At 31.1% G+C, this 62,856-nt stretch overlaps 10 non-coding genes across 10 annotated transcripts; all 10 read left to right on the top strand.

Moving 5' to 3' along the window:
• Positions 1-51,262: 51,262 nt before the first annotated feature.
• TRNAG-UCC (transfer RNA glycine (anticodon UCC)) lies at positions 51,263-51,334 on the top strand. The gene has a single exon. It is a non-coding gene; the product is annotated as a tRNA-Gly (tRNA).
• Positions 51,335-55,294: 3,960 nt separating this feature from the next.
• TRNAS-UGA (transfer RNA serine (anticodon UGA)) lies at positions 55,295-55,376 on the top strand. The gene has a single exon. It is a non-coding gene; the product is annotated as a tRNA-Ser (tRNA).
• Positions 55,377-55,463: 87 nt separating this feature from the next.
• TRNAS-UGA (transfer RNA serine (anticodon UGA)) lies at positions 55,464-55,545 on the top strand. The gene has a single exon. It is a non-coding gene; the product is annotated as a tRNA-Ser (tRNA).
• A 277-nt stretch (positions 55,546-55,822) lies between these two features.
• Positions 55,823-55,904, top strand: TRNAS-UGA (transfer RNA serine (anticodon UGA)). The gene has a single exon. It is a non-coding gene; the product is annotated as a tRNA-Ser (tRNA).
• A 301-nt stretch (positions 55,905-56,205) lies between these two features.
• Positions 56,206-56,287, top strand: TRNAS-UGA (transfer RNA serine (anticodon UGA)). The gene has a single exon. It is a non-coding gene; the product is annotated as a tRNA-Ser (tRNA).
• A 275-nt stretch (positions 56,288-56,562) lies between these two features.
• Positions 56,563-56,644, top strand: TRNAS-UGA (transfer RNA serine (anticodon UGA)). The gene has a single exon. It is a non-coding gene; the product is annotated as a tRNA-Ser (tRNA).
• Positions 56,645-56,946: 302 nt separating this feature from the next.
• On the top strand, positions 56,947-57,028 carry TRNAS-UGA (transfer RNA serine (anticodon UGA)). Its single transcript has one exon. It is a non-coding gene; the product is annotated as a tRNA-Ser (tRNA).
• Positions 57,029-57,308: 280 nt separating this feature from the next.
• On the top strand, positions 57,309-57,390 carry TRNAS-UGA (transfer RNA serine (anticodon UGA)). Its single transcript has one exon. It is a non-coding gene; the product is annotated as a tRNA-Ser (tRNA).
• A 289-nt stretch (positions 57,391-57,679) lies between these two features.
• TRNAS-UGA (transfer RNA serine (anticodon UGA)) lies at positions 57,680-57,761 on the top strand. The gene has a single exon. It is a non-coding gene; the product is annotated as a tRNA-Ser (tRNA).
• Positions 57,762-58,066: 305 nt separating this feature from the next.
• On the top strand, positions 58,067-58,148 carry TRNAS-UGA (transfer RNA serine (anticodon UGA)). The gene has a single exon. It is a non-coding gene; the product is annotated as a tRNA-Ser (tRNA).
• The last annotated feature ends 4,708 nt before the right edge of the window (positions 58,149-62,856 follow it).

Here is a 62,856-nt window from a genome sequence, read left to right as displayed (position 1 = left end):
GAACTTAGCAAAAAAAAAAATCTTACAGATGAATTTTATGTATTCTCGATTCATCAACAAATGTGAAAATATACAATTTTTGTTTAGACAATGAAATTGTATTATAATACTTGCGTTTTTGACAAATATTAATACTCAGTATTGTAGTCTGAAAATATCTTAAACTTTGATTTTGTATCTCTGTCCTTCAGAACCAAGAAAACAAAACTTTTTTCAAAAAAATCTTCCAATAACATTAATCTTCCTTTGTGGCCCATTTAAACAACAACCATTTACCCTTTGGCTTAGCTCATAAATATATCCCGTATAATTTTAGCTAATATGACTAAAATTCCAGTTAAAACTTGCAATTTTCTCTCTCTCTTACTAAAAAACAATTAATTATTTAACAAAAAAAAGAAAGAAAATAAATAAAAAACAAATCTCAAACACATGTTAACTTTCCATCTTAAGGTTTTGCACGAAAGCCACCCAACCATTTGAATACATTCGTCATTTCTGACCACACTATGAGTAACACAACTATACTGTACTTAAAACTTCACTAGTGCTACAATATTCATTTATCCATGCAAATACTTCAAAAGCCCTTATGACACTAAATATCAGAATATTAATTTGTTCAGTCAAATTCATCTTCAAAAAAGCAAAGCAAAAAAAGATACAAAAACATATTAGATGTTGAAAACAACTCCCTGGTTCATTTTCGTACAAGTTGTGAATTAAAGTTGATGATTTTTAATTGTTTGCAGTTTAAAGCAATTAGACTGGTTAACGCCTTTTGGCTAAATTGTGTTTAAATTGCCAGTTAGACTACAGAACCAATCAATCTTCAAATTTAACTAGAAGTTTAAATAAAACGACATTGTATTTTTGCAAGAAACACACACAAGACACGGAAGTGTCACTTCTGTATATGTACGAATATATACGTGAGTTATATTGAAAAAAAGCTGTTTTGGTTAAGACAAAATATTAAGACTCAAGTCTAGCTTTCAAATGTGATGGAAGATTGTTTGTTGCAATAGTAGGGAGACTCAGTTAACAAAAAATTTGGACATTTAACGTCACTCGTGCAATATTTTTGAAGGACTGAGTTTTAAATTGGCATATTTTTGAATCTAATTGAAATATTGACTTGAAATTTTTTTTTAAGACTAAAAATTAAGTTATCTAAACAAAAGAGTTAGTTCAGAATAAATTTGGATCAAACTGTTCCTAATATTTTCAATCCTATTAAAATTTTGATACAAATTTTAGTTTTAGAAAAAGGGTGTGAAGTTAAATTCGTAAGTTAAATACGTCCCACATATATGTTAACTACTTAACATAGCACTGTTAAATAAAGTAAATTTGAAAAACATAGTTTTTTTTGACAAAAACATAATAAAATTAATTATTTTTATTCACCAATTAAAGAAAATACCTTAAATTTAAACTTTTAGTTAAAAAATAAAAAAAACGTCTTCATATTAAGATTAAAATTACAGTTTGAATATGTAGTATTCAAGTTCATTGGCGGGCCACTTAGGACAGACCTGAATGGGGTTTGGATATGGTAGGTGAAAGCTGGGAGGGAGTAGATATCAAAACTATATAGGGTATACCCAGTTGTTTCTCAGGGAAGGCGCTACAAGGGGCGGAATTTGTTCGATTACTTTGTTTACATTAATGTTCAAAGCGTTATAGGGGCCATTTAGGACAGACCTGAATGGGGTTTTGAGATACCGGGTGAAAGCTGGGAGAGAGTAGATGTCAAAATTATATAGGGCATATCCAGTTATTTCTCAGGAAGGGCGCTACGAGGGGTGCAATTTGTTCCAAAATTGTTGTAATGTTAAAAGTGTTATAGGGGCCATTTAGGACAGACCTGAATGGGGTTTGGATATGGTGGGTGAAAGCTGGGAGGGAGTAGATATCAAAACTATATAGGGTATACCCAGTTGTTTCTCAGGGAGGGCGCTACGGGGGGTGGATTTTGTTCCAAAATTGTTGTAATGTTAAAAGTGTTATAGGGGCCATTTAGGACAGACCTGAATGGGGTTTGGACATGGTGGGTGAAAGCTGGGAGGGAGTAGATGTCAAAACAATATAGGGTATACCCAGTTGTTTCTCAGGGAGGGCGCTACGATGGGTGGACTTTGTTGAATTACTTTTTTAACATTTATGTTCAAAGTGTTATAGGGGCCATTTAGGACAGACCTGAATGGGGTTTGGACACGGTGGGTGAAAGCTGGGAGGGAGTAGATACCAAAACTATATAGGGTATACCCAGTTGTTTCTCAGGGAGGGCGCTACGAGGGGTGGACTTTGTTCAATGAACTTTTTAACATTTATGTTCAAAGTGTTATAGGGGCCATTTAGGACAGACCTGAATGGGGTTTGGATATGGTGGGTGAAAGCTGGGAGGGAGTAGATATCAAAACTATAAAGGGTATACCCAGTTGTTTCTCAGGGAGGGCGCTACGAGGGGTGGAATTTGTTCCAAAATTGTTGTAATGTTAAAAGTGTTATAGGGGCCATTTAGGACAGACCTGAATGGGGTTTCAACATGGTGGGTGAAAGCAGGGAGGGAGTAGATGTCAAAACTATATAGGGTATACCAGTTGTTTCTCAGGGAGGGCGCTACGATGGATGGACTTATTCAATTACTTTTTTAACATTTATGTTCAAAGTGTTATAGGGGCCAATTAGGACAGACCTGAATGGGGTTTGGACATGGTGGGTGAAAGCTGGGAGGGAGTAGATGTCAAAACTATATAGGGTATACCCAGTTGTTTCTCAGGGAGGGCGCTACGAGGGGTGGATTTTGTTGAATTACTTTTTTAACATTTATGTTCAAAGTGTTATAGGGGCCATTTAGGACAGACCTGAATGGGGTTTGGACATGGTGGGTGAAAGCTGGGAGGGAGTAGATGTCAAAACTATATAGGGTATACCCAGTTGTTTCTCAGGGAGGGCGCTACGATGGATGGACTTTGTTCAATTACTTTTTTAACATTTATGTTCAAAGTGTTATAAGGGCCATTTAGGACAGACCTGAATGGGGTTTGGACATGGTGGGTGAAAGCTGGGAGGGAGTAGATATCAAAACTATATAGGGTATATCCAGTTGTTTCTCAGGGAAGGCGCTACGATGGGTGGACTTTGTTCAATTACTTTTTTAACATTTATGTTCAAAGTGTTATAGGGGCCATTTAGGACAGACCTGAATGAGGTTTCAACATGGTGGGTGAAAGCTGGGAGGTTGTAGATGTCAAAACTATATAGGTTATACCCAGTTGTTTCTCAGGGAGGGCGCTACGATGGGTGGACTTTGTTCAATTACTTTTTTAACATTTATGTTCAAAGTGTTGTAGGGGCCATTTAGGACAGACCTGAATGGGGTTTGGACATGGTGGTTAAAAGCTGGGAATGAGTAGATATCAAAACTATATAGGGTATATCCAGTTGTTTCTCAGGGAGGGCGCTACGAGGAGTGGAATTTGTTCCGAAATTGTTTGAATATTTATGTTCATAGTGTTATAGGGGCCATTTAGAACAGACCTGAATAGGGTTTGGACATGGTGGGTAAAAGCCGGGGGGGAGTAGATATCAAAACTATACAGGGTATACCCAGTTGTTTCTCAGGGAGGGCGCTACGAGGGGTGGATTTTGTTCAATTACTTTTTTAACATTAATGTTCAAAGTGTTATAGGGGCCATTTAGGACAGACCTGAATGGGGTTTTGACATGGTGGGTAAAAGCTGGGAGGGAGTAGATGTCAAAACTATATAGGGTATACCCAATTGTTTCTCAGGGAGGGCGCTACTAGGGGTGGAACTTGTTCCAAAATTGTTGTAACATTTATGTTCAAAGTGTTATACGGGCCGTTTAGGACAGACCTGAACGGTGTTTTGTTTGGTGGGTGAAAGCTGAGAAGGAAAAAAACTATATACGGTATACCCAGTTGTTTCTCAGGGAGAACGCAATATTCCAAAAAAAACCTACCGTTTTAGATTTTTTACAAAAATACCTGTGAATAATATAAATTTCTTGTAAGTTAACGTCAAATACTTTGTAAATTACAATGCTTTAAAAAAATTAATTTGCGATTTTGTGTCACCAAAAAAAAAAAAAAAAATTCAGTTATCAAATTTTGTTAATCATCTGTTTTAATTTGAGATTCAAAAAATCAAAAAATTCTTTTAAGGTTTAATGATTTTTTATTTTTCGAATCTCAACTATAAAAATCATACTGAAAGAGAAATGGTACGTCTATAAGGAGTACACCAACATGATCCTTGTTGGACGGACTTCCTTTAGCCGAATTTAACTGTATTTGCTTAAAAAACTCAACTAAACTCAACTGTGAGTTTTATTTTCTGGTTAAAAAATAACAGTTATTTTTGGAGTTTTATTTTTGGTTCCTTAATTTTTTGGAAAATTTTTTTTTCGAATTATGTATGTATTTTAATTTTTTTTTTTGTATTTTTGAAATTTTAAAAAAAATTTTTTGGTGAAAAAGAAAAATTCGGGTTAAAAAATATTTTTTCCGATTTTAACCCATTGTAGGTTGTACTATGGTCTTATATATGTACGTCGTTGCAAAGGTCTTTGAAATATCTATCATTAGATGTCCATATTGTCTATATTAATGACTTAGTAATCCAGATATAGGTCAAAAATATAGGTTGTCCTGGTTTTTTCCTCATAACTCAGCCATTTATGGACCGATTTTGCTGATTTTAAATAGGAACCTTCTCGAAAGCATGTCTGACAGAATTATTGAAGATTTGGATACCGACGATATCTGGGATCTTCAGAAAATTGATTTCAACAGACAGACAGACGGACATGGCTTAGTCGACTCCGCTATCTATAAGGATCCAGAATATATATACTTTATAGGGTCGGAAAATTATATTGTGGAAATTACAAACGGAATGACAAACCTATATATACCCTTCTCACGAGCAAAATAAAAAATCACAAAAAACTGTTATTTTATAAGTAAAAATAAAACTCAAATAATAATTACAGTGAATGTCACTTAAAATCGTGAAAAATTTAAAATCAAATTTTATTCATTAGTTTTAGAAAGTTGATATTTTGGAAATATTTTAAAATGCTATTTTTATATTGTGTGTGCTATTACCTATCAGGAAATTGGGTATAATTTTATGCCCTTATCCACAAATAAAAAAATTGGGTAAGACTGTCAGTGCCCAGAATATCAACGCTTCATTTAAAATCGTAAAGGCACTAAAAAATAGCAAATTATACCCTACAAAGTATTAGGATTATTTAATATTAACATTTTTTTTAATGTTTAAAGTTTTGATTATAATTTAATATAATTGTACGAATTTAAGTGAAATATGAATTTTGTGATGTTCTTTAATTTTCATCAATATTTTTTTTAACGAATTGAGGTTTTGTTAACTTTTTTGTTGAAATACATATTTTTTGTTCCAATTAATAAAAATACTTTTAATTTTTTATATAATCACCTATTATTGCCTGTATAATTTCATAATATTTAAAAAAATTTGTTGTACGATTTTCAGTGACACTCACTGTATAAAAAAAAGTAATTTTTAAATAATACTTATAATCGTTCATTTGCCATCCCTGCTAACAATTGTACTTGTTCATAAGCGCCACACTGTAGTTTTTTTTTGTTTGTCTCTCACATTCAATGTACCACCCAGCAGTTAGCGAGTAGTCATTGTATCCTTATATGTCAATTGTCACTTAAGTGTTCCTATGTAACCTAGCGTGTATTCACTCACTCACTGACTGTCTCATTGTAATCCAAAAGTGTCAATTGACCCCATACTTAGGACATTTACGTGTTAAAATAATTAGTCATGCAGCCTAAATGATAGGCAACATCACTAATCCGCGACTGCTGGGTACTGCTAAAACTGCTGGGTACTGCATTCTTGTTTACAACAACAACATACTAGTTATAAGAATACAAGTAAGAAAAAATATCAAAAGCTAACGGTTAATTAACAAAATAAGTTACAGTGGATACTGAGTGCAGAATTAATAACAAATTACAGAGGTAACAGCGAAACAAAATGAATTCATTTAAAAACTTTTAAAATAAAAATTTACTACACTAATGGATTCTCTCTCTTATCCTACTGTTTAAATTTTGGTGTGATTATATTTTAAACAGCATTCTCATTTAAGTTAAATTATAAGATCGCATATAATGATGAAGTTTATAAAATAAAATTTTTATAAATATATCATTTAATTGTGTGTTTAAAGAGGTACTTATAGTGATTTAAAAGCTCCCAACTTTCACCCAGTATGTCAAAACCCCATTCAGGTTTGTCCTAAATAGCCCCAATAAAATATTAATTGAACAAATTCCACCCCTCGTAGCGCCCTCCCTGAGAAACAACTGGGTATACCCTATATAGTTTTGACATCTACTCCCTCCCAGCTTTCACCCACCATGTCCAAACCCCATTCAGGTCTGTCCTAAATGGCCCCTATAACACTTTGAACATAAATGTTAAAAAAGTAATTGAACAAAGTCCATCCATCGTAGCGCCCTCCCTGAGAAACAACTGGGTATACCCTATATAGTTTTGACATCTACTCCCTCCCAGCTTTCACCCACCATGTCCAAACCCCATTCAGGTCTGTCCTAAATGGCCCCTATAACACTTTGAACATAAATGTTAAAAAGGTCATTGAACAAAGTCCACCCCTCGTAGCGCCCTCCCTGAGAAACAACTGGGTATACCCTATATAGTTTTGGTATCTACTCCCTCCCAGCTTTCACCCACCATGTCCAAACCTTATTCAGGTCTGTCCTAAATGGCCCCTATCCCACTTTGAACATAAATGTTAAAAAAGTAATTGAACAAAGTCCACCCATCGTAGCGCCCTCCCTGAGAAACAACTGGGTATACCCTATATTGTTTTGACATCTACTCCCTCCCAGCTTTCACCCACCATGTCCAAACCCCATTCAGGTCTGTCCTAAATGGCCCCTATAACACTTTTAACATTACAACAATTTTGGAACAAAATCCACCCCCCGTAGCGCCCTCCCTGAGAAACAACTGGGTATACCCTATATAGTTTTGATATCTACTCCCTCCCAGCTTTCACCCACCATATCCAAACCCCATTCAGGTCTGTCCTAAATGGCCCCTATAACACTTTTAACATTACAACAATTTTGGAACAAAATCCACCCCCCGTAGCGCCCTCCCTGAGAAACAACTGGGTATACCCTATATAGTTTTGATATCTACTCCCTCCCAGCTTTCACCCACCATATCCAAACCCCATTCAGGTCTGTCCTAAATGGCCCCTATAACACTTTGAACATAAATGTTAAAAAGGTCATTGAACAAAGTCCACCCCTCGTAGCGCCCTCCCTGAGAAACAACTGGGTATACCCTATATAGTTTTGGTATCTACTCCCTCCCAGCTTTCACCCACCATGTCCAAACCTTATTCAGGTCTGTCCTAAATGGCCCCTATCCCACTTTGAACATAAATGTTAAAAAAGTAATTGAACAAAGTCCACCCATCGTAGCGCCCTCCCTGAGAAACAACTGGGTATACCCAATATTGTTTTGACATCTACTCCCTCCCAGCTTTCACCCACCATGTCCAAACCCCATTCAGGTCTGTCCTAAATGGCCCCTATAACACTTTTAACATTACAACAATTTTGGAACAAAATCCACCCCCCGTAGCGCCCTCCCTGAGAAACAACTGGGTATACCCTATATAGTTTTGATATCTACTCCCTCCCAGCTTTCACCCTCCATATCCAAACCCCATTCAGGTCTGTCCTAAATGGCCCCTATAACACTTTTAACATTACAACAATTTTGGAACAAAATCCACCCCCCGTAGCGCCCTCCCTGAGAAACAACTGGGTATACCCTATATAGTTTTGATATCTACTCCCTCCCAGCTTTCACCCACCATATCCAAACCCCATTCAGGTCTGCCCTAAATGGCCCCTATAACACTTTTAACATTACAACAATTTTGGAACAAATTGCACCCCTCGTAGCGCCCTTCCTGAGAAAGAACTGGATATGCCCTATATAATTTTGACATCTACTCTCTCCCAGCTTTCACCCGGTATCTCAAAACCCCATTCAGGTCTGTCCTAAATGGCCCCTATAACGCTTTGAACATTAATGTAAACAAAGTAATCGAACAAATTCCGCCCCTTGTAGCGCCTTCCCTGAGAAACAACTGGGTATACCCTATATAGTTTTGATATCTACTCCCTCCCAGCTTTCACCTACCATATCCAAACCCCATTCAGGTCTGTCCTAAGTGGCCCGCCAATGAACTTGAATACTACATATTCAAACTGTAATTTTAATCTTAATATGAAGACGTTTTTTTATTTTTTAACTAAAAGTTTAAATTTAAGGTATTTTCTTTAATTGGTGAATAAAAATAATTAATTTTATTATGTTTTTGTCAAAAAAAACTATGTTTTTCAAATTTACTTTATTTAACAGTGCTATGTTAAGTAGTTAACATATATGTGGGACGTATTTAACTTACGAATTTAACTTCACACCCTTTTTTAGAAACTCAATAAATATGTAATATGTAATAAAATCTTTATTTGTTAACAAAACTCAATGAAATTTTCAAAGTTTTTTAAATTTGTCATTCTAAACACCAAAGTGTAAAAAAACTTGTCAAAAGTTCAAGGGAATCCCGCAATTCCTAAAAATTGGAGAGAAAATCCCAAAAATGGTATTTTTACAATTTTGCTCACAGAGTCCACATTTCCTTCGGGGCTGGGAAAATAATTGGGGGATAAATAGGGAACATATCAAGGTTTCAAAGCTGCTTTCCATTTTCTGATCCCAGCTTTGGGATTTTAGAGCATGTTGCCCAAAGTTGAAATTTTTATAAAAAAATGGGTGAAAATTTCAATAATTTATATTTTTGAGTGATTTTCGGAAGTGGGCCTATGACCAATTATGGACCGATCACCATGAAATTAGGTCGTGTGATTTATGTCTATATGAAAGTTTACTATGTTGAATTTTTTGAGTATACCAAAATTTTTAAGCGATTTATGCACGTTAAAGTGATTTTCGGAAGCGGGTCTATATGGGAGCTATGACTAATTATGGACCGATCGTAACAAAATTTGGTGACATGAATTTTGTATATGTAAAACTTATTTGGAGCGCAACTTGTGGAGATACATTTATAAATTAATCATTTATGACCGATAAAGTCCAATTTCGGAAGGACATATGTATGGGGCTAGGTGAAATAATAGACCGATTTCAGCCAGTTTCATCCACTATGGTGGTGTAGGGTATAAAGAGTTAAGTCACCTTTTCGCCCAAAAAACAGAAAAAATCAAATTAAAATTGAATTTAAATTTTTTTTTGATTCATAATTTATCTTGCTCTGAAATCTTTTGTATATTATTAGTAATTCAGTTGTCTAATTCACCAAAAAAATCATTCGGTCCAAAAGTACAACCTATATTTTTAAAAAAGCTGACCAAGTTATGGTAAAATTTTAAAATTTCAATTTTGAAATGCCTATAACTCGGAATGATAAAAATAAAAATCTTTGAAATCGGAAAGGAAACAAAAAATGACAGATGTTTAACAATTTTACATGTCGAAGGTACTCTACTTTGAGCCCCCATAGCGCCGCCCTTGTAGTATTTGTTGGATCCATTTTAATAACTTAAACTCGAATATTCTTTGTCTACGCACACATCAAATTGTATCCCGATCGGACCTGCCGTTTAGAAATGCCAGATTTATTTAACTGATTCTGCCCCACTGTGCCATGGTCACTAGGATTGTCGACCACACACATCAAGAAGTATGTGTATCTTACGGTAATAGTGATAATTCAAATTTTTCTGTTATGGAAACCGATTAACATTGGCAACAATATTGAGATATTACTGTGATCTGATGAACTAACAATGGCTTGAAACTAACTCTTTTGATCTGGGAATAGTTTCAATGAATGAGTAATATCCAGGATAATGTGGACAAAAGGCAACTACTAGTTTTAGGGAGGTGAATAGTTTAGTTGGTTTCATGTGGTTCTATATCAGGGTTGTCAAATCGATAATTTGTTACGGTTATTGAAATTGTCAAGCATTATAAGATTCCAGATAATTATCACTTCCCCTGGATATAACACAGGCCTGAAGGGACCGTGTCTTTGATCCCTAATTTCATGGGATTTCTTGACATCTATTGAGGAATGAAATAACCTATGAATTCAGTCGGGAAGTCGCTACACAGCTAATGCGCTCAGAATCTTAAAATTGCTTGATCCGTAGTCCAAAAGATACCTGAGTACCGGACGTTGGATCAGTTGTTAAGCTCATTAATTCATTATAAATAAATTCATTAATTATAAATTAACTAAATTAAGCCTGAAATTAAAGAGGAATTTAAAATGTATTCATGTTCTCAAAATAGTTTATGTGGGAACCAGGGTATTTTTATACTCTTCGTGAGAAGGGTATAAGTATATAAGTTTGTCATTCCGTTTGTAATTTCCACAATATAATTTTCCGACCCTACAAAGTATATATATTCTGGATCCTTATATATAGCGGCGTTGATTAAGCCATGTCAGTCAGTCTGTCTGTTGGAATCAACTTTCCGAAGCCCCCAAATAACTTACATACTCAATTCATATAACAATATCTCCGGAATTCTTCCGGCTCGGTTGCTATTTAAAATAGGGAAAAACCAGGACAACATAGATTTTTGACCTATATCTGGATTACTATGTCATTAATATAGACTATATGGATATCTAATGATAGATATTTCAAAGACCTTTGCATAGTAAGTTGGACCTACAATGGGTCAAAATCGGAAAAAATATTTTTTAACCCGATTGTTTTTCATCAAAAGTTTTTTCGCTAAATATTAAAAAACAAAATTTTTTTTTTTAAATTTAAAAAAAATACAAAAAACAATTAGAAAAATTTGGAACAACTTTGGAAACAAATATGTATATTTTGCATCCTTATAGATAGCGGAGTCGATTAAGCCATGTCCGTCAGTCTGTCTGTTAAAATCAACTTTCCGAAGCCCCCAAATAACTTACATACACGATTCATCAATATCTCCGGAATTCTTACGGCTCGGTTGCTAGTAAGTTGGACCTACAATGGGTCAAAATCGGAAAAAAAATTTTCACCAAAAGTTCTTTTTCGCTAAATATTAAAAAAACTTGAAAAAACAAAAAAAAAAAATTAAAAATTTTCAAAAAACAATTCGATTTTTTTTTTTTTTTTGTTTTCAAAAAATTAAAAAAACAAGTAAATTTTGCTTAAATAAAAATATTTAAAATTTGTATTTTGAAGTATAATTTGGTATATAAGATTCGGCACAGTCCCTTAGATTCCACAATCCCTTAGTCCCTTAGATTCCACAATTAGTGGGACTTTAATGTCTCCAAATAAAATTGAACACCCGTATTGTATTTAGAAGAAAAAAACTTGCAATAGCCTTTGGAGGCAGCTCACAAAAAACTAAATGAAAGTAACGTTGTCTTTAAATATACATACTGTATAGCGTTTGATACTCGTATACAGTTTACAGACAACTCTTTAACAAATTATCAACAAATTAGACTTTTCGTCGAAGTTTAAACAGTTGTTGCGTGTTTCATCATCATTTATGAGGAACAGCTTCAGTCAACCAACCAACCAGCCTGCCAGCTTGTCAGCTAGCCAGCCAGCCAGCAAGTCAGTCAGTCCGTTTAGCAGAGCTGGTCAGAAATGCTTAGGAACTTGAGGTGATCATACATATTTTGTTGTGGATTTTGTTGAAATGATATGTGTCATACATTTAGGAATAAAGCACTGCACTGCATAGCCTGTGGAAACATGATGAGAGTTTTGCAGCAAAATCATCACTTAAGTGAAGTTCGAATGAATGGTGTACTCTTGTATTAGACGCCGCTGGTAAAGTGATTTCTTCAACGCTTTGTTAACGCACAGGATTAATGATACTGTCATTAGTTACATACTACTCGTATGGAATACGAGTTCTTCTGGCCGGGGTGTGTTTGTATGTTAGTAAGATGATGGAAATGGCTCGCAAAACTAAAAAAAAATGTATATATGGCAAATGTGATTTTAACGTGGTTTTAATTGTAAAGCTTTGCAAAAGAAAACAAGAGTTTTAAACATGTTTAAGGATTTGCTTAAAGGATATTAACAAATAAATGCTGTTGAAAGGTAACCAAAAACATTATGAAACCTAGTTGTGCAACAGAAAAATTAAAACGCAAAACTACACGCAAAGGACTCATTTTATAAAAGTTAAACAGGAAATAAAGTATAATTTTTATTGTTAAGAAAATTACCCTCTTTTAAACTGCCGCCACATATAAATACATATTCATTCATTCATTCCTTGACTGTGTCAGTCAGTCACTCATTCATTCAAGGTTTATTTCAAATATTGACTGTGTAACAATTGATTTTTAATAATCAACTATCAAAACGTAAAAAATTACTATATAATTATTACGAGTAGTTAATAACAATACAGCTAAAATGTCTAAAAACACAATTCATTCAGCCATATCCTTAAAATGGGGACGTTTATAACATCTAGTATGCGCCCACGTTATCCTTTCTAGTTTTTTTCAATTTGTCAACAACTTTTTTTGGTTCATTTTGTTGTTGTATAGTTTTGAAAACGCGAAAGCATTTTCCATTAATAAATCCTCAGCCATATTATTTTGTGAATAGTCATGTGTGAACTTTAGTATTATGGAAACAATAAACTAACGTATGTTGTTATTATTTTCATTTATTTTAATTTACCTGCATTTTATTTTTATCCTTTCGAAATGACCTCTCACCCTTTTTATTGGTTGTAATACATACAGGAGACAAATAAAAAATACACTGGGAAAAATTAGGATGAATTTCGATGATTATAAAGAAAATATTAGAACGATATGTATATTCGGGACTTTGAAAGTCGGAAACAACTTATTCGGGGTTGTCATAGAATCCAATCATTGTCGGATTCGGTTTTGAAAACCACAAAAAACGTACATTTGACTTATGAAATCCAATGTAATTTTTTGTTTAATCGATAATGAATTTAATTCTAGATCGAATATAAAACCGATAACTTTCGATTTCACGATACCAATGTACTTTTTCTGTCGTTTTCAAAACCGATTCCGACAATGATTGGATTCTATGACAACCCCGAATATGTTTTTAGTGTATGTGGAAATTCAAATTTGCACGGAGATATACAAAATATGAAAAGACATAAAGATACCCGCAGTCTTTCTGGGGAGTACAACAGACTTCCGACACCAAACATTTCGAATAACAACGAAATCAATGTTATCAACAGATTCATGTGATTTTTAGTTTATCATATAAGATCTTGGCAACCAAAATCTTAAAATATCGGCACATAGATTAACTGTAACAAAAAGTACATGGAATAACTTTTGTCTAGATCAACTGCAGAGTTTTTAGACAGATATTCCAGGAATTCAGATGGTTGCAATAGACAAGACTCTCGTCGTAAGGCGTTAAAATTTTCATTTCTAAAAGCGCCATTTCTGTTAAACAAATTCAATAAGTGTATCTTTAATATTCCACACGACCAAACTTGTTTTTCTATTAAAAATAGTAAATTTCAAGGAAGCTCATTAAATTGAGCCTATCTTTTCTATCTCTTATGAAAATTCCTTTCAGAAGACTAGTTCCTGGGTTGAGGCGGACTTCACTCGGGGCCACACTTGTGTTCAGGCGGATGAAGCGTTTTGTTAGGATGTCAAGGGAATAATCTCAGAAGCTATTACTGTTCCCCATAAGGGCGATCTTAGAATCCTTACGGACCAAACTCGTTTTTCTATTAAAATATAGTAAATTTCAGGGAGGCTCATTAAATTGACAATGAAGATCACTCTGGTTCCTATTGTTTGGCCAACAGGGAGCTCGTCGTATTCTTGTTGAGGCGGACTTTACTGGGGGCCACATTTGTGTTCAGGTGGATGAAGCGTTTTCCACGCTGTCAAGGGGAAAATCCCAGAAGCTTTCGATGTACCACATAAGGGCGATCTAAGAATACTTAAGGACCAAACTTGTTGTTCTATTAAAATATAGTAAATTTCAGAGTGTCTCATTAAATTTACATTGTGCTGAATATCATGGCAATAAAGGTCACTCTGGTTTCGATTGTTTGGCCAACAGGAAGCTCGTCGTATCCTTGTGGGACCAGAGCCTATCATTTCTATCTCTTATGGAAATTCTATTCAAAAGTCTGTTTCCTGCGTTGAGGCAGAGTTTGTTCGTCACTGGGCACAACATTTGTGTCCTGACGGATAAAGCGTTTGTCACGCTGTCAAGGGGAAATTCTCAGAAGCTATTACTTTTCCCATAAGGGCAATCTTAGAATTCTTACGAACCAAACTTGTTTTTCTATTAAAATATAGTAATTTTCAGTGAGGCTCATTAAATTGATATTGTGCTGGATGTCTTAACAATGAAGGTCACTCTAGTTCTGATTGTTTGACCAACAGGGGGCTCGTCGTATCCTTGTGGGACCAGATCCTATATTTTCTATCTCTTATGGGAATGCTTTACAAAAATCATGGTACCTGAGTTGTGGTAGAGTTTGTTTGTCACTGGAGCTCACATTTGTGTTTACACGTATGAAGCGTTTTGTCACGTATAAGGGCGATCCTGGAATACTTACGGAATTAGTTAGAACACTATAATCTTAGATTCCATAAGTAGGCTCTAGGTGATGCTGCCAAGGAGATAGAATACCAGGGTCGTTTGTAGACAGTTTTGAAAATTGGGTCCAAATCTGTGTTAGCGTTTGGCTAATTTGACACGTATGTGCTCTTTGTAGCACAGAGAGACGGCAATTGGTTACTTTATACATCCCATGTAATCTAGTGTGAAGACAATTGTCACTTAACTGTCTCTAAGTAATCTAGAGTGTAGCGAATTTAAACGTTTATTTTGTAAAGCACTTTCTTGTGTGTAATTCGTACAAACTGGTTCTATACAAATAGTGTTGATATGATTCTCATACAGTTTATTTTATTTTTTGCTTAAGTATACTATGTAACAGCGTGAAGTCAATTGTCACTTTAGTGTCTCTAAGTAACCTAGAGTGTAGTCACTTTAAACGTTTATATTTTTAGAAAGTACTTATATTACCCACCAGAAATAATCTTTTGGAGAGTTGTCGGAGGAAGGTTTGTTTACAAGCAATTGGTTATTGGTCTGTCTATGAGGTCTTTTTAACTGTCTTTTTAACTGAGGTGTCTTTTGAGGTCAATTAGCACCAGTTAGTTAGCTAGAAAGGTAACTGACTCGATGTATCTGGTACGTGAATCCAAAGCGTTGACTACTTTAAACATGTACGTGTTAAAAAACTTGTCACGAAGCTAGTTATGTAACTAGTTGTGACCCTAAAGGATAGGTAAAATCACTAGTTCGGGACATTCTCCTAGAACTGCTGGGATTGGAATATGATTTCACTTATTTCTGCAGACAATGTGGAGATGAGAATGTATAGGAGAGGGCCTAACATATCCCCAAATATTATCTAAGCTTAACAGAGGCCGTTTAGATGACAACTGTCTGACATACATGGTTTGATTTATGTTAAATCGATTAATTTTAAATCACTTCATAACGATCAGTCATAACGATTTTAACCTAATTCAAAAGAATATAGCTTTCGATATTGAACTATGATTTGTTTACGGAGAATGTGAATTTCATAGTTTAAATTGATAATTTAAAGTTTCTTTAAGTGTAGTTTGATATGATGTCAACATTATATGAATTTAACGCGAAGTGGAACGGCCGCAAACATAGAGTATTATTTCTTTCAGGGTGTTTGGCGGTTCTGAAAATTTTTAAGAATATCTGATTAATTAAGATTGTCAGATTTACTATCAAATGACATTAAAACCAAATTTACTTTAGAAAAATTTCCTTTTTAAGGCCCCTTTCCAAGTCCTTCACCACATTTATCAGAATTCTATTGGTGTTTTACAACTTACAAGGTGTTTTTTTGGTGTTATTTATATTTATTTTTGTATAATACAAACCACAGTTACTAACCACGGAAGCCCTTGTTGTAATACGAGTACCTAGAACATATTTCATAGCACTCACCTTTTTATTGTACTTCATTTAAAAGGGTTGATGATGGCTTAACGCTTTCAAACGTACTACATGTGTAGTACATTTGTACGTAGTAAGTGCATAAATATGAAATTTGTTTGTTTGTGGGGGAGAAATTGTACTTAATGTGATTGTTATAATGGTCCAAATTATAGACACATTAGGGTAAATTAAAATCGTCACTTTGGCATTTTTCTTTTCAAACCCACGAAAGACCACTCGAAAAGAAGGCTATAAAATAAACAATTTGTACAAGTCAATGAATGTGAAAGAAATTCGACAGGTGTTGTAAGCAATAAATACAATTTTAATTGATAAAACTTTATTTCTATACATACATTCGTATAAACATTTAGTGGTGGTTTAAATAAATATGTACGTTTTAGATGATACAAAAAAGGTTGACCAAAAAGTGTGGTAAAAAATAAAAATTAATAAAAAGTTGAAATTTATTATAATAAAAAAAAATTCACTATAGATTCATACCTTATAGTCCAGGTTCCATTAAGCTTTCTTACTGGAATTTAGTATAGAAAATTAATTAGTCCGAAACAATACATTCACAAGTAGAGAAAAAATATAGTTGTTTACTGTAACTATTTCAAAATTTTTGAAATAGTTAATGATTGTGATAACCATAATATGGTAAAGTTTCACGCAATCACGTTCATGATGAATCATTATATCGTAATATGTTGTACTCAGATTATGATATCTATAAGCATATATCTATATATATGATTGATACAATAAAGTCAATCATAACATTACCATATTATGGTAACAGCAATCATATGTAATAAATGTGATCATTTATGCCTTCCTTTGGTCATGTCTTCCTTTGGTCATTTGATCAATATTCCATAAAGATAGATTAGTAGGAAACAATCATAAACTAAATTCAAGATTAGTTGTAATTATTTCTCTTTCAATATAAAAGTCTACCGTGTAAGATAAAAATAAGAAATTACACAATTTCTTTTAAAAATTATATTTTGGATACCACAAATTTAATACAGATTTTAGTCTGGCAAATTAATGTGATACCCTAATCTCTTGAGGCATTTGTTTGATAGTTCCAGAACAATCTAAACTCTCGAAACCCATATGGATATAAATATTAGGATTTCGTGTTTGGTCTCGCTCCTCTTGATATATTGGACCTATCCATTCAACATTTCAAGATTACGGTGTCTAGAACAGATTTAACTCCCCTATCCCTATAATGATAGCGTTGAATATTCCACTAATCTTTTCGTGAAAGGTTTAATTTAATCATTCTGAATAGAAAAATACACACCAAAGTAATTTAGATTTGATGTGTATAAATTTTGGCCTCAGTTAGAGACACACTATCCTCTTACTTTTTGAATGATTTAGAAGTTGTTTTCAAATTACTCGTGTAATTTATAATCTTTACTCGATTCGAGTAAATCAAAACCTTGACTTTCGAGTTATTTGATTAATAGAACAATCTGAAAGTGGAGTAAATTGAATGTCATAGTCGTAATCTATCCAATATTAAGTAAAACTCCTGCTATCTTCTGTCTCTTGGGTTATATGTTGGGGGATTTCAAGTCGAGTGAACCAACTTTTTAAATCGATGTCTTCCGATCGGGATGAAATTTGCACCAAGATAGTAATTCACACATAATTTTTCATCAAGATATGATATGAGTAAGAGGTGGTCAAAATTTAACATTTTGGACAAACATGTGTTTTTTTATTTTAATCATTCATGTAACTTATTACCTATTGTTGTTAGCAAAACGTGTTCCATGTCTTCAATATTTCTAAAAAAATTATTATTATTTTTTTATTATTTTCAAAATGTACCCTTTCTTTCTTAAAAGAATGCTTATGTCTTTTCCTTGAAAAGTTTTTCGTCGCTTAGTTTGATGCTAGTGGGACATCTATCAAAATAAATGTTTTGTAAATCAAGAAATTTTTAATTTTTTTTTGTAAAATCAAATTTATTTTTTCCAAAATGCACCCTTTTTTTATTTTTTGCTCAAAGAAATCTTAGGTCTATTCCTTTAAGAGCTTTTTGGTGGCTTAATGCGAGTGGATATCTATCAAAATAAATGTTTTGTAACTCAAGACATCCAATTTTTTGACTCTTTTGTAAAATCTAATTTTTTTTCAAAATGGACTCTTTTTCACGAACATGAAGGGTACAAAATAATTTTCCGACCCTATAAAGTATATACATATATTCTGGAACCTTATAGATAGCGTAGGCGATTAAGCCATGTCCGTCTGTCTGTCTGTTGAAATCAACTTTCCGAAGCTTACATACACGATCCAGACATCAATATCTCCGGAATACTCGGAGAAAATCGGTCCGCAAATGGATGAGATATAAGGAAAAAACCAGGACAATCTCGATTTTTGACCTATATCTGGATTACTAAGTCATTAATATAGACAATATGGATATCTAATGATAGATAATTCAAAGACCTTTGCAACGACATATGTCGTTGCCATAGTAAGTTGGACCTACAATGGGTCAAAATCGGAAAAAATATTTTTTAACCCGAATTTTTTTTTTACCAAAAGTTTTTTTCGCTAAATATTAAAAAAATTTAAAAAACAAAAAAAAATTAAATTTAAAAAAATTATAAAACAATTCGAAATTTTTTTTTCCAAAAAACGAAAAAAACAACTTTGGAAAAAAATAAATTTTGTTTACCTAAAAATATTTAAAATTTATATTTTGAAGTATAATTTGGTGAAGGGTATATAATTTATTTTTATTTTGCTCAAAAGAAAGATTAGGTCCATTCCTTTAAGAGGTTTTTAGTGGCTTAGTGGGATATATATGAAAATAAATATAATGTAACTCAAGATATACTATTTTTGATTTTTTTTTGGCAAAATCAAAAACTTTTTTTTACTTTTTATCAAAATGGGCCGTTTTTTTAAAAAAATTTATGCCAAAGTTGTGAACCATACAAATTTATAACAGCTTTGAAAATAAAAATGTTTACTTTAACTAAATTATTGTTGAAATTGCATTAAAATAACAATTATTTGTGTAAGACAACAATATATTGTTACAAAGAACTTAGTATAGTTGTCGTAACCATGCCGAACCATGTTTTTTTTCTACGCGAACAATTAGGATTCAGTTAACTGTCACTTTATTTAAGTTTATCTACTAAAATTTTTGTATTTAAGCTAATTATTAAAATGATTGAAACAATACATAAAGCGTATCCCTAAATACCTCAAAACATATTGATTTAAAAAATTAACAAATCATTGCCATTACAATCAAAACTAAACCTAAAACTAACAGCAACAACAACAAAAAAGCGACATCTGTTACAATTGTTTAGCCTTCAGCTACAAATAAACACAGTTAACAATGTAATAAACACATAATTATGTTGTAACTACAAAAGCAGACAGAGAGACAGGCAGATAGACTGACAAACTAAATAGCAACATCACATTAAAATGTATTTTTAATGCGATTTCATTTTAATACAATAATTTTTGAGTCAATAAAATTATTCAACTACAACTGTCATAAAAATCACAAAAGCGGAAATTATTTTGTCACCATTTATAATTGCATTGTCATACACTCGACAAAATCTAATACTCAAACACACAAACACACACATCACAACTACAAAACTAATGCTAATACAACATTTTATACGATAATAAAACTTGAAAGAAAATCCCATAGTCAGTCACCCACAAAACAATACTCCCAGACAGTAGTAAGTAGTACATACAACAATATTGGCCTGCCAAAGTAAATATACACAGACACATACTGGTGTTACGTGCCACAAAAAGTTTCCTTAAAAAGCCAACCAACTCCAACTGTGAGCCGCCAGAGAAGGGTGTGAAATTTAACACCCCCTTTTTATTTGCTATTAAAACAAGGATTTTAGTTTTCTTTTTTTTTTTGTCATTCCTTCTTCTGCCTTTAGCTGTCATTGCTACCACTTGAAAACTGAACCAACCAACCAACCATTCTTGGAAAGTTTTATAGGATTTTGTGGTTTGTTTCGTAAAATAAATACCCAGTGGGTGGGTGGTTTCATGGGGAGTTGTTAGTTGTTTTTGGTGTTTGTTGGTGGCATTGATGTCTATGATTGAAAAAGGACAAATTATTTTGCAAATACGTATGTAGTAATAGAAACAATTTAAATAGACACAACCCCTAAACGTAAAATAATTTAGTACGTCTATAGAAAATTGTCCATTGCGGTAATGGATTTCTGGTATGAAAACCACAAGTGGCTAATTTTTCGTTTTATAAGGTTTCACTTTTATTATGAGGTGCTAAAAATATACAAATTGGTCTAGGGGTGATATTTTTAGAGATTTAAATGTGTAATTGATTGATTTGTTAAATAATTTGTTTAATCTATGTGAGCATTACATAGTTCCTCTATTTTTTTTTTAATTTTTATCCCCTACACCACAATAGTGGCGGGGGTATATTGGTTTGGGTCTGATATTCGTAACGTGCAACAATATTGTCCCAATGCCCACTTTAAAGAATGGCAATCTACCCAGGATCACTTTCTAGGTTGGTTGGAATTTGGTTAGAATTAATCCACTTTTTCTTCTAGCCCCCATACAACTGCTCTATCTGAAAATAGTTAAGCTTTCATAAATATTTTAATTATGTAGATATGGAAACAAAATTCAGCTCAAATAAGTTTTATATAAGCTAAACTCGCACTACCGAATTTAGTACCGATCGGTCCATAATTTACCATAGCTCCCATCGAAAAAAATCAAAAATTTCAATAATAATCTCTGAAATATGTATCCTAATTAAATTCAACACAAATATGTTTCATATATACGCAAATCATCTCATTAAATTGTGTGACTATCGGTCCATAATTAGTCATAACTCCTATATAAGGCCCACTTCCGAAAATCTCTTTAACGCATTAACCTCTTGCAAATACAGAAAAAATGTCACCTATTTTAGGGCGATCGATCCATAATAGTTATAGTTCCCATATTAAATTTAAAAAAAAAACGGGTTATAGTCGTTTACACGGTGCATAGTGGGGCAGAATCAAAATTTTTTGGATATAAATCTGGCATTTCGGTCATCGTGCTAGTTTGCCCATTTTTGGCCTAAATAAGTAATTCATATAAAGTTTCAATGCTTTACATATCACAATTATACTGATAAATATGAATTTCAGTATTTAGTTTTTATGGTAGGTGCCTATTATATAGTCCGCCCATTCTTGTCCTAAATATTAATATTGATGGTAGAATAGCCGTAAGAAATGTATGATGGACTCTATCTCTTATTGTATGGGAGGTGCCACGCCCTAAGTGGCTACTACTCCCACATTTGCCTCAAATATTTATACAAACGGTGGAATTGGCCATGCAAAATTTGAGGACTATAGCAATTATAGTTTTCTAAATATTTGATTTTTAAAAATTAAGTTTGTATGGGATGTACCACGCCCACTTGAAATTTCGAAACAAAAAGTATCCCATTGTTCCTTTCAGATATAGAGAAACATACAGTAATTTCAAGAGGATCGATCCAGTGGTTTAGGCTCTTATAAGTCACAGACATACAAACAAATAAATAAACAGACATACATTAATTTTTATATATAGATGTAAATCAGTATTAAAAATTTGTGTTGTTAAATATTTAATTTAAAGTTTTCAAATTTTTGTTGCTGTTGATCGTTTTATAACTGTTTTTTTTTAGCTTGTTAGCAAGTATTCATAATTAAATTATAATTACCAATTAAAAAGATAAATATTATCTAAAAATAATTTTGGTTTCAAAAGTATAATTATCATTTAATCATTTTAAATTGAAATTATAATCAACTTAATGACTAAATTTTATTATTTTCTAATGACATTATGAAAAAAAATTGCAGTAAATATTTTTCAGACTTTATGTTATAAAACTAATTTATGTGGATACATATTAGGGTATTCGAATTATTCGATTTTTCTCTTGTTCGAATAAAACGAATAACTCGAATAAGAGATTTTAACTTGTTCGAATAATTCGATCACACGTTTAAAATTAATCGAATTATTCGAATAATTTAAATTTTTTTTAAAAAGTAAAGACTGAAGTTTTGATGTCTTTTTTTTAATATTTTATTGTTAAAGGATAACAAAAAATAACGTTAAAGTTAACAATTCAAATATTGATAATGTTAAAAAACATTCGAAAACAAAGTCCATCATTAAATTTTCATCAGAAATATTCTGATCATATTAACTCCCGAACAATCTACAAAACAATTGACTAGCAAATCCTATAGTTTACGTTTCGGAGCTATGCTTTAAAAAATTTGAGCTAGTTGGACATGATCCTGAATTCAAATACAATATAAATGTATTAAGAACTTTTTTATGTCGTTCATTAATACGGGTTTTAAATTGAGTAACTAATTCTTTAGTAAATTAATTATTCACTATTTCTAAATTATTTATAACAAATTGTATTATACATCAAGCTCTATCAACGTTGCCGAATCTTTGCTTAATAAAGTGGTCTTGGGGAATTACACAATAAAGGGAATCTGTCCAAAGTTTGATATCATTGTCAGTGAACGTGGCTAATTTGAAGTCAGGCAGTGCATGATTGACGCATTTACAAATACGCAAAAAGTTTATTACCATATTAGACAAAGATGTTCAACGATGTTCAAAATCATGTATAAGACGAAATCCATGTTTTTCTTGCAACAAAACGTTAGTTTGCAATATTTGTGTTTATAATTCGATTTATTAAATATTTTCCAAGACTTACGTACGCGGTTAATAACATCACTTATATACATATATTTTAAGATCATGGCCTTCGTCTATTTCAATGTAATCATTATAAATGTCATCCTCAATATCTCTTTCGATGACCGTTTCAAAATCACATTCTCCATCATATTCAACTCTACTTTAATCTAAGTTAATATTTTGATTATTAATTGCGATTCTTCTAATATTTCGCCAGCATATATAACATATATTTTATTCCGTAGCTTTTATTTTAATCGGTTCAAGTTCTAAGTTAAAAATTTTGAAAGATTTGTTTTTAGAATTGTAACTTCTTGCGGTAATATTTATATATTTATAGAAGGAGCTATCGGAACACTCATCTACAGTGATCGAAAGTCCCTTTGTCTTTAGTTATCAGCAGGGAAACCAAAATATGCAAATGCATGTTTTTTCTGGTGAGTTAATGGGCACATGGATAAGATATTTACACGTTTCAGAACTATTTAAGAATTTTGGCATCGATTTGTTAGTGCATATTTTTGCATATTTTGCCCTTAAATGCATATTTATGCATATATTTGTTTTAGGAGCATATTTTACTGTTTAATAGCATATTTATACTTGATCAAAAACAAATTTTGTCTCACTTATTTTCGCTGTTGTGTTACAGGTTTTTACTTCCTTTGTTTAAAATTCAAAATTGAAAAATATATTTTTTTAATATAAAATAAGCACTATTTTAATAATAGCGCCATATAAATATCAAATTTTAGTTCTAATTCAAACTCAACTGTTCTAAGTGTTAAAGAAATATTATCTTTTAAATTCGCTCCATAACATCAATTGATGTCGAAAGATGATACAAATGTTTTCAGATCCAATAGACAACGATTTTTATTTGAAAATTTAAGTCAACATTTTGTAATTGCAATAATAACCTTAATTGAAGAAGTCACTTTATATTTATATAAAATATCATCAAAAAATACCTCTCGAGGACTTTTCATAACTTAAGTTCCTATTGTTTTTATGTTGTATTTATTTTTTGTTATACTTTTTAGTTCTTGTTATTTTTGTTTATTTTATGTTACTTTACCTTTTTAGAAATGAATTGTATTGATTTTTTTAAATAAAAGTATACTTTTTGGTTAAAAATTATGTAAACGTTTGTTTTTTAAGAGCATATTTTTTAAATTTTAAGAGCATATTTTAAAGTTTTTACTGCATATTTAAAGCGCTTATCAGAAACAATACAATTTTTGTGAGTCATTATTGCTTATTTAAATTTGGAATTATTTTAAGCAATTTAATAAATTTAAATATATGTATATGAACATTTATTCGTTTTACTCGATTATTCTACATACAATTTTTCGCATTATTCGTTATTCGAAAATGGCCATTTTTTAAATTGTTCGAATAATTATTCGTAAGAAATTATTCGATTAATCGAACGATCATTAGTCGAATGAATATCCTAGTATATATACATATTTGAATTTAACAATAAATTTTGCTCTTTGCAATATCATTCAAGTTGAGAAATACAAAACTCCACTACAATCCATCTACCTTTAAAATTTCAAAATAAAATTTCTAGCGTGACTAACATCCATTTACTACCAATGAATCCTTCAAAACTTCCTGTTTACTTTCAGCAAGTGTGTATATTTAGTATCTAAATGAACAATTATTGAATATAATCGTTGTGTCTTCCTATTTTGTTTATTTTTCATATTTTTAAATGAAACAAACTTTATTCAAGTGTGCAAAATTCCTGCTAAATTACTCCTACTACTACTGCAGTCTATCAATCTATCATGTGAAAGCATTTAAGGTTTTCTTTACATTGGAAACATTTACTCAGGCTAATGGTATGTACAGTTTGTGTATGCAATTTGAATTTGCAGCTAAGGAAATATGCAAATAGACATGAAATTTTAAATTATACACAATATATTGGCAAACATTTTTGCCAAATATTTATTTAATATTGTTTGTTGGCTTTTAATATCACACAATTTACATAATTCGTTTAGTTAGATTAAGGTATGTAGTTTTGCTAAAGTCTAGAAGAATTTGTGGGTGGAAATTTGAGGTTATGATTGTATTTTGTGGTTTGTAAATGTTTTCTAATTGAGGTTAAGGGAAATTTTGTTGAATTATTAAAGTGTTTTGATTTTGGATTATATATGAGTATTTTAGGAATTTAAATTTAAAATTAAATGAAAAAACCTCAATCATACAGTGCATTGAAAGGCGAATTCAGGCAAATACGAGCGAATTCATTAATTTCTTATATAGGGAGTTTTACATTCGAAACAACTCTCTCATTGTTGGAAATTTATGAATTCGCTTGTATTTGCCTGAATTCGCCACTGCCACCACCTGGTATATAAATTCGGCTGGTGCATTACCTATGGCAGTCTAATAATGGCAGCTTTACACGATAAGACTTTACGTATGACTTTTGGGACAGTAACACAAATAAAATCCAATACGTTTGTAGAATAGTTTTTTGAGAACTTTCATAAAATGAAGAGCTATCTATAACTCATGACTCTCTTGCTATGTTTAAGCCGTAAAAAGCTCAATTTTGTTTTAACTTAAATTCTTCAAAATTATGTTCCTTCTGTTTAAAAAATTACTTTTTTTATTGAAACAAATTACTGAAAAATCTCGCATAAAAAATCAGTTAAAACCCATTTTTGGGTTCAAATTATTTACAACAAAAAGGGCAATCGATAGCATTTAAAAAACCAATATGATCTTATAAACAGATAATGTAAACACATGTACATCTGATACATTATCCCTCCCAACCAATCTGTAATACATGGCAGGCGGCGTATGTGTCAAATGTTGAAATCATAATACAAAAAATAAATACAAATTTGTCACATTAGCCATCTCATCATTGTGCTCATCAAAGACAAATCGCAAAAACTCCCTTTTTCTTGCTTCACTCACGAAATTAAGCCATCAATGAACACAAAGCTAAAGAGGAGGGTTGTTCACACAAACAAATTGTAGATATTTTTTTTATATAAAATATCATTAAATATCTGTAATTGTCAACATATTACATTGTAAACCAGCCAGGCAGGGTTGGCTTTGAATTTGTCGATGATATTTCCAATTCCGATTTTTGTTTCCTTCCCTTTTGTCAAGGATTATGATGGCATTACAAACAAATTAAGTGTGAACAGAAAATTTCTTCTTTTTTTGTTGACCATAAACAGAATTTTGATACTGTTAAACAGATGAAGAGATGATTTCAAAAGGAGATTAAAAAAAATCTAAAAAAATGCTACTTAAAAAGATTAAAATCAGCAAATGTTGTAAAATACATATGTACTTACTTGAAACTCTTTATACTCTTTATAACTAATGAAAAAAGTTAAGTAGAGAATAGAATAGACAAAAATACTGGTATTGAAAAACTACAGCAAATGTTGCTGAACATTTAAAAAAATAAACTAACTTACTGTTGCAAATGTTTTAAAATTTTTAGATGAATTTGAAAATCCTCCCCTAAAACAAATAAACAAACAGAAGGCTGGATAATGTTGACATAAAGATGTCATATGTCAAGTTGACTTTAATTCTTTTTGGATTTCTTTTTTTATAAAAAAAAGAAGTATAAATTATTGTTGGAAATAATTAACATTGCTCATATTTTTAAGCGCTTTATATAGGAATTTGTGGAACTTCTTTAAAATATTGTCTTCTGACAAAAACTTGGATCGAAATAAACCTTCATGTATGGACAACAATGAATCTGAACAAATTATTTTAAAATTAAATTATCCATTAGTTCGACCTCCCCGAGCTAATTATTGACAATATGTAGATTTCAAAGTGACAGTCTGGTAGCTGGTCCAAAGTAGTCGACGTATGACAAAATTGGTTTTTATTTGAAAATATAAGCCATCACAGACTATTGAAAATTTTCCATTTGGACCACTATATACCGACCTATAGCCTTTTATATTTTAGTTAATTTTCAGTTGATTTTCTGTCAGTTGATTTTCTGTCCTAATTTGGTCCACCATTTACAGATTTATAGCCTTATATGAGGTAATTTTCATACGATAATTCTATTTTTCTTGAAAATATTGTTACGTAAAGTTACGTTTCCGCATACATCGTAATCGGAACCGAAAACGAAATTCCATACATTTGCACCGAAAAAAAGATCATTTCAGAACTTGCTAGAATTTAACGGTATCAACATTAATCATGTTTAAAAACATTTCCATCTACTTATCAACATTAAATGTTTAAACTACTCACATTAACATTGATGCTGCTAAAAGCTCTAGAATTCGAACATTCTAGTTTTGTCCGTTAAGATCATTCATGAAGCTACTGGAAGGAAGATGGCGCTGTGTATAAATGGTGGGAGAGGTAGTCGGTAGTCAATTTATCATAGGCGCTGCACAGTGGTTTAGAAAAACAGATGGATATAAATCTGTAACTTCCAAACCCTTAATATAATTTGAATGAAATTTGACACGCTCAAAAAAGAAGTGTTGTCGGCCAGGTGCGGCCAGTGGTCCCCAAACTAGGACAACTCGGGTATATTCAGTTTTCAAAACGATCCTATTTATTCGTTTGTGTTCTGATTTCAAAAAAATATTACATATCTATCAATTATCTCTTATAACTTAAGAGATATTTGCATTTGAAAATTAAATTTTTTAAATTTTTTTGATAACAGCGGATCCAAATATTTCCCGACAACAATTGTATATGTCAAACAAAAAAAAAAATTGCCTAAAATTCGTGACTGACTACAATGTTATATGCATTTGAATTTAAAAATTTTTCACTAGTTTTTGGAAAAAAAAGAATTTTTTTTCTTTTTAACTTATCTAAAAAAATTTCTAAGAAGATATATTAAGAATTTATACTTTTTGAAAAGCTAACTTTACACTAAATACCTTAAATGAAAACAAATTCGAATATTGCTGATACCAAGGAGATCAGGTCCATCCAAAAACCGCCTATTTTGTATGAAAAATTCAAATTTGGGGCAAAAATTCTCAAATCGCATAGTCGATATCAAATGGCCAAATATGTTCTTAATTATTTTGTAAAGGTTTCCAAAAAGCCTAAATCTTTTGAACGCGGTTTTTTGTTTTTAATAACTTACAGATCATTTTGAAGGGTACATAACTGTCATTTATTCTCACTTAATTACTGAACATTATAGTGTAAACAACAAAGTTTTTTTTGCTTTGAAAATGTCGAATTTTGTGCCAACAAAGCGTGATATGCGGGAAGTTTTGCTTTACTTCTTTAATTTGAAAAAAGTGCCGCTGAAGCACACCGATTGCTTACCAACGCTTATGGTGAATGTTTTTCATCGGTTTAAGCGTGAGAGAGATGGTTTGTGCGGTTCTGAAGTGGTGATTTTGATACGGAAGAAAATGATAGGCCAGTCAAAAAAGTTTGAAGACCCAGAAATGGAGGCATTACTCCATAAAGATTGTTGTAAAACTCAACAAGAGCTTGAAAAATCAATGGGAGCTACTCAAGCATCAATTTCAAAAAGTTTGGGAGCAGCTGAATTTATCCAAAAGCAAGGGAATTGGGTATCATACGAATTGTAGCCGAGAGACCTTGATGTCCGAAATGATGCTTCAACGCTATAAAATAAAATCATTTTAGCACCGAGTCATTACTTGCTATGAAAAAGAGATCCATTACGATATCTCGATGCGTAGGAGATTGTATGTGAAGCCCGGCCACCTGCAGAATCGACACCAAAGACAAATATCCAGTGCACTAAGGTATTGGCCGAAAAACATCCAGAATATGCGGCCAGACATGAAAACATAATATTCCTTCATGACAACAGTCGGCCACATGTTGCAATACCTGTTGAAAAATATTTATAATTAAGTGGTAGGAAAATTTTGCCTCACCCGCTTTATAGTCCAGACCTTGCACCGTCCGAGTACTATTTGTTTCGATCGAAGCACAACGATCTCTCTGGGATACGCTTCACTTTGAAACAGTGTATCCGATATTGGCTTGATTCGTTTTTGGGCTCAAAAGATGAGCAGTTCTTTTGACTCGAAATCCATATGTTGCCAGAAAGATGAGAAAAGGTCATAGCTGACAATGGAAAAATTAGAGATCACAGATGATCGTCCTTTTTTCATTTGCAGTTTCATTTACCGACTTATTGCCACTATCGTAGTGGCAACCGAATTTCTTGCCAATCGAATGATTCGCTTTTTCGTTTCTCGCAACAGAAAATCTGTTAATAAGGAAACCAAACTTTTGTTATCCCTTCTAAAATTTGGTAGCCACCAAGGCTGAATCATTCGATGGGCAACAAATTCGGTTGCTACTACGAATCTGTTTTCTCTTTTTATGTGAAATGAACAAATTTTTGCTAAAATTTTATAAATACCAAACAAATTTTCTACCATTACTAAACAAATTATGACATACAGGCATAAAACCACATATTGGCATATAGGATACATTGGTATTTACCATAATATACACAACACTTATTCATCTAAAATATTCAAATAGCAATAGTAGTTGATTATATTATTTATGTTTTTTTCCGATTCCCCTTTCCATTACTTTCTATTCCAGTCATACTTCCACCCTGGCAAATGTTATTCAAATAACATCATCATTATTGTCATTCTCTAAGAACTTTATTTATATGGTGGCCCTTTTTTCCGAATGACGCAGTGCTTAAGGGGGTTGTTTGTTTGTTTGATTTATTTAGTTGTTTGCATGTTTGTGTATTCTTTTGCTGTTTATTTATTTGAAAATAGACAAATCACTTCGGTGAGTGTCAAATCACTGACAACACCGGACAATCAAAATGTCACATGTCAGAAATTATTTACGAGTGTGTGTAGTGAGTGTGTTTAGATATTGTTGGGATTATTGTTTCAATTTAGTAGCTCCTTGATTTTATGGTTTGTTGGTAATTTTATGTATAAATTTATTTTGATTTTGTGGGTTTTTGTTAGAGGAAAAGGATAACTGAATCATAATGGGTAAAATTTTTAAAAAAAACTAACAAATGTCTTTTATTTTACTTTCGTTTTTAATCTAAAAAGGCTCTTTTTAAGTCTTGCTGTCAAGTATATTTATGCTGTTAAGCTTAAATATCAGTTTAATAGCCAAATTCGTCACAATATTTTTTGTTCATAATTTCCCCTAAAATATTCCCTTTAAATACTCTAAAATCTTCTTAATAAACACCCACACATGAACAAAAAAATCATTTAATATTTTACGCCTAAAGGACTTTAAAATAAAGTACACAGATTACCATAGACTAGAGAAATGTGACACGTGTGTCCTTTATTTTCTTTTGTCAGAAAACAATAGTAGATAATATCCTAAAACCAACATTTTGCGGTTGAAATGCTTAAAATAAAAGTCTTTAAATAAATGTCAATGCTAACACAAAAAAAGCACGTGCCAAAGATGATCCATTAAGTGTGACCTATAAGATAATGGAACTTACTATTATGAACCATAACAATGGCTAGAGTATGCCAGCTATTAAGGAAACATTAGCTGGCATCATAGCAGGAAACTGAAATGGAAAAGGTGGAAAAAATTGGCAAATTAGCAGAAAGGTTATGAAGGGAATTATTTTTGGAAATGATAGAGTGATGATGGCGAATTAGCCATTAATAATGTTGGCTACATTTTATAATGTTTCATAAATTTATTTTTACGTCAGATAGAGAGATCTTTGAAAAATAATAGTTAATTTAGTTTTAAAGATCTTTAGACAGAAAATTCGATGTAGATGCTTCAATGACATTTGTAGTTCAATGAAGCATCTACGTTTCAATAAGATTGAGTATAATTTCATATCACTTTCAACAGTCTAGACATAGACGGATCGAAGGTTGACAACTTTTGCAGGGACTTTTTGATCATAGCCGAGAATATGGTAAATTGTTCCACTGTCTGCGTTTGTGGCGATTATAGAAGGCACTGAAAATATGTCAAACTCTCTTCGAATGTAAGATAGAGGTTCAGAAGTAATTTCGTCGGGAACCCTGTCCATAGTGGAATCACGAAAACTGAAAAGCCTCCTCACTCAACACTTAATACTTCCCAGTCCATAGTGAAATCCAAAGACATATTTATGTGGTGTAATGATGAAATTTCTTTGAGTTTATGCACAGACGGATCCAAAGTGGAGGACAGAAAGGAGCTCGGATGATAATCCAATTTCCTGGCTGAGGTTGTTTTGTAGAAGACATTAACTGGCTAAAACTTCATGTTCACGGACAGTCAATCAGGTGACTGGAAGAAAACCTCGCAAAATCTGAAACTCTCTTTAGTGTAATGTGGAGATAATAGTGATGTCTCGAAATAGCAAACAAATTGGTCTCCTGCTTGAACACAGTACAACACTAAACACTTACGGGAGTTAACAAAATATCTTATGGGATGGACAAAAGAACACATCAGTTACTTGGAATAAATATGATTCTTCGGGATAGCACGAACAAATCAGATATTGAAACTTAATAGACTTGCCATTGGGAATAACGGAGACTACATTCTGCAGGACATGAGCATATAAGGGCAAGATTTAATTCGTAATTCAGTGCCGGATTCAATAAGAACTACACAGAGAAAACAGATTCGTGATAGCTACCGAATTTGTTGCCAATCGAATGATTCGGTTGCACACATTGAATTTTTCGGTTCCATCAACAGAAAATCAGTTTATAAAGAAGAATTTCAGTTGAAGCAACCAAACTTTTGTTACCCCTACTAAATGTTTTTAGCCACAACTGTAAAATTCGGTTACTAAGGTAGAATCATTCGATTGGCCAAAAATTCGGTTGCTATCACGAATTTGTTTTCTCTGTGTAAGTTTCGAAATCCTCATGAAGATCAACTCCTTCACTTCATTCTATTTGGGGCAGACAAATTGGGCTCCTGCTTGAACACAATAAAATAATTAACATTTTAAACTCAATAGACTGGTCCTTAGTTGGTCCTCACTTACCATGAAACTCAGATCACATCACTCTAATTGGAATACCGGTGAATGAAGGAGAAATCACCTTCATTCCAATTCATCTTCAACCCGGGCCATAGTGATATTAGGAGAACTATGAATGCAAACAGTTTGGTCTCCTGCTTGAACACAGCTTAACATTAAACACTACAAGGAGTTCAAAAAAATATCAAATGAGATGGACAACGACTGAATGGAATCTTGAAACGAATTAGATTCTGAAACTCAATTGACTGAACTGATCTACTTCCTTACTTGTCATTAGAAACTGTAAACGATTTACTCATATAAAAATATCGGAGAATACCATCCGCATGCGAATAGGAGCATGATACTTTATTCTAGCAATTGAAGTTAGAAACAATTATCTGCAGAGGAATACGGTTTGGGAGAAGAACTGATCGGATTCTCAAACTCCTCACTTGTCAAGAATACCTAAGTTATATTTTTGGAATATCACAGACTACTGAATGCATGGCATGTGAAGAGAAGAATGAGACTCAATTCTTTCATATGGTGAATTTAGAAACAATAACCTATTGAGGAATAACACAATGAAGAACGAGACATAATTCTCGTATATACTGCGGAATACGGCACTAGAATACAACACATCAGTTACTGGCAGGAGGCAACTGTCGGCGATATAAATGGGATTCTTTGGGGGTACCTAGAAAGCATACAACTGAAACTCCATAGACTGATCCTAAAGAGACTGATCTACTTCCTCAATTGTCAAGAATAACTAAGATATATTTTAGGAATATCAGAGACTATCGAATGCATGACATGTGAAGAGAAGAACGAATCATAATTCTCGCATTTTGAAACAAACATCTACTGAGAAATACGCTACTAGAATACAACACATCAGGTACTGGCAAGAGGCAAGTGAAGGCGATATAAAAATAATTCTTTGGGGATACCTAGAAAGGGTACAACTGATCGGATTCTGAAACTCCATAGACTGATCCTAAAGAGATAAAGATAACTAAGATATATTTTGGGAATATCAGAGACTACCGAATGCATGGCATGTGAAGAGAAGAATGAGTCGTAATTCTCTCATTTGGTGAATTTTGAAACAATAACTTATTGAGAAATAAAACAATGGAATGCAACAGGGTCACGAATTGAGCAAAGAAGTCCCATATAGAGGATACTGAAGAACGAGACATAATTCTCACATTTAGAAACAAATATCTAATGAGGAATACGGCAATAGAATACAACAAATCAGGTACTGGCAAGAGGCAACTGTCGGCGATATAAACAGGATTCTTTGGGGGTAGCTGACTCTACAACTGATCGGATTCTGAAACTCCATAGTCTGGTCCTAAAGAGACTGATCTACTTCCTCACTTAACAAGAATAACTAAGATATATTTTCGGAATATGTGAGACTATTGAATCCATGGTATGTGAAGTGAAGAACGAGACGTAATTCATGTATTTGAGGAATAATAGAATGTGTGCAAAGAAGTCCCATGAAGAAAAGACTGAGTTTTTTAACTTGCTTATAATCGGTTAAAGTTTTATTCTATTCCAAATCACTTCTATTTTAAACATCTTTAGCGACCCTTCTTATCAAATTAATCTTAGTTGTTATACCCTTCACCATGAGTGAAAAGTATATGTAAGTTTGTCATTCCGTTTGTAATTTCTACATTTTTCATTTTCATTCTGGATCGTTATAGATAGCGAAGTCGATTAATATAGACGATATGGATATCTAATGATAGATATTTCAAAATCCTTTTCAACGGCGTATATAACGCCATAGTAAGTCGGACCTACAATGGGTCAAAATCGCAAAAAATATTTTTTCGATTTTTTTTTAGCCAAAAAAAAATTCTTATCATATTTATACCCTACACCACCATAATGGGGAGGGTATAATGCGTTTGTGCAGATGTTTGTAACGCCCAAAAATATTAGTATAACACCCACCTTAAAGTATACCGATCGACCTAGAATCACTGTCGATTAAACGATGTCCGTCCGTCTGGCTGGTCGGCTGGCTGTCCATGTAAACCTTGTGCGCAGAGTACAGGTCGGAATTTTGAAGATATTTCGATGAAATTTGGTACATATTATTTTTTCGGCTCAAGGACCAAGCCTATTGAAACTGGCTGAAATAGGTCCATTATTTCACCTAGCCCCCATACAAATGTCCTCCCGAAATTGGACTTTATCGGTCATAAATGTTTAATTTATACATTTATCTCCCCAAATTCCGCTCCAAATAAGTTTTATATTCACAAAATTCATGTCACCAAATTTTGTTACGATCGGTCCATAATTTGTCATAGCTCCCATATAGACCTGCTTCCGAAAATCACTTTAACGTGCAAATTAAAAAAAAAATAATTTTGTTTATCTAAGATTCGGCACTGCATAATATATCTCTCTTACTTGTTTTTAAATAATCTTGATAATTATCTGAAACTCAATCAACTGGTCTTAAAGAGGATCGCTGATCTATTTCCTCATTAAAAGAGAGCTTATTGGAATATCGGAGAGTACCGTATACTGAGCAGAGTTAAATTATAAAGAAATACCTACTGTGGGACACGATACCCGATCTAGAAGACATCAGGACAGCGAAGTGATTGACCCTGAAGTGTTAAATAGAAGATAATGGGTTCATTACACGGTTGACATTCAGTTAAGGATTTATTGTCTTTAAGGTGACTTCACTTTAGCGCACAATGCGCCGAAACTGGTCCAAGAGAATATCTCCTGAATCTGGAATTTAAGTTTGTTTCTTTCATACAAAATTGCGGCAGTCTAGTGCCACATGTTGTACACCACATTTGCACTTGTCAATTGATAGATGATTGCATATATTTATGATATGATATTGAGGTCCTTGTTATTATAAATATTGTATGATTTTGATTTTCATGCAAATTAGAATCTCTACAAAATAGTCATCACTCATTCAAACAAACTCTATCAGACACACAAAGACATCATCTCCTGCATTATTGTTAGGTCTATTTTAAATTTAAATCACAATATACAAGGTATCAATGTTTAATAAGGTGGAGGGAAGGGAGTAATCAAATCAGTTTAGTGTTGGTTTTGCAGTATTGTAATGTTGTCATCAAGACTTAATTTAAACATGGAAATGTACGCAATTTTCATTTTACATATGTTTATGTAAAATACACAAATAACTGACACATGATGGATGGAGCTGTATAGATGAATGAATTTACATATGAAGCTATAGATGGTTGGTTGAGTGTTAGAATGTTACTTGTAAAGGATAAATTAGGATGATGACAATGATGATTTGTAAAGTGTTATGATTTATATTGTAGATAATGACATTTATTTGATAAATGAGTTTTTGCAAAATATTTTCAATAACTATTTAAATTCTTATTAAATACACGCTCCCCCTTTACTAGATCCACACACACCCATTTATCAGACACATTTAGGGCGTGTTTTATTTTGTGTTCATGTTCATATTTGTTTTAAATTAATTGCTTTAAATTAACGATCCATTTCCGTTGACACTCAGAATAGTATGTTACATGTCAATTTATTTATTTATTTTTTTAAATTAAATTTAAAAAAAATGCGACTAACGCTAGCCATTAATTTAAAAAAAAGATATGTATTATATTTATAGTTTAATAACTTTTTTTTTTGTATAAATTTTTCCATTATTTATTTAATACGAAAAATGACAATAATAGCAAACAATAAATTGTTAACACGAATTCTGTGTACATAAATATTATTAAGTTTTTTTTTTTTTGCAAAATAAAATTTGTTGTTTTAAACGTAGTTATCTCATCACATCGCCAACGCCACCATGTATTCGTTTATATTTCACATTTATTACCTTTAATTGCCTCAACTTGTTTTAGTTAAATTGAGCTTTTACTCGTGTATGTACCTGTTGTATTTCATTTATTCTTTAATCGTTTCAATTGAATCTCTAATTTGTGTATATTTCCCTCATTCATTGATGTATGTAATTAATAAATAAATATTTTGCTAAATAATTATTTGTCCTTTATGTAATTAATTATGATTTAATTGTAAATAGTTAGTTAGCAATGGCAATTATTAAATATTTTTAATATGTATGCAGTTTTATCAAAAGATTGTTTTGGATTTGTAATCATGAGTAATTTTTGTTTATAGATATATACAGGAAATAGTTGGACTATACAAATTAAATACATTCGGATTAAATAATAGAAATCTATCCTATTTCCCAAAATACTAGAATCCCAGAGTCGCAATTTTTATACCCTTCACCATGAGTGGCAAGCGTATATATAAGTTTGTCATTCCGTTTGTAATATCTAGATTTTTCATTTGCGACCCCACAAAGTATATGGGGCATTTCATGTCAAGTGAACCAACTTTTGAAATCGATGTCTTCCGATCGGGATGAGGTTAGCTCTATTGGATAGTAACTCAGACACAATTTTTCAACAACATCGGTCGAGAACTCTCTGAGTTATAGGGGGTAAAATTTTGACAATTTGGTCAAACAGGGGTTTTTTCTTATCCATGTAACTTATTACCTATTGTTCTTAGCAAAATGTGTCCCAAATAGTATAGATAGCTATTTCTTCGATCTTTCGAAAAAAAATATTTAAAAAAAAAATAAAAAATTTTTAATATTTTTTTTCCGAAATCAAAAACTTTTTTGACTTTTTTTTAAAATATGCCCTTTTTTTTTTTTTTTTTTTCTTAAAATAAAGTTTAGATATTTTCCTTGAACACCTACTTGGTCGCTTAGTGGGATGCGAGTGGGATATCTATCAAAATAAATATTTTGTAACTCAAAACATAAAATTTTTGACTTTTTTTGCAAAATCAAAAACTTTGTTGACTTTTTTTTTTTCAAAATGGACCCTTTTTTAATCTTTTTTTTTAGGTCAAACAAAAGCTTAGATATTATCCTTGAAGACCCTTTTGGTCGCTTAGTGGGATGCGAGTGGGATATCTATCAAAATAAATATTTTTTAACTCAAGACTTACAATTTTTGACTTTTTTTTTTGCAAATACGATTTTTTTTCCAAATGGGCCCTTTTTTTAAATTTTTTTTTGTAGTCAAAAGAAAGCTTAGGTCCATTCCTTTAAGATATTTTTAGTCCCTTAGTGGGATGCGAGTGGGATATCTATCAAAATAAATATTTTGTAACGCAAGACATACAATTTTTTAATTTTTTTTTGCAAAATCAAAATTTTTTTCCAATATGGGCCCTTTTTTAATTTTTTTTTTTGCTCAAAAGAAAGCCTAGATCCATTCCTTTAAGATATTTTTAGTCCCTTAGTGGGATGCGAGTGGGATATCTATCAAAATAAATGTTTTAACACAAAAATTGTATGTCTTGAGTTACAAAACATTTATTTTGATATATATCCCACTCGCATCCCACTAAGCGATCAAAACCATCTTAAAGGAATAGGCCTAAGCTTTCTTTATAGCAAAAAAAAAAATTACAAAAAGGGCCCATTTTAAAAAAAAGTCAAAAAAGTTTTTGATTTTGCCAAAAAATCAAAAATTGTATATCTTGAGTTACAAAATATTTATTTTGATAGATATCCCACTCGTATCCCACTAAGGGACCTAAAATATCTTAAAGGAATGGACCTAAGCTTTCTTTTGACTAAAAAAAAAATTTTAAAAAAGAGCCCATTTTGAAAAAAAATTCGAATTTGCAAAAAAAAAGTCAATAATTGAATGTCTTGAGTTACAACATTTTTATTTTAATAGATATCCTACTCACATCTTCCTAAGTGACAAAATAGGTCTTAAAGGAAAAGACCTAAGCTTTCTTTTGAGCAAAAAAAAATTTTTAAAAAAAAGTCCCATATTGGAAAAAAATTTCGATTTTGCAAAAAAAAATTAAAAAATTGTTACAAAATATTTATTTTGATAGATATCCCACTCGCATCCCACTAAGGGACTAAAAATATCTTAAAGGAATGGACCTAGGCTTTCTTTTGAGCAAAAAAAAATTAAAAAAGGGCCCATATTGGAAAAAAATTTTGATTTTGCAAAAAAAAATTAAAAAATTGTATGTCTTGGTTACAAAATATTTATTTTGATAGATATCCCACTCGCATCCCACTAAGGGACTAAAAATATCTTAAAGGAATGGACCTAAGCTTTCTTTTGACTACAAAAAAAATTTTAAAAAAAGGGCCCATTTGGAAAAAAAATCGTATTTGCAAAAAAAAAAGTCAAAAATTGTAAGTCTTGAGTTAAAAAATATTTATTTTGATAGATATCCCACTCGCATCCCACTAAGCGACCAAAAGGGTCTTCAAGGATAATATCTAAGCTTTTGTTTGACCTAAAAAAAAAGATTAAAAAAGGGTCCATTTTGAAAAAAAAAAGTCAACAAAGTTTTTGATTTTGCAAAAAAAGTCAAAAATTTTATGTTTTGAGTTACAAAATATTTATTTTGATAGATATCCCACTCGCATCCCACTAAGCGACCAAGTAGGTGTTCAAGGAAAATATCTAAACTTTATTTTAAGAAAAAAAAAAAAAAAAAAAAAAAAGAGAAAAAATTTTAAAAAAAAGTCGAAAAAGTTTTTGATTTCGGAAAAAAAATATTAAAAATTTTTTATTTTTTTTTTAAATATTTTTTTTCGAAAGATCGAAGAAATAGCTATCTATACTATTTGGGACACATTTTGCTAAGAACAATAGGTAATAAGTTACATGGATAAGAAAAAACCCCTGTTTGACCAAATTGTCAAAATTTTACCCCCTATAACTCAGAGAGTTCTCGACCGATGTTGTTGAAAAATTGTGTCTGAGTTACTATCCAATAGAGCTAACCTTGGTGCAAATTTCATCCCGATCGGAAGACATCGATTTCAAAAGTTGGTTCACTTGACATGAAATGCCCCATATATATTCTGGATCTTTATAGATAGCGAAGTCGAAATGGCCATGTCCGTCTGTATGTTGAAATCAACTTCAACGTAGCCCCCAAATAACTTACATACATGATTCATACATCGATATATCGGGAATTCTTCCGGCTCGGTTGCTATTTAAAATCGACAAAATCGGCCCACAAATGGTTTAGATATAAGGAAAAACCCGGGACAACCTTTTAATCTACATATATTTGGATTACTAAGTCATTAATATAGACAATATGGATATCTAATGATAGATATTTCAAAGTCCATTGCAACGATGTATATAATGCTATTGTAAGTAAAAAATCTATAAAAGGTCAAAATCGGGAAAAATATTTTTTAACCAGAATTTTTTTTCATCAAAAAATTTTTTTTTGTTATAAATTCTTTTAAAAAAAAAAAAATTAAGAAATTAAAATGGATCGAAATCGGGAAAATATTTTTTAACCCAAATTTTTTTTCATCAAAAAATTAGTTTTTGTCAAAAATTCTTTTTCCAAAATAATTTTTTTTTAAAAAATTAAAAAAAAAATTGGAAAAACTTTTAAAACAAAATTAAAAAAAAATTGTATAAAATTTTTAATTTTGTTTAAATAAAAATATTTAAGTATAATTTGGTGAAGGGTATATAAGATTCGGCACTGCCTAGCTCTCTTACATGTTTTTGTTAAAATCAATAAATTTTATTGTTTTATTATTGGGTGTATGACTTAAAAACGCTGTATTTTTTAACATTTTTAGCTATTATTTTGAAAGTTTTGTATAATATAAATTTATTCAAAGCATTGTTAGCTATGAACTTTTCCCATCATTCCCATTCTCATCATAAATGTTTAAAGATGAAATGTACACTGATAGTTTTAAGAAATTTTTTTTTTTAAAAAAAAATTTAAGTAAATTCCATGCAAGGGTGTTAGCAAAAATTTACTTATATTTTCACGCAATTCAGTGGTTTATTTGTGTATAATTTTCCTAATAATACCATTTAACTTTAACATATTCGAAAAATATAGCATTTCTCCATAAATACAAAAAAAAAAATATGGGGATATCATAAACCGTTAAGTAGATATGGCCATCTAAAAATAATTTTATTTTTGATTTTCCATGGAGAAAAAAAATGTTGCCCCACTTTCCCGCAAGCTGTTTTTTAATAAAATGAAAGGTGGGATTGTCTTGTTTCGATTAAAAGAAAAAATTGTTTTCGGATAATAAACGAAATATCAAAAAATTCTTATCTATGTATGGGTTTCGTGGGCGGTGGGCGTGACCGATTTCCTTTTTTGTATCAATAAATGTATGTACCAAATTTCTAGACTTTTGCTTGGATATAAACAATTTTATGCGAAAAAATCTATTTGGATTGTATGGGCTGTGGGCGTTGGGCGTGGTCGATTTTGATAAAATTTATTTTTTTTTCTTAATTCTCATATAATTCTCGGTGCCAAATTGCAATGCTCTACGATCACTGCTTATAATTTTTGCACAAAAATGTATTGCACTTAGATTGCATGGGCGGTATGCGGTGGGCATGGCCGATTTTAATAAAACTTAGCATACGTTTTTCTTTTGTTTCAGAAAATATATGTACAAAATTTCTAGACTTTTACTTGGATATAAAAAAATGTATGCGAAAAAATCTATTTGGATTGTATGGGCAGTGGGCGTGGTCGATATTGATAAAATTTAATTTAATTTCTTAGTTTGGTCCATATAATTATCGGTACCAAATTTCAGCGCTCTACGACCACTCCTTATAATTTTTGCAAAAAAATGTATGAAGCCATCCCTCTGTGCAGCGCGCTGCATCGTATTGCATCGATCGAAACAAAGAGTAGTCGGACGGGGCACGGTAGAAGGTACAGGTTTCTTGTGATGGTCTGGTCAGATTTCAGCAGTTCGTAATAGATAAGATCCTTTTGCTCCAACCTAATATTGCCTTAGTGCCATGTATATTTGGCATTGGTGTCGATTCGGTTTAACATACGATCTCTTACGCTTCAGGTTATTGTAATGCATCCATTTTTTATCGCAAGTAATGATTCGTCGCAAAAATGATTTGCTTTTATAACGTTTTAGCATCATTTCGGATTTGCAGAATCATCTTTCACAGTCCCTCGGCTTCAAATCGTTTGGTACCAAATTTAACTGCTTTTGGATGAATCCTGCTGCTCGCAAACGTTTTGAGTAGAGTAGATCCCAATAATTTAGCAAGCTCTTGTTGAGTTTTACAACAATCTTCATGGAGTAATGCCTCCAATTCTTAGTCCTCAAACTTTCGACATTTTCGAAGCAAAAAAAAAAAATTTCAAATCTGGGTCTTCCAATATGTATTTCCGAACTGTGACAGTTGATAGCGGCAATATTGTTGAAGCTACCTTTGTCGAATTGACTGTCATTTATTCAGTTTGTGTTGCCAAATCTCCATGAAGTTAATAGCGTTCAACAAACACAAACATATTTCTTTGAGAATGACGTTGGACCGGCCATCTAGTGCTCTAGTTGGATGATATTAATGTCATATTACATGGAGGTGATGTGAACTGGTCACCGAGATCGTGGGATTTAACTCCGTTGATCAAATTGTGACGAAAAAACGTAACCACTATTTTCTAAACTTGTTAGTTTAACATTAGATTACATTAATAAGCAAACAAATAAATATTGCTTCAATGAAACTGCCTTCGAAGTCAACATAACCCATGTCATCGGTCATAGTCAGCCTGATTTATGGAAAATTGCTATATCGGACATTTGCACGATGTTATATACCATATACAATGACATCGTTACGTCTTTCAAACGAATAAAAAATGTCGATAATATCTCACACACTCTTTGTTTTATTTAAATTTAAAGATAGGAAGCGCATAATGACAAAAGCTTTATATAAACAAAATTAAACCACTATTATTGTTATTTTCTCTAAGTATGAATATCCTTAGAAGTTGTAATGTCAGACACCTTAATAATTCCTTTAAAAACATACAATTTTAATATGATTCATTGGCATAGATCTGCGCCGACTAAATTTTACGGCTCCTAAAAAAGCGAAAGCTGCTCACAGTCTACTGTTAGCCTACGAAAATTTTATGAAATTACTAAGAAACTTTAATCAAAAACTGCAGTTATTTTCAAGCCGACTTAAGCTGAAAAAACTTCAGCGGAAGCGCCTTTAAACTGCGGCTCTGCTCAGCCGTCTTCCGCGCAAATCTCTGTTCTTTGGTTATGATCGAATTTCTCTGCTGTGGTCGTAATGCTTTTTGGCCAACTTACTATATGTTGCTATAACCGAAAAAAATTTATGGATATAATTGAATCACGGACATTTAGCCCCTAAGTTTTCTATTTATTTAAAATCTTACTTAATGTTTGAAAATGCAGCCTTTATCCATCTAAAATTCAGATTGCTTTAACAAATCTTTAATATTAAAATAATTGTATATATTGTATAGTTATTACACGTTACAATCATTAACAAAATTACCAGTTTAAAACAATTTTGAAACAAAATACTTTTAATTACTAGTTTTTTTTTTAATATGTATTGGCCACAAAATATACATTACGATTTATATTGCTGCCACACTTTTTCCCACATTATTTAAAAATGCAGTGATAAAAACTATATAAATAATCCTTTTAAAAAACATAAAAAGCTTTATTTATTATTACAAAAAAAATATATTCAGCACAAACTATAGACATGAGTCTGTCTGATTAAATATAGTTTTAATAAACGCTTTATTTAATAAAAAAACAGGCTTTTAAGTAGTGTTTTAATTTTATTTTTTATTTAATATTCACAGTTAATGAATAAAATATTTTTTGTATTGGAAACCCCAAACGTTGATATTAAATTACAATAACATGGCTACAAGGTGGTCCTGTCACTTCAAATTAGGCGACAAGTTACATTTTTTTTATTTTAATTTCTTTGTTTTTTTTTTATTTATTATTAGTATGTAGTTTTTAGTTTTGCTGTTTAATGCAGCTTGAAAGTTTGTTGCAAAGAGAGGGGTCGGTGACAAATTACAAAAGGCTTCATTGATACTGGGCCAAGACAAAACGTACGATAACGGAAAGAAAAAAATGAGGAAAGGAATGATGGAAAAAATGTGAAAAAAATAAGTATGACTTAAATATTTTTATATAATTATGATGGGAGGTAAATAAAGGAATTAATTGTTTTTTTCTGTATGTAAAGTTTGGAACAAGGTTTTGGAAAAATTTTTCAAAAAAAAATTCAAAATTATTTTTTTAAAAAAGTTCATAAATGTTTTATAAAATGTTGGTTGAATTTTTTAATATCAAATTCAAAAAAAATTAAAAATTTATTTTTAAAAAAAATTCAAAATTATTATTTTTAAAAAATGTTGGTTGAATTTTTGTAAACAATTGACATTTCTATACCCTTTTTCAAAATTCAAAATAAATTTTATAAAAAATGTTGGCTGAATTTTTGTAAATCCAATGTATTTGATGACATTTTCTATACCCTTTTTTCGCATATCTAAAATGTTGGTTGGATTTTATTTAAATCAAATTCAAAAAATTAAAAATAAATTTTTTAAAAAAATTCAAAATTATTTTTTTTTTAAATGTTGGTTGAATTTTTTTAAATCAAAATCAAAAAAACAATCATAATTTATTTTTTAAAAAAATTCAAAATTTCAAATTGACATTTTCTATACCCTTTTAAAAATAAATTTTTTAAAAAAATCTTGGCTGAATTTTTGTAAATCAAATGTGTTTGATGACATTTTTTCGCATATCTAAAATGTTGGTTGAATTTTTTTAAATCAAATTCAAAAAAAAATTAAAAATTAATTTTTTAAAAAAATTCAAAATTATTTTTTTTTAAAATGTTGATTGAATTTTTTTAAATAAAAAAATCAATATTTATTTTTTAAAAAAATTCAAAATTTATTTTTTAAAAAAATTCAAAATTTATTTTTTAAAAAAATTCAAAATAATTTTTTTAAAAAAATATTGGTTGAATTTTTATTAACAATTGATATTTTCTATTCAAAATAAATTTTTTAAAAAAATATCTGAATTTTTGTAAATCAAATGTGTTTGATTACATTTTCTATACCCTTTTTTCGCATATCTAAAATGTTGGTTGAATTTTTTTAAATCAAAATCAAAAAAAAATTAAAAATTAATGTTTTAATAAATTTAAAATTTTTTTTTAAAAAAATTCAAAATTATTTTTTTTAAAAAATGTTGGTTGAATTTTTTTAAATCAAAATCAAAATTTATTTTTTAAAAAAATTCAAAATTTATTTTTGAAAAATATTCAAAATAAATTTTTTAAAAAAATGTTGGTTGAATTTTTGTTAACAATTGACATTTTATACCATTTTCAAAATTCAAAATAATTTTTTTAAAAAAATGTTGGCTGAATTTTTGTAAATCAAATGTGTTTGATGACATTTTCTATACCCATTTTTTCGCATATCTAAAATGTTGGTTGAATTTTTTTGACTTAAAAAAAAATCAAAAAAAAATTAATTTTTTAAAAAAATTCAAAATTAATTTTTTAAAAAAAAATTCAAAATTTATTTTTTAAAAAAATTCAAAATTTATTTTTTAAAAAAATGTTGGTTGAATTTTTGTTAACAATTGACATTTGCTATACCCTTTTCAAAATTCAAAATAAATTTTTTAAAAATATGTTGGTTGAATTTTTGTAACTCAAATAATTACATTTTCTATACCCTTTTTTCGCATATCTAAAATTCAAAATTAATTTTATAAAAAAATTCAAAATTATTTTTTAAAAAAAAATAAAAATTATTTTTTTGAGCTTTTTATTAAAAAAAAGTTTGGTTGAATTTTTTTAATCAAAAAATAAAACTTTCACATAGTTTGAAAAAATTAATAGATTCAAGATTTGCGAATATTTATGCTACAATTTTTATCCTTAATGAATTCAGTCTTTTACATTTTTAGCACATTTTGCTGTCCTTAAGTCAATATTTTATTATTTTAATAATCATCATAATGATGAACACATGATCCTGTAAAGTGTTTAAAAAAACATTGTTGTTATTTTTTCAGATCTCTCCTCGTGATCGTACAAAATTTATATTGATCGATACTTGAACGATATAATTTTTACTTAATATTTCATGTTCAAAGTGTCCTGTTAAAAGCATTTAATAAATATATATAAATATACAGTTAAATTTGGTGCAGCAAATTAAAAGGCACGCGTAAAAGTGCTTAATTTAATGAAATAATTAAAGGGCTTTTACATTTTTTGTTGCTCTTAATGTAAATTTAACAAAAACACATTTGTTTCTATAGTTGGCTATTTAATATTTTTAGATAAGCAACAGCCATAAATAATATTTTAGTTAAAAAGTATTGTCTACAATTAACTAAAATTGTAGGTTTTCATTTAAATATATACGATTATTTAAATTTGAAAAAAAAGTATACAAAAAGTTAAATATTAATTTTTTTGCAATATTGTTTTTGCTTTCTTTACCTTGAGCTTTGTTAGTTGTTAATAATTTACATTTTTCTACCTACAATTGTTGGTTGGTTGTTGATTTTTTGTTGTTTTTATCTCTATAGAGATAATTTTTAATAAGGTGGCCATATTTGTGAGATTTTTAATTGAATTACAGCTTTTTGTATGCCTTAACATATGCTACATTATTTAAAATTAAAGCTCTCACTGAAGATGCTCGATTTACTCAGCATAATTAACATAATTTTTGTTGTTGTAATATCAATTATATTTATTTACCAAAGTGCGGAGGTATATGCCCAGAAATCATGTTACTAAATTTGTTTGTGATCGTCCCATAATTTGCTCATGTACTTGATGTAGAGTATTTTAAGGTCGGGTTTGTCCGGCTAATCTTTCTTATTTGTTTTTTTTTTTATTAATTTTTTGTTAAACTTCTTGAAGAATATTTTATTTTTTGGTGCCATATAATTTTCTCCAGCATGGTCACCTTTTTTGCTTCATAATATGCAATCAAAACGTTTAACTTTACAAATTGTTGGCGGCAATTGACTACTGTTTCTTTTTTTTTTTGTTACTTTACTTAAGATTTGTTTTGTTGTTTTTTTTTAGTTTCCAATATAATTTCCATACTCTCTCTCCGCCAGTTTAGAATTCAATCAAGTTTATTACACTTACATCCATTCCGATTCCATCTAACCACAAAAAAAGACCATAAATTCCGCTATAAAATGAAATTTGTTTTGCCAACAGACAATACGTACTTTTTCACTCAATGCATCTTACCGATCATTAAATATTGAATGGATGTTAAATTGTTATAATAACAAAACTGGCGCCCCCTGAATGGAGTCGGTTTTATATTGTTGTTGCTGTTATTTGCCAATATTTTTGGTCATACGATTGACCATAAAATCAATTGGGGTTTCTTTGGCTTGTTCGAGAGCGTTTCATTTCTACCGAATAAATTGTAATGCATTTGTACAATTATCAACGATGAATATACGAAACTGTGTGTGAGCGACCATCAATGCAAATCCGTAAAAAAAAGATAAAAGGAATGCAATCACAATTTAAATCAATCAGTTTAAGAGCCACGTTAAATTTAAAAAAAAAAATTAAAAAATAAGAAGTTGTGGCAACATTCTTTTAATGTGTGTTTGATTTGTGGCTAAATTGCAATTCTTTTCACCAATATTTACAGTGGGAGTTGTAAGATATTACACACTTTAATTCTTTATAACGCAAAATACCGTTTCATTAGGTTTTAACTTTTTATGTTCATCTGCTGCTGGAATAACTTCCATAAAATGTTTAATTGTAACTTCAAGCTCCACATCTTTCAGTTCTTCTGATGGACATATGTCTGTAGGACATATGTCTTATTGTCAATCCGAGTAAATTTATCCAGAAAGTACTCTGTTACAATGTCGCAATATCGAGCACCAGTAACAGTCACTGCTTGATCAGCCTCGATTTCGAAGAACATACCAATGACGGCTCCTGCCTAAACTCCACACCAATAAGAGTGGGGCATTTTTGAGATTATCAAACCCATCTAGGTGAAAATGTGCTTCATCGAGTATACGCTATAGAGAGCTTCAGGAAATTTGCAATTCTTTCTGGGTTTTCAGTAAAACTTTTAAACACAGCTTCGATAGATTCCTTTAGACAACTAGTATGTTTAGCATCACCAATTGATTAAATCTCCCTGATGTTTTCAATTATACTTTCAACAGTAGACGAATAAAATCAATCCTCTGAAACTATGAACGGTTCGTCATGTAACCAAACATAGGTTCCCAAGCATACATATACTGGACGTCCGTTACCTGGTAAAGGTTTCGGAATATAGTGACTTTATTAGACACCTCAATGACACAGGTTAGATTTATAATTTATTTACTAGTACGCATCCTTGACTAATATAATATATGACGAATGGTGTGATCTTGTTCAAACTGAACCATTTGCGATACACCACTCTAACCAACCCAACAGCTACTTACCTAAAAGCACAACTATGTTAATATCAAAATCAACTTGTACTCATTACAAAGTAATACATATATTTAAGAAGGAAAGATTGTATCTAAGTCATATCATATTCAACGAAATTTCGATATCCATTCGAAATTGCATTATCAATTCGCATTTTATTTCTGTAACGACGACATTCATCATGTTTATAAACATTTCGAGTGCTCGAAACTTTTACTTATCAAAAATGTTGATAAAACGCTGTTATTAACATTATTTGTAAGTATGACAACATTAACTGTTAAAGCAACACACATTTATGCTGCTAAAAGCTCTAGAAATAGAACATTCTAGTTTAGTCCGTTAGATGGCACTGTGTATATAAATAGAACAGCAATTAGTTAGTTGATCATAGGCGCTGTTTGAATTAACATCAACTGTATTAGCAGTGTATTATAGTACATACACTTTGTGTATTAAAAGAAGGTGACTATTAAAATTGTTTTGTAAATTTAATAAAAAAAAAGAGTTGTTACAATTTTTAAACTACTGATCGCTTTTATTTGCAATTAAAAGAATTTGATTTATTTAAAGGAAATAAACCACCGTTTTTAAAAGGTAAAAACCTAACAATATCTATCCTTTTCACATGATCACAGATCGTGATTAAGAATATCATTTATTATTAAGGAGCTGCAGAACAAAAGTTACTTTTTAGATTTTTTTTGGTCAAAAAGTTATGCGGGAATGCTAAATTATTTTTTTTGTTAAGAATTATTGTGCTGAATTCCCAATTATTGATAAATTCACTGAAATTTATTGTTGGTATTTTTATAATATCTTCTAGAAAAAATCAATTTCCCGAAATTTAAAAAAACCTACCTTTTGTTCTGCGTCTACTCTATTTCTCTTATTGAATCATTATTTTGATAAAAGTCCATTAAGAAATATTTAAAATAGTATAGAAGATTTAACCGAGATTTCCAATTGATCTCGAATTTTACACTACGATGATCATGAAATCAATTTATTATGAGTCATCAATAGGGTTCATATGCGGGAAAAATTTCCCGGGAAATCCCAGGAATATTTTTTTATTAATTTTCGGGAATTTCTTCATATTTAGAGAAAATAATAACAAAAAAATCAGATATGAAAAATATCTTTAACTACGCGTGTTTTATAGATTTAACATAGTTTTAAGTTTTTTAATTAAACAAAGAATTTATTGATTTCATACTGACTAAAACTACGACTGTGACAATACAGATAAAATGCCACTATTAAATTAGAAACCCTTATAAGGCTGGACCAACATTGTACAACCAAATATAGTTATTTTATACATCTTTTAAAACCCTGGTACAATTAATTATAAGCCAATTTATTCGAAAAAATTTTCCAGTTTTTGGTTTAATTTAGTGTTAAAAAATTCCCGGGAATGAAATGATTTTTTAATTTTTCCTCCCGGGAAAGAAAAAAGTCCGGGAAATTAGGAACCCTAGTCACCAGAAATCGTTGCTTTAAAAGCAGTAAGCTAATTTAGCAAGAATATAACTATTCCAGGATTTGGTCACAAATATGAAGATTTAATGTTACCTATAAAAACCATGAATAGAGTTAATGGTTGCACTATAGCCAACGTAATTTTTATATGTACATCCAATGTATGGTTTTGGGTGATTAGGAAAATAAACTGCTCTATACAGAATGCGTAGAATATAAAGATCTGAGACAATATACGAGGGCAAGTCTTTTTGAATTTCCCGGTTCTTAACTGAAAGGACAAGGCTGCTCCTGTCAACGGGCATTTGTAAATACATAAACGAGCTACATATGTCATTTATTTCGTGATCGACAGTCATTGATATCAGACTACTTCTTGACTTGAGAAATTGGAAAAAAGTGAATTTTGTCTACTCATTAAGCATAACATCACTCAAATAAAGGCTAACCGTGATAAATACTATGGAAATTCTGCACCATCAATTTCAATGGTAAAAAAGTGAATTCCGTTGTGGCCGTACAAGTTCGGAAAATGCCGATCCTTCAGGGCATCCAGTTGTATTCTCTGCACCCGAAACAATAGAAAAAATCACGATATGGTGTTGACCGATCGGATATTAAAAGTCCGAGAGATTCCGAGTGGAATCCATAGGCATTTCACATGGCTCAGTGGTTTTATTTTTTTGTTTACAAACCTGAAGAAATGTCTCGGCGGAAAGATTTGACTACAACGATGAAATTATCTCACAAAAAAAACATATTTTAATGATCTCGAGAAATTTTTTTTTTTTTTCGAAGGGAGAAACGTTGGACAAAGTGCATAGAGCTCAAGGGAAACAATGTTGAAAAATAAAATAATTTTTTATCCGAAAACCTGTGTTTCATTCAAAAAGGTACGGACTTTTGACCCATCCTCGTACCATATCAATCAAAAGATTGGTTACTTAACTTTATTTTTTGGGAATTTTTTTCTTCTCCAGACTATTAGTTAGTATAATAAAATTCAACAGTGAAAAATCTACCACAGAAACTGTTTTTGGGAAGCCTAACAAATAGGGGCATATACCCAAACTTTTCTTAGCGACTGTAAGAATATAAAACCCAACAAAAATGTTATAAATCTGTTAAGTTTGTCATGTTTCTTATAAATATTTATTGGTTGCCTTCGATTACTGCTGCACTTCAATTTCCCCTACAAATTTCAGTTTTTGCTGTACATATTTTTCTCTATTAAACCGCACGAAAAGAATTACCAAAGCGCACGTGTTTACTACATTGCTCTTTGATAAAACAAGACAGACGTCCAATATCATTGTGGTAGCAGAGCTGATGATGATGATGATGGGGTAAAGATTGTACCCACACCAAGGCACTCTGCCAAGATACATCATAAGCACATCATTCTTAACCGAAAGGCACCAGATTTATTATTTACACATCTAGATTTTGGTTTCTCTTTTGGGCCTCTTTTGATTTTAGTTTTAATGCAAATGAACTCTTGTATCTAGTAAATTATATGGTTACACAAAAAATAAATCAGCAAATAAATGTGTATTACTGCTATTTTGTGTATGGCAAATATACAAAATATATATTTTGAATATTGGTTTTAAATTAAAAAAAAAGAAGAAAATTGTTGATTACTTGGAGCGTAAATTCGGTAGCAATTGCGTACCTACGTGTTCAATTAACTGGTAATAATTTGGTTGAGTGTAAAATCGAAATTTTGTATTTTTGGGTGTAAGTTTTTTGGGGGAAAGCAATGAATTTTGAATAATCGATATTAGTTTGTGGATTTTGGAGGAGATTTTGAAAATAAAATTGAATAGGCATAATTTAACACAATAGGTTTTAGGGTGAATATTCACCATATAGAGACTTGTTCTGCATAAAAAATATGAAAAAAAATATTTTTAAAAAAAAAAAATCTGAAAAAAATATTTGTTTTATCACAAAATGTTTTCTATTTAAAACAATTTATTCACCGCAATCAATTTTTTTCTCAATAAAATTTTTAAAAATTAAAATTTGTATAAAACTAAAAATTTTTGTAACAAAATCATTCTGAAACAAAGCAAACAACTGTTGTCGTTTTAAAATTCTTAATCACCTCTTCTTTATCAACCCCTTCACACACACACACCTTGTAGTTTTTTTTAGTTGTAGTACTTGATGACGCTATTGTTTGTTTGCTTTTGTGCCTTTGTTTGATTTTCAAAATTCAACTGAGTGTGATGACGGTTTGGTTGTGTTGTGATGACCCAGAATTTCAACGTTTTCTTCGGTTGAACACAAAAATCTATTTTTAGATTTGTTATTTTTAGTTTTGCAAATTAAAGAATCTCACACTGATAATATAATGGTTTTAAGAGTCTGATGATAATAAGTGCGTCGGTGGTGTAATGGTCAGCATAGTTGCCTTCCAAGCAGTTGATCCGGGTTCGATTCCCGGCCGACGCATAATTTTTTTGGTGAATTTTTTTTTTTAATTTTATTATTAATTTAATTATGTATAAAGAAGTTAAAATTAAAAAACCAGTAAGAGAGCTATATTCGGCAGTGCCAAATTTTAATTACCCTTCACCAAATTATACTTTAAAATAAAAAATTTAAATGTTTTTAAATAATCAAAATTTTTTAATTTTTGTTGAACATTTTATACCCTTCACCTTCGTGAGAAGGGTATATATAAGTTTGTCATTCCGTTTGTAATTTCTACATTTTTCATTTCCGACCCTATAAAGTATATATATTCTGGATCCTTATAGATAGCGGAGTCGATTAAGCCATGTCCGTCTGTCTGTCTGTCTGTCCGTCTGTTAGTTGAAATCAATTTTCTGAAGACCCCAGATATCTTCGGGATCCAAATCTTCAATAATTCTGTCAGACATGCTTTCGAGAAGTTTGCTATTTAAAATCAGCAAAATCCGTCCATAAATAACGGAGATATGAACAAAAAACCGGGACAACCTCGATTTTTGACTTATTTTTGATCTATATATGGATTACTAAGTCATTAATATAGACAATATGGATATCTAATGATAGATATTTCAAAGTCCATTGCAACGATGTAGATAAGGCTATAGTAAGTTGGACCTACAATGGGTCAAAATCGGGAAGAATATTTTTTGAACCGAATTTTTTTTCATCAAAAAATTTTTTTTTGTCATAAATTTTTTTTCCAACAATAAAAAATATTAAAAAAACTTTTTTTAAAAAAAATTAGAAAACAATGGAAAAAAAATTATTTGGAAAAACAATTAAAAAAAAAAATTAAATTTTGTTTACATAAAAATATTTAAAAAAATTTATTTCAAAGTATAATTTGGTGAAGGGCACAGCCTTGTTTTTATATAAAAATTGCAATTTTTTTTTTAATTTTTTAAAAAAATTTCAAATTTTTTTTTTTAATTTATCAGTGGAAAAAATTGTATGAAAAAATTTATATTTTAATTTTTTTTTTAATTTAATAGAGAAAAAAATTTTTTATGAAAAAAAATTCGGCTTACAAGATATTTTTCCCGATTTTGACCCATAGTAGGCCCTACTTACTATTAGATATCCATATTGTCTATATTAATGACTTAGTAATCCAGATATAGATCAAATAATTTATGGGCCGATTTTCTCGATTTTAAATAGCAACCGAACCGGGTCTATAGCGGATATATTGGTGAATGAATCATATTTGTAAGTTATTCTGGAGCTTCGGAAAGTTGATTTCAACATACAGACTCTGCTATCTACAAATTACAAACGGAATTACAAACTTATATATTCCCTTGCCACTCATGGTGAAGGGTATAAAAATTAAAATGTTAATTAAATAAAAATAGCATAATTTGCATTATTCAATATTTTGTAAGTGTTTTACTAAACTAAGGGCCACCACACTTGTTTAAAAGAAACAAATCTTTAATATTTTTTATAAAAGCTAAAATTTGTCTTAGAAGTTACACCTAAAAAACCCTTTCAGCTCAACTACCGTTACCGTTAAGCTACAGTTACCAGTTTAACTTCAATTATCGTTACCGTTATAATCGTAAATATTCCTCTATTCCGATGTTCTTTAAATAATTTAAATTATAAAAATGCCAATTTTTGATTTAAATAATTGAGTTTATTGATATCTACAAAATGCTTCGCCAATCAGATCATAATGAAATAAAAAGTTTAGAGTTAAAAAAATATATGTAATATGGGAGAGCTATTCGGACAAAGTTTAAATAATCTTGTACTTATAGTTCTCTAGATATTGTTACGTTTTAACCTTTTTAAAACGTTGGTTTATTTCCTTTAAATAAACGGATACTTTTGATTGCAAATAAAAGCCGTTTAGTAGTTTAAAAATCTTTATTTATTTAAAACTAGTTGACGGCCCCGTCTTCGCCCGGTAGCATTTACTAATGTTAGTTCTTCAAGTTTCTCCCATTTACAACTGCCTGTTCTTATTTATTAGCAAATAAAATATCTGAATTTGTACTGCATACTTTAGGGAGCTTTTTTATTACAGTTGACTGGACTCAATTTTTTCCAAGTTTTAACAGGATTTTTTTAATTTTTTTTCTTTACAAACCATCTCCTGAAAATTTTGAATCGAATAAAAAAAAATCAGGGAAATCGCTCCAGCCGTTCTCACGTGATGCCATTACATACATGGGCCATTTAATTTTTATATTATTTATATATAGATGTACAAAAACAGAATTAAATAGTCGCTTAGTGTTTTTATACACATTTATAAATTCGCAGAAATACAGACACTTTATAATAAGAATTCATTGGAAAATACAGCACACTTTAAGGCACTCAGTTGATGTTTATTCGAATAGTGTTTCTGATAAACTCCCTAATGACTGCAAAATCTGCCACTATTTATAACACTGCCATCTGCACTCTAGATTGTTCTTTAACTGTCAAAGCTCGTATATTCGAAGCCTGGAGCACACGCCATCTCTGGTGAACTTTCTACAATGTTCGTTAACTGTCAAAGCTCGTATATTCGAATTCGCAGCAAACATTCAGCGTTGCCATACTTACGATCAATGATCAACTCAAAGCTTTTATTTAATATTAATAATGCCCACAGATATGTTACAGTTTGAGATGTACTGCTTTCAAATAGCATTATGCAACTTTAAATCAGCCGTTAAAATCGTTATATTTGAATTCAAGTACAATTTCGTAACAATATTTACAAATAACTATTTACTTTGTATGGTAGGTGACTCACCCTCTTGTACCTGTACCGATCCCTCCAATTTTTTGGTGAAACTTCAGGCAGTGGTCCGAAATTGATTCATATAAAGACTTTCACAATTATAGTTCTCGAGATATAGGATAATAACTATTAACTTGGTATGATAGGTGCCACACCCATTAATACAATCCCACCCATTCTCAGCCAAACTCCGTATACGATTATTGTTCTTCAGATATTCGAAATTAAGGATTTACATTGTATGGAATGTATCACGCCCATTTTAGCCAAACTTCCTACAATACTAATTGAAATATTCGTGCAAAATTTTAAGATTCCAACGACTATAGTTCTCCAGATATTCGAAAATAACTATTTACCTTGTTCCGATTCGTTAATTTTTAGTTAAACTTCAGGCAGAGAAAAGAAATTTATTCGTATACAGTTTGAAGACTCTCACAATTATAGTTCTGCTGATATTAGAAAATAACCATTTATTAGGTATGGGTGGTACCACGCCCAAGAAGCGCACAATCGTATATTTCGCCAAATTTGGCATTCACAATTATAGTTTAGCAGATTTATGCGATGTCCAATAATAATAATATTTATGGGAAGTGCCACGCCTACTTGATATTTTAACATAAATGGTATCATATTGTTCCTTCCAGATATAGAGGAACATATAGTAAAAATTGCAACAGGATAGGTAGAGAGGTTTAGACACCTATAAGTCACAGATATACAAATAAACAGTCATACATGCAAATTTTATATAGATATATAGATCGATTTAATTTAGGATGAAATTTACGTTTTCGTTACCGAAATAATCCAAATAAGTGTTAATGTAACCTTTTAACTGTTTCAAATCGGTAGCCAATCTTGCCTCAAATTAATTTCACTAAAATTTAGAAAATGTAGATACATTTTAAAAACCTTTATCTTTGTCATTTTGTTAACTAAAATTTTGCGCATAAAAACTTAATTTATTTAAAAAAAAAACAATATCTAATGAAATGCAGTTATTTTTATAAAAAAAAAATTCCCATAAAGCCAGTTATTTTAACTTTGTGAGTCATTCTTTAATTTTTATCATCCATTACTAAATTGCTTTTAACTCTTAAAATATTAATTAATTCCGAATTTATCCAAATACCCCTTTCGTATTATCGCTCCGAAGTTTAAATACAACTTTTTACACCCGCTACTATATAGCTGCGGTGTCCGAGTGGTTAAGGAGATGGACTTGAAATCCATTGGGTTCTACCCGCACAGGTTCGAATCCTGTCCGCAGCGAGAAAATTATTTTGTTAAAAATTTAAATTGTTTTTAGATTTGACATTAGAAATTTTTAACCACTAATAAATTCTATAAGTGATAAGAGCTGCGGTGTCCGAGTGGTTAAGGAGATGGACTTGAAATCCATTGGGTTCTACCCGCACAGGTTCGAATCCTGTCCGCAGCGAGATATTTTATTGTTCTAATTAAAAATAACAGAAATTTATCATAAATGGGTTGGATACGCCTCTAAAACTACATCAATGAAGTATGATACAGTATGACCTGGTTATAATGAACATTGTTCACATAATTTATTTAATTTTCAAGAGTTTATTTTCTGATCTGCATCTCTTATTTCACTTATGAAAAATTATAATTTGGTTTATAATTCATTTTAGAGAAGTTTCACTGTATTGAAACGCTTTAAATATGTATGACAATTTTATTATCACTTTTTATCAGCTGCGGTGTCCGAGTGGTTAAGGAGATGGACTTGAAATCCATTGGGTTCTACCCGCACAGGTTCGAATCCTGTCCGCAGCGAAATAATTTTTTTTTATTTAATTTTTTCAAAATAAATATTTTTTTAGATAAAATATTAAAATTCGTATAGGGTTTGAGCTTTCACAGTAGAACCCGGTTATACCGAACTCTTCGACAAATTCTTCTATTTTAGCAAAGATAATTCTAGATTATGAAGTTACAATAATGGATTACGGGACATTCTTTATTACACATATCCTTTATAATTAACCAGTTTTAGATATCTTTAAAGTAAGTTTAAATAGGTTCTACTGTATGTTCAGGTTTTGAGAGTACGACAATTTTGACGAAGCTGGTATAAGCTGCGGTGTCCGAGTGGTTAAGGAGATGGACTTGAAATCCATTGGGTTCTACCCGCACAGGTTCGAATCCTGTCCGCAGCGGGAATTCTTTTTGTGTTAATCAAGTGAAGTTTAATTTTATTTATAACAGAAAACTCCAAATTAATTTGTTGCCACGCCCCAATCTACAGTAATACCTCTTTATAAAGAACTTTTTTAAGATAATTAATTTATTTTTAAGACCTTATTTTCTGATCTCAAAATGTTAATATTGCAGTTTGTAGTCAAATTTCATATTTTTTTTATTAATTTCATCTTGTCTTATTACTGTATTAAAAGGTTGTTCAAACAAGACATTTTTATTGAGATTACTATCAGCTGCGGTGTCCGAGTGGTTAAGGAGATGGACTTGAAATCCATTGGGTTCTACCCGCACAGGTTCGAATCCTGTCCGCAGCGAAATAATTTTTTTTAATTTAATTTCTTCAAAGTAAATATTTTTTTTAGATAAAATATTAAAATTCTTATAGGGTTTGAGCTTTCACAGTAGAACCCGGTTATACCGAACTCTTCGAAAAATTCTTGTATTTTAGCAAAGATAATTCTAGATTATGAAGTTACAATAATGGATTACGGGACATTATTTATTACAGATATCCTTTATAATTAACCAGTTTTAGATATCTTTAAAGTAAGTTTAAATAGGTTTTACTGTATGTTCAGGTTTTGAGAGTGTGACAATTTTGACGAAGCTGGTATAAGCTGCGGTGTCCGAGTTTTTAAGGAGATGGACTTGAAATCCATTGGGTTCTACCCGCACAGCTTCGAATCCTGTCCGCAGCGGGAATTCTTTTTGTGTGTAACCAAGTGAAGTTTAATTTTATTTATAACAGAAAACACCAAATTATTTTGTTGCCACGCCCCAATCTACAGTAATACCTCTTTATAAAGAACTTTTTTATAATTTATTTTCAAGACCTTATTTTCTGATCTCAAAATGTTAATATTGCAGTTTGATTACAAATTTCATATTTTTTTATTAATTTCATCGAATTTGTCTTATAGAAGTATTACTGTATTAAAAGGTTGTTCAAATAAGACATTTTTACAGAGATTACTATCAGCTGCGGTGTCCGAGTGGTTAAGGAGATGGACTTGAAATCCATTGGGTTCTACCCGCACAGGTTCGAATCCTGTCCGCAGCGAAATAATTTTTTTTTATTTAATTTCTTCAAAATAAATATTTTTTTGAGATAAAATATTAAAATTCTTACAGGGTTTGAGCTTTAACAGTAGAACCCGGTTATACCGAACTCTTCGACAAATTCTTGTAGTTTAGCAAAAGATAATTCTAGATTATGAAGTTACAATAATGGATTACCGGACGTCCTTTAAATTTAAACAGTTTTAGATATCCTTAAAGTAGGTTTTATTTAGGTTCTACTGTATGTAAAGGTTTTGAAAGTGTGATATGTTTGAATGGAGCTAGCATAAGCTGCGGTGTCCGAGTGGTTAAGGAGATGGACTTGAAATCCATTGGGTTCTACCCGCACAGGTTCGAATCCTGTCCGCAGCGAGATAATTTTTTAAAAGTTTTACTTCATTTTATTTAAGGATACATACAATTTTAATGTATCTGGCTTTATAGTAGATAATATTTTTATCTGAAACTTTGGTGTGCAGGTGATTAAGGAGATGGACTTGAAATTCATTGTAATTCAAGGATACTTAAGGATATTGGAGTAGCGAATATATGTAATATCAATTTGGGATTTCTGAGTGAATATTAGATATTTCGGTTTGAATCCAGTTTTGAAGTATTATCCTTTAAGGATATTTTGACTTTTTTTTGCAAACTTTTATGCAATATTATTTTATAGAGCTGCGGTGTCCGAGTGGTTAAGGAGATGGACTTGAAATCCATTGGGTTCTACCCGCACAGGTTCGAATCCTGTCCGCAGCGAAACATTTTTTTATAAATTTTATTTTATTTAATTGACACAATTAAAATGTTTAAAATTATTTATTGGAAATATTTTAGGCCAGCCTTTTGTATACAAAATAATTGTCTATAGCTTATTTTATTCAATACAATTAAAATTTGTTTCCTTACCATCCTTTTTATGCACTTTATTTATTTCATCTCATTTAAACAAACTGTATGTAGGAACAGCAGCAGCTGCACTTGTACTCGTATGTAGTTGCTTGCGAAATAATTTTATAGTCAATTCTTGCTGCAAAATGTTTGTGATAATTTTCAACTTTAATGTCGTGACAAAGTCAGTTTAGTAATTTTTGACATATAATTTGTCAGTAAGACAGACAAGCTATAGAGAGGAACAGCTGGGTTTTCATGCTCCGCATAATCACTTTTAAAATGGGAAATTGATGTTGTGTTTATGTGAAATGAAAAATTTAATTTTAAATGATTCATCTGTGAAACGAGTTACTAGTTTTTTTAATGTAGAATTAAGTTATAAATTAGAGGTTAATGAATGAGGTCCTTTTAAAGTATATGTTATGCATATGAAATATGTAAAACAGTGCTTAAGGTTATAAGAAAATGCTAATAATGCTAACTAAATGAGACATGCAGTATCTTAGTCTTTAGGCTCCACTAGAGTAATGCCATGTGAAAGGAAGTGCGTACTCAATGTCCTCGATGTAGCAACTCCTACAAAAGTTATTGATAATAATACAATATTAGTGCATTCGAATTGAACATATTCTGGAAATTCCACAGATGGAGACATCAACAGTTGGCAGTTATATTTATGATATATACCTTTGTAGTTGAACTATCTCTGGTGGTGATAAGGACTGAGCAAATCGAAGCTCTATCTTAGACCATGAGCTTGGAATTAATAAAAGGTCTTTCACCGAATGACTCGTTGTTTCATTTGGATTTACCAGCATTTACGGACTTGATTGGATGTTATTTATTCGCTTCTTTATATACATTTGATATAATCCGAGTCAGCTCTTAGGACGTTTAACAGATTCGGGACTCTGAACGAGAAATTTGTCTCAGTTTGTTCAATAAGGAAAATACAAAAAATACCTCATATTAATCATCTTGAAATAATCTCCAGTCCGATTAAGATGTAAGTGTACATTCCGTAATTAATATTGTTTGGAAATTCTAGAGACTACCAAGTATGATCCAGAGTTTATACAATTTTGAGCTCCACAAAGTTATCTGAGGGAACTGCAACAGAATATCTTTATAGGGAATCTCAAACATCAAATATTAGTGCTTCCAATATATAATGATGAATTCTTTTTTAAATATCATCGCCTTATGTTTGGTTAATTCTAATTCAGCTCTAATACAAATTCAGCTGTACCATTATTGAATGAATTTGGTACCATAACATCCCACAGGGACAGTTCTTTCCAAGAAAGGTGTTCTATTCCTCATTGAAATCTGTACATTCTCAACAATTTCGCAAACCCCTTTTCTGTATAAACAGATCATTTAATTATTGTTTTATTGAAAATTATTGAAAACTAGTACAATACAATACAATATGTCTTTCTAATCCTTCATTGTATTTTGTTCTCATTTGATTTAACAAAGTTGTATGTGGTGATGTTGGGTTTGGATATGGATTGTGTTGAATGCTATTATGTATGAACTTGGAAATTCGAATGGGTTAAACAGGATCGTATCCCTTCGACATCTACTTCTACGAGTATTTTAGGGATAAAGCTTGTTCTTGGATTGAATTGTAATGTGATCACATTTGATCACAGGAAGCTTTTATGATGGCTAAACTTCACGGTGCTCCCAACACCGGATAGAATCAATGCGTCTATCACCGCCACTGTTTGACTTGCAAGGACCACACAGTTGGCACAGTTTTACATAGATTGCACAGGTCAAAGCACAAACCCCTTCTAATACCTGCCATCCATAACTAGCTATTCAATTAACAAGCCTAGGAAAAAGCAGCAACATCCGCTTGTTAAGCCAGTCCGATATAAAAAGGATTAAATTCTTACCAGTAATGAGGTACGTGCACCTCAGAGACCTCTGTTTCGCCCCATATTTACCCTTGGAGCGTAACATCAAGGCGCGGAGTATCAATATGTACAAACATGCCCCAAGTGGAAGATACTGTTAACAATCGGTGTAAATACTATCAATATGTTAAGAGCATGTGCTATGCGTTTGCCCAGTTTTGCGGTATTTCAAATCTGAATGAAGCGGAATATATGGGCTAAGACCAGCGCGTTTTCGTATGATTGGAGCCCTTCATTGGCAATTTAGATCATCTGAACACAGACACTCCGTTCCTAGCAGCTGTTAACGTTCTGTCAGGGATATCTTCAGATAATGTTTGTGTTAGTTATAGTACATTACGGTTTTAGATACCACCAATATGTTTATTTCATTGCCCCGCTTTGGAGTCATGTAGGGCGGAGATTCTCTAGGACATTAAGATGTTCTCCAGGTCATTAAGATCTTCCGATTGATGTTTCCAATCATTAACATCTTCAGGTCATTAAGATCTTCTCCAGGTCATTGAGATCTTCTGAGTGATGTTTCCAATCTCTTACTGAAATAAGTAATGGCATTCAATCACAACCTGAACTTGTTGCGGTGAATAAAAGGGCTGCACATAACATCCTCTGGAAGAACTGAAGAAGTTATGACATTTCCTAAATGAGTCATCACTCTCAATACACATATTTTGCACGTATCTGTCATTCAGGATTTGATGCTCTGCGATATCTCAGATTGCTCTGCTGTGGGGGAAAAACTTAATGATCCGAGCGATGTCTTCAGTCTATCACTGAAAAACGTAATGGGATTCAATCATAACCTGAACTTGATGGGATGAATTACGATCATTTGGTTTGCGGTTCATGAAAGTTATCATATATTCAGTTCATAATTTCCTCCTAACATGAGGTCATTTATCGATTTAGAAAACCTTACGAACTTCGGGACTTATGAACGCTATCAAAGGCTCTTTCCGTCATGATGAACTGGTTGTTTCTGATCATATGGCTGAGTTTTACAGGCACACATTTCAGCCACTAAGTTGGTTAATTGGTTAAGGTTTTATCGGGTATACGACGTTGATATACGAATCTATATTAATAGCCCGACTTCCCTGAAATATATTAGGGTTATCTATACTATATAGAACTTGGATCTGCATTTCGTACATTTCGTAACGAGTTGGCTGGACACTAAAGTGTACCAGATAATGACATCACATATACTCTGGTAATTTCAGTCTTAGAAGCGATGAACCGATTTGGTGCAATATAAACATTATAAAACCATATGTTTGCCAAGGGAACTTAAGAACTTATAGAATTTCATATGTGTATTAGATATCACTCTCAATATTCGTTGAGTTATTTAAGTTCAAACATTTTATTCAAATGTCAACTACAGTTGTATTGTGCATTTCTCATTCTGCATTTGAACAAGTTATAATTGCGATTTGAAGCCGTGTTTTATATGTACATTAGAGTGCTCCAAGATTGTATGGACGAAAAAAACTTTCTAGGTACAGGCCGTCCCCCCCTCTAGAATTGTTCTATGTATTGTAGAAACACGTTGTGTAAAATATTAGGATGATAGGATAACGTTAACTGGTGGCGCAACGACGCTGAAGTTTTGAGGTGTAAAAATTTTTGTAAAAATTTTGCCATTAAATAATGACTTTTACAATTTAATTTAAAAGAATCGAAATGTGTACGTAATTGTCGTTATAATAAGATATAAAAGACAAAAATTGGTGAAAAAATGTTAAAGTTATTAAAAAATCGCCAGGCCATTAACGTGTCTCAGGCCACTAGAACAAGAAATTTATGAACAAAATTAACATATTTTGAGAAATATTAAAATAAAAGCTTATTTTTACTTAAAATATATCCATATTTACTTGTATATGAGTTTTTGTCCTCGTAGGATACCGTTAACCTATTTGCAGGTATGACCAAAAAAATTAAATTTTTTTAACGGCAGTTTCAAAACTCCAATTTCAAATTTTTAAAAATTTTGTTAAACAAATTTCAGAATTTTTTGATCATCACATGGGGATTTATTGACAACATAATAGGAAATAAAAATGTGAAAAAAGTATGTCAATACCTCCTATAGTTTTTCCATACCTGCGATATAAATTTTGCGATTTTCGAGAAAAACTAATTTTTTGGCCATATTTTGGGGAATGACCAGAATTTCATTACTGTAATGATTTTTGAGTAAAAGCTATTCAGAATAATATAGTCCAGGTAATTTTAAATATTGTCTGAAAGTTTTACTAAAATCGGAAAACTTTAACCCTTAAATCGTGAAGGTCAAAGGTCAATTTTTTCAATATTTGGAATATCTCATGGAAAGATAGCGAAATATTATATATTTTTGTGCCGATTTTGATGAAACTTAAGAAAAATATAAAATGAAGTCTGGTATTCACAATAACAGTACAAAAATGGAAATTAACCCTTAATAGCACTTGGGGTCCAAATGACCCTCAACTTTTAAAATCACGAAAAACACATTAATTTTGACCCCAAGTACTCTTAAGGGTTAATTTCCATTTTTGTACTGTCATTGTGAATACTAGACTTCATTTTATATTTTTCTTAAGTTTCATCAAAATCGGCCCAAAAATATATAATATTTCGCTATCTTTCCATGAGAA

This window comes from Calliphora vicina, chromosome 4 (assembly GCF_958450345.1).
Source record: "Calliphora vicina chromosome 4, idCalVici1.1, whole genome shotgun sequence".
In the NCBI taxonomy this organism is placed as follows: domain Eukaryota; kingdom Metazoa; phylum Arthropoda; class Insecta; order Diptera; family Calliphoridae; genus Calliphora; species Calliphora vicina.
Note: the sequence above shows the minus strand (reverse complement) of the source record. Positions and strands in the feature narration are given on the sequence as shown.